Source organism: Rana temporaria, chromosome 1 (assembly GCF_905171775.1).
Source record: "Rana temporaria chromosome 1, aRanTem1.1, whole genome shotgun sequence".
NCBI lineage: Eukaryota > Metazoa > Chordata > Amphibia > Anura > Ranidae > Rana > Rana temporaria.
Genome location: NC_053489.1, coordinates 283157068 through 283229156, shown reverse-complemented (window position 1 = coordinate 283229156; position 72089 = coordinate 283157068). Strand labels below are relative to the sequence as shown.

Below are 72089 nucleotides of genomic sequence, written 5' to 3'. Positions count from 1 at the left end.
TGGGGAGATGCAGACTAGAATACTGCAATCACTGAGCAGAAAATTATATCACCTGTGATGTATTTCAGTTATCTTGCAAACCTGGCCGGGGGGGGGGGGGGCGGGCGGCCATAAACCATCTATACTGCATCGCCTCTGGCTCTGTCCTCAGATCGACACCTACTGGTCCACAATCCTTAAGTTCATACAAGAACTCGGATACCCACTGCAAAAAATAAATCCCTACGTACCTATAGCATAATACCCCAAGAAAATCTCCAATGGATCCTCCTAACACTACTCATAGCCCACAGGAACATTTTCAACCATTGGATATCTCCCACACCTACGACAGTATCGGAAACGATAAAGCATCTCAAATCCCTGTTACGTCAAGAAAAATTGGATGCCATGATCCAACATAATTGGTCAAATAACAAATTCCGAAAAATATGGTCAGTCATCCTTTATCGAATGCTGATATTTTCGGAAAAAACCTACTTGAAATTATCTTCCTTCTCATTTACCAAAAAGGGTCTAATTTCGACCGCCAAACCCAACCAAGGGAAAACACACACCTTCCCTTCTCTGGAGACCCACCTTCCAGGAACTCTCTATACAAAAATGCTTGGACGTTTTCAATTCGCATAGGGATGCTATATGCTAGGACCAATACAACTAACAGGTTCAGATGTGAATTGTTTTTTACTATAGTAACTTTCACTATTTGGTTCAGGTTAACATCTGGAAGGGGAAAAAACTCCAGTTAGCTCTATTCGTTCTCTCCTCTCCCCTCCTACTCTCAACTTTCACAAAGGATCTCTCCTCCTTCTTGTTGTTTTTCTTCTTCTCCTACTCACCCCTAGTCAACCTCCTTTCCTAAAACTTTTTCTTTTTTTGTAGTAATGATTACTATAATTTCCACCAAGATTGTATTACCCTCTTTGACAAAAATGTTTGTAATCATTCTCCTTGTCAAAATTAGAAAACTATATTTGAAAGAAAAATAAATAAAGTATGTCCATGTAGTATGCACTCAATACCTGGTCAAGCTCATTTTGCATGAACCACTACATCATTGTGGCGTGGCATGGAGGTGATCAGCCTGTGTCACTGCTGAGGTGTTATGGAAGCCCATGTTGCTTTGATAGCAGCCTTCAGTTTGTCTGCATTGTTGGGTCTGGTGTCTCTCATCTTCTTCTTGACAATAACCCACAGATTCTCTATGGGGTTTAGGTCAGGCGAATTTGCTGACCAATCAAGCATAGTGATAATATGATAATTAAGCCAGGTATGGTAATGGTTCTTTTGGCAGTGTGGGCAGGTGCCAAATCCTGCTGAAAAATGAAATTAGCATCTCCATAAAGCTGGTCCGCAGAGGGAAGCATGAAGTGCTCTAGCATTTCCTGGTAGAGGGCTGCGCTGATTTTGGACTTGATAAAACACAGTAGACCAACACCAGCAGATGTCATGGCTCCCTAAATCATCACTGACTGTGGAAGTGTCACACTGGACCTCATGAAACTTGGATTCTGTGCCTCCCCACTCTTCCTCCAGACTCTGGGACCTTGATTTCCAAATGAAATGCACAATTTTCCACAGTCTGTGATTTAGGGAGCCATGTCAAAAACCTTTGAAAACCAGGGTATTCTGATATGAAAATGGCAGCCACTTTCCATGACTGACAGCGCCTCTGACCTACCACCAACCTTTTCAAGGGTCTCAGAGCACACCATAGAACATCAGGATTATTTGTGCAGACAGGTGCTTGCTGTTTACTATGTGCTGAATAACCCTCAATTAAAGTATCAGCAAACTACAGTTTTTTATTTTTTTTATTTCAATAGTTTTATTGAGAAGAATGGTAATAATACAGAAAGTACAATGCATCAACAAGAGATCGTGAAATGCAAGTTAGCGGACGCAGCCGCTGCATAACTGAAGTCATAGAAGTCATAGAAACAATAAACAATAGAAACTTTCGTAACAACATAGGGAATCAAGGTTTCAGGGTGAGTGTCCGTGTGACATATGACGTGTCATATGCAAAAGGGATCAGGGTCGTGTGTTCAACAAATAATGCCACGGACATTTAGAAACGAAGGGCCAGATTCAGGTAGCTCGGCGTTTCTTTGAGCGGGCGTAGTGCATCTCATATGCGCTACGCCGACGTAACAAGACCAGTATTCACAAAGCACTTGCTCCCTAAGTTATGGCGGCGTAGCTTAAATGGGCCGGCGTAAGCCCGCCTAATTCAAATTTGGAAGGTAGTGGGCGTGTTGTATTAAAATTAACCGTGACCCCATGTAAATGAATGGGCGAACGAACGACGCATGCGCGCGCATGCTCAGAATTACGTCGCATATACTCCCTAAGATACGACGGCTCAATGCGTACAACGTGAACGTAACCTACGCACAGCCCCATTCACGTACGACTTACGCAAACAACGTAAAATCCGACGGCTGTTCCGACGTCCATACCCTAACATGACTTACCCCTGCTTTATGAGGGATAACTTTACGCCGGACGTACGCCTTACGTAAACGGCGTAGCTTACTGCAACGGGCGCAAGTACGTTTGTGAATCGGCCTATCTAGGTCATTTACATATTCGACGCGTAAATCAATGGAAGCGCCCCTAGCGGCCAGCGTAAATATGCACCCAAGATACGACGGCGTGGGAGACTTACGTCGGTCTGATGGAGCCAGAATTCAGGCGTATCTGGTTTTAAGAATATGGCGCATAGATATGACGACGCATCCTAGAACTTACGCGGTGTATAAGAAGATACGTCGGTGTAAGTCGTTCGCGAATCTGGGCCAATAAGGAGAACTTGTCTAACAATGTAGAATGGAGATGTACAACCATGAGAGAGATGGAAAGATACAGAGATGTGTACGGGAGGGATTCAGGAGGGGGTGGGGCGTAATAGGTCAAAAGGGATCCATGTTAGGTGTTATTATACGTAACCTTGTATTCATTTGGTATAAGAGAGAGCGGGGGCTAGTATAGGGGGTGGGCAACGGAGAGTAATCAAGATGGGGGGGAAAGTAAACAGGTGTGGGGGATTTTCGGTTTCCCACCACAGCTCTCGGAAGTCTATCAAGATACAGCCGCCTTATAATCATCTGTCGAGGTAAAGTGTAGCCAGCAAGCCCAAGATTCAGTGTATTTGGAAGGTGTGTCGTGTGCCCCTGGTGAATCAGGTTCTCCAAGTCTGCAATTTGATGTATACGCCTGAACCATTCAGCTATAGTCGTGTATAGCAATGCTTAGACTGGGAGAATAAGCAGCAGCACAAGGACATAATCAGTTGGGCATCAGTGTTTATGTGAAGAAATTGGCTTCACATAGAAGTATAGCTGTGCAAAACTAATCCACCTCTGTTCTGGCTTCTGCTACCGTGGTGTATGTAATTTTTTTCTATGGAACGTTCAATAAATGGACTTCAAGAACATCAGTGTGCAGCCAATTTCTTCCCTTGTTCAGTCTTCTATGGCAGGCGAGCCAGGGCTTGCACCCGTGTGAGGAGTCTCACACTATTCATTATGCTTGGAGTTTCTCACCTGGAGTGGCGATTTTCCTTTGCTGTCTACATCAGTTTATGTGCATGCTAATAAGGGAGAAAGAGCAGAGTGAAAAAAAGATGTGCTCATCTTCTGCAATGCCAGAGAGGATTGGGCTGTGTTAATTTACAGGCCTGGATTAACAGAAATGCATTTTTTTGTGGAACCTAACTTGAGGTGATTGTAGCCATATTAGTGCACTTGCGCCATACATTGGAAAAATATAAGGATACTAATATTAAAGTATATGTAAACCCTTACCTGTTAAAAAAACCAATGCAGTTTAAAATAGAAATTCAAGGCCTTTGTGTATTTATATAACAAAACATATAAATTCTTTATTTTTATTTTTATAAATGATGACATGACCTCTGTTTTCTGAGATACATAAGTGGATTAGAGAGAGCAATACACTGATCTCCCCGGTGAAAAACTGTTCTGGGGGGTGTGTCAGCACAAATTTTTCCCATTTGACGACAGGCAGGCTGTGCTCCCAACACAGTCAGAAAACTGACCACACTGGAAAAGTTGGGCTCTCAGTTTTCAAAAGGAAAGCAGGGGGACTGGCAATATCACCAGGTATTTCACACAAAGGAAGCAATGCAAAGAGAACAGGATACTTTTTAACACAAGTGCATGGTACAACAGGCACAAATTAGAAATACTGTATGTTCAGGTAACAAACACTTTAATGTCTCACAATGATAACAGCCTTGCTGATCATTTAGCTTGCCTATTAAGTTACTAAATTGGATCAAGTATGCAGTTCAATGAAGTCATAGTAGAATCATAACTATTAATACACACAAGCAAAACAAGTATCCAGCACAGCATCCAAATCTTTCCCTTACTGTAGCAGCATTTAAAGCAATCCGCTAATGTGTTTCTGCCTCAAAGGACCTTAATCACAACTATGATTAAGGCCCTTTGAGGGAAGAGCCAGAGGATTATGCTTTTCTAGATGCTTTCCTTGCTTACACAGTACTTTGCCTACAAAGAAATCTTGTGTCCTTGTAATCTATGGGTGGAAGAGCCATGTAAAAAACAGTGAGCTGTATGTATTCTTCTCCGGATCTATTAATACACATACTTGTTTCAAGTCAGTGACTCAAAAAATATTGAAACATTGGAGTATTGTAAGAGTCAGGCATTTCCAGGAGAGGTCAGCAGTGGCAACCTATGAACCTTTTTAGCATGCGTGTCAAAAAACAAAACAAAAAAAAAAAAACGTACATACTGTAGTACAAAAACAACTGCTGCTTGTAGGATATTTTTCTTACTGTCCTGTATGTTCAATAGAAGTTTTTCAGTCTCGCTTCTTTTGTTAAAAGTTATGGAGTTATGTAGCCATTTTCTTGCACACTTAACCATATTATTACTGTACTTTAAAAAAACACCACTTTCTGCATTAGTTGCGATTGGTGTACAACTAGAGTAAGGAAATATGTACATTGGTAGGTTTAATGTATTATGGGCCAAATCCACAAAGAGCCGGCGTAACGTAAATTTTTCCATTTAAGTTACACTGCCTTAAAATTTCTACCTAAGTGCCCGATCCACAAAGCACTTACCTAGAAATTTTCGGCTGTGTAACTTAAATTCCGCCGGCGCAAGGCGTTCCTCTTCAAATGGGGGCGATCCCCATTTAAATTAGGCGCGCTCCCGCACCGGCCGTACTGCGCATGCTCGTGACGTCATTTTCCCGACGTGCATAGCGCAAAATTACGTTACGCCGAGCTTTGTGGATCGCGTCGGGTCAATAAAGTTGCGTCGGGAAAAAAAAATTCAAAACAAAAAAAAAATTGCGTCGCTGGACAGAAGGGTCTGCTTTTACATGGTGTACTAACTTTACACTTTGTAAAAGCAGCCCTAATTTTGCGTTTGCAAACTAAAATTTACGGAGAAAAAACGAAGCTGAAAAGCTTTGTGGATCTCCGTAAGTGCTAATTTGCATACCCGAGGCGGCATTTCGACACAAAATGCCCCCAGCGGCGGATGCGGTACTGCATCCTAAGATCCGGCAGTGTAAGTCCCTTACACATGTCGGATCTTCTGCCTAACTATGGAAAACTGATTCTGTGGATCAGTTCCATAGTTAGAAACAGGGATACGATGGCGTATCAGTAGATACGCCGTCGTATCTCTTTTGAGGATTTGGCCCTATATCCTGAAATCAATGTACATACAGTGGGCCAGATTCAGATAGGTCAGCGGATCTTTAGATCCGCGTAACCTATCTGATTTACGTTACGCCGGCGCAAGTTTTTGAGGCAAGTGCTTTATTCAGAAAGCACTTGCCTCTAAAGTTGCAGCGGCGTATCGTAAATCCCCCGGCGGAATTCAAATTCCGCGGCTAGGGGGTGTGTAACATTTAAATCAGGCGCGTCCCCGTGCCGAAAGAACTGCGCATGCGCCGTCCGCTAAATTTCCCAGCTTGCATTGCTCTAAATGACGTCGCTAGGACGTCATTGGTTACGTGAATGGAAATTACGTCCATCCGTATTCGCGAACGACTTACGCAAACAACGTAAAAAATTCAAAATTCGACCCGGGAACGAAGGCCATACTTAACATAGTATACGCCACATATAGCAGGGGTAACTATACGCCGGAAAAAGCCGAATGCAAACAACGTAAAAAAAAGGCCCGATCGGTCGTTCGTTTCTGAATCGGCGTAACTCCTCATTTGCATTTTACTCGCGTATACAAACGGAACGCCACCTAGCGGCCAGCGTGAGATTGCAGCCTAAGATCCGACAGTGTAAGTCACTTACACATGTCGGATCTTAGGGAGATCTATGCGGAACCTGATTCTATGAATCAGGCGCATAGATCCGACCGATGAAACTCAGAGATACGACGGCGTATCAGGAGATACACCATCGTATCTCTATCTGAATCTGGCCCAGTATGTCTAATTTTGGAAAAAAAAATATATGTAATTAGTATTTTAGGTTTTGTTACAAATACCTTTAAATAGGAAATAATAGCCTAGAAAGGTGTTCTAGGCTGTGGCCAATTTGTGACAATATACTTTAATTTGTTTTCCATTATCTTAGCATTATAACTTAGCATAGTATTTCTATGTAATATCAATGGTATCAAAAGCAACCCCCAGAGACATTTGTGTTCTCATAGTGAGCAATTTGAATTTACAGTGACTACTAAATATGTTATGTAATGCTCCTGCTTAACACTTTCCCTACCGAGTCATTGTAAAATGACGTCGGTGGGAACCCTCCCTCCGGGTGGACGTCATACAACGTCCTGTCCTTTCCGGGCGGCTAGGGCGCCGCATTGCTCGGGACCCGGTGCACGTGCCCGGCGGCCACAATGGCTGCCGGGCACCCACGATTGCCCGCAATCACGGCAGGACCATGGATCTGTGTGTGTAAACACACAGATCCATGTCCTGTCAGCGGTGAGGAGACCGATGTGTGTTCCCAGTACAGAGGAACACACATCGGTCTCCTCCCCTTGTAAGTCCCCTCACCCCTACAGTTAGAACACACTTTAGGGAACATATTAACCCCTTCAGCGCCCCCTAGTGTTAACCCCTTCCCTGCCAGTCACATTTACACAGTAATCAGTGCAGTTTTATAGCACTAATCGCTGTATAAATGCTAATGGTCCCAAAAATGTGTCAAAAGTATCCGATATGTCCGCCGCAATGTCACGGTCACAATAAAAATTGCAGATCGCCGCCGTTACTAGTAAAAAAAAAAATGCCATAATTCTATTCCCTATTTTGTAGATGCTAGAACTTTTGCGCAAACCGATCAAATACGCTTATTGCGTTTTTTCTTTTTACCAAAAATATGTAGAAGAATACGTATCGGCCCAAACTGAGGAAAAAATCCGACAGCACCGCCCCCCCCCCCCCCGAGCCCCCGTTTTAGTTACCTCACCACTCGAAAGTCCCGCGCTCGTCTCCGTCATCCTCTTCCGTTCCCAGCCTGGCCGTTGATTGGCTAGGTTGGCTAGGTTGGACGGATTCATAGCAGCACAGCCATTGGCTGACGCTGCTGTCAATCACATCCAATGACTCGCTCGCATGAAGGTGGAAAGCTCTTGCAGAGGGGGAGCCATGACAGCCGCCGAGGGACCACAGAAGACATGGATCTAGGCCACTGTGTGCAAAACGAGCCACACAGTAAGTATAACATGTTTGTTATTTAAAAAACTTTAGTGTCGCTTTAACTTCTACCTGTTGAATACATTAAAGAGGAGCTCCACCCGCCCCCTTTAAAAATTAAAAGTCAGCAGCTACACGTACTGCAGCTGCTGACTTTTAACATTAGGACACTTACGTAGCCTGAAGTCCAGCGATGTCGGCAACGCAGCTGATGTTTACATTGGCTGGTCGGGTGCTGCCGCTGCAAGGGAACCCAGCCATGTAGCCTTTCGGCTTCATGGCCGGGTCCCTACTTCGCATACGCGAAGCGCGCTGTTCTCTCTCACTGGCCTGGCAGAAGGGGGGGAGGAGGACAGCCCCACCACTACAGGAGAGGAGGAGGATAGCCCCACCAATGCAGGAGAGGAGCAGGACAGCCCCGCCAATACAGGAGAGGAGGAGGACAGCCTACCAATTCAGGAGAGGAGGAGAACCCCCCCCCCCACAGCGAGTAAGTGCCGCCGGCTGGTGCCGCAGTTGGTGAGTGCTGCGCTGCGCGACGGTGGGGGGTTGCTGCATGTTTGCCGCCCCCCTGAAAGGAGAACCCACCAGCCGCCACTGCTCCCAACCATCTATCAGAGCTCAGCTGCAAAGCATATACTTACATCTAAAGGAGTGTTAGAGATTACTTTTTTAACTAAAAAAAAAAAATCATACCTACAGAAAACACTAAAAAGGTAGGTACATATTTCCCAGTACTGAAGTGCATTGGATTTTTTATTTTAGTTACTAAAGTGTGACATATACAATGAGTTGGGTTGAAGTGAAGGATCTCATTCTTGTAGTAATGTATAGGTATCTGCTACAGATTCAGGGAAAATATTTTTTTAGTATAATAAAATAAACCATAATTATGTTATCAAAATGTAAGCAGGCTCATCTATTCATACAGACTTATTTATTACGCAATGATAATCACAAAAAAAAAAGTTATGATGAAATGCAATGGTTAAGATTTCAAAGGTAGATACGTGTTTTTTTTTGGTATTTGTTGGTTCCACCCATAATTTCACAACTTTGAATAAAACATTGTTAAAGGATTTGAAACTAGTTCATGTTTCTTATTGCTCATAGCTGTGAGCAATAGAAAATTACAGGGTGCATCTATGTTTGTGTATTTCTTTTGTGTTTCCTGGTGGTAATCATGAATTGTGTGCATATTCGAACTGGTTCAGATAGCTAGTCCTATGGCTACGAGTTTGTGTGATCACTACTGACTCAATGGAAAGGACTGATTTTGTTCATCATACAGTACATATTAAATAATATAAATTGTGAAAAAGAGACATACCATAAATTGCATTAATACTTGCTGCCAGTCCTTGAGAAGAAGAGGCTTTTATGGGATTAGCATTAGTAACTTATTTATGCACATATTTACTACCCTAAAGATTAGAGTGAATGAACAATGTGTGATATTTAAAGAGGGGGTTCACCCTATAAAGATTTTTTTTTTCCTAGCATTAAATTAAGCATAGTAGCGCAAGCTACAGTATGCCTTTATTTTTTATTTTTTGCCCCTGTACTCACTGTTTAATCCTATAGTGAAGATTCCGACTCCCCGCGGGGAATGGGCGTTCCTATCCAGAGGGAAGATGATTGACGGCCGGCTCTGGCGCGTCACGCTTCTCCAGAAATAGCCGAAATAGGACTTGGCTCTTCACGGCGCCTGCGCATAGTCTGTGCGCAGGCGCCGTATAGCGCCGTGAAGAGCCGAGACCTACTCCGGCTATCTTCGGGGAGCGTGACGTGCCATAGCCGGCCGTCAATCATCTTCCCTCTGGATAGGAACGCCCATTCCCCGCGGGGAGTCTGAATCTTCACTATAGGATTAAACAGTGAGTACGGGGCAAAAAAAATAAATAAAGGCATACTGTAGATCACGCTACTATGCTTAATTTAATGCTAGAATGTTGTCATTGAGGGTGAACCACCGCTTTAAGATTGTCATTTAGAACCAGAATACCGCCCCCCAAAAAAAGGATCATATGCAACAGACAGTTTTTAATAGAAAAGGAAATGAGAGCAAATATTCCACTACAAATGTCTGTTTTGGTGGCATTCCTTATTTTTAAGTAAATCTAAAGCCAAAGCATTTAGTAAGAGAGGATTAAGCCACTGTCAGTTTATTTATTTTATTAAAAGATGTGGCTCTTGGCTTGCTTTTATATGGCCCTTGGAGTGCTATTTTATTCATTGGCACCAATGAAGGGCACAATTCCTCCCAATGACACCAATGATGGAGCCCGATGGTTGGGCGGAATTCCTCCCAGTGATGGGGCACAATTCCTTCCAATGAAACCAATGATGGGTCACAATTCCTCCCACTGACACCAGTGATGGGTCACAATTCCTCCCACTGACACCAGTGATGGGTCACAATTCCTCCCACTGACACCAGTGATGAGTCACAATTCCTCCCACTGACACCAGTGATGAGGGATGTTGTACTCCTGATAGCCACAGTCCGGCCCCCTTAAAGTATGAAGGACAGTAAACCGGCCCTTTGTTTAAAGAAGTTTGGAGACCCCTGTTATAGAGATTATATTCTCACATTCCATCTCTGAACTAGGACAGGACATGAAGGGAAATCATCTTAATAGGGACACGGACAGCAATAAATACCTTGTACATGTGAGCAATGGATGTGGGGCATTTCTTATAGCAGGATTTCTGATGGTGATAATAATGGAACATTCTTGTGCAATGTGTGTTGGCACAGTATAGGACAGAGGGGCAATGTAGGAGCACAATTGAGAGACAGTTGTTACCCATAACAGGAAGTGCCTGAAAAATAACTTTCATGACAAGATCATGAGGCATTATTTTTAGTCAAGGCTGCAGATTTAAAAAGAATGAAAATGGCTTTTGAAATTACATTTAAATGTTAAAATTATATGGCATTTTAGGAAGCGATTTTAGTGATTGGATTTGCATATATACAGTATAGATGTCTTGTTAAGCACATTGTTAAGTACATTATATTACAACAGTTTTTGTAAAACGAGAAGCTAAAAACAGGAAAAGGAGATAATAAGGGTGTATTGTTATGAATGATGGCTGGAAGCGTTCTCAAACAATAGGAACTAGGTGTGTCTTAAAATAATATTAGGTTCATGTGAAGTGGAAAGAGGCTAATGCAAACTGCAGAAAATAAGACTTGTTTTAGTTTCTTTCATTTCATTTCATTTCATTATTATAATTTTTTTTATTGCTGTAATTTTTTTTAATTGTCAAAGCTTGAAGAGGAGGTCTGCCCACCCTGAAAACAATAAGAGCCAGCAGCTACATATACTGCAGCTGCTGACTTTTATCAATAGGACACTTACCTGTCCTGGAGTCCAGCGATGTCGGCACCGCACCTGATGTGTCCATCAGCTGTCGGGTGCTGCTGCTGCCATTGCAAGTAAGGCAACCCGGCAGTGCAGCATTATGGCTTCATGCCGGGTCCCTACTGCGCATTTGCGAGGCATCACTGCGCTCTCCTACTGGCCCGGCAGCAGGGGAAGAAGGAGCAGCTGGCATAATGCGCTGCGCCCCCCCGTCTCCCGGAAGTGAGGACAGGATACCTGTCAAAGACAGGTATCTGCTCCCCCCTCCCACCAAAAGGTGCCAAATGTGGTACTGGGGGAGAAAACAAATGGGCGGACGTTTCACTTTTGGGTGGCACTCCACTTTAAGAAAAATCTGGACTTTGTAACGTTAATAAGCCCCCCAATTTAAAAATAACTAAAGACTAGGGATGAACTCCCAGTTCAGTCGCACACAAGTGCAGACAGAAGTATGCTTTTTCAGCTGTTTGTCTGAATACTGAATTTTTAGCTGGTTTGGCAAGAGACGAACTACATATATAATTATTGACTTTTGTCCCACTTCTTTAAAAGTGCCCCACCTTTCCTGAGCCTTACCTGGCAACAGAAAAAAGATTGTGTCAGCATTTTTTTTGGCTGGTATCAGGCATCAGGGTTAGCCATTTTTTTTTTATTATTAGGCCTCTTGCACATGATACTTCTGAGAATCTACTTTTTCAAACTTTTTTTTTTGTATGTAGTTTCGAATATATGCATTTGTGCATTTTCACACTCATTTGCAAAACGTATTCTTGTGTTCTTGTTCTGCACAATACATAAATGGGCATTTGTGTGCATTTGTGCAAATTCATGTGTTTTTGCGTGTATCTGCCTGCATGAGGCGTACGTTACTGACCAAAAAAGCTGAGTTTTCTATTTATTTATTTTCAACTGAAGAATACACAGTGCTTGCTTATGCACCTGCGTGCATAGGCACATTACAAGTAATGGGCTGTATTTTTTTTTTTTTTTAACAGAAGGAATATTTATTCAAGAAAATCAGATGGTTACATGCTCATATCAATCAAATAATACAGACAGGGCCACAAGGCTCCAAACATTAGTTACAGGCAGTGCAATGAAAACCACCTACAGTAGAAAACATCATGGTAGCCTATCCAGATAAGAGAGGAAAACAAAAAAGGGAGAGGAAAAGAGGGGGGAGGGGGAGAGGGAGGGGGGGAGAGGGGGGGGCCACATCCCACCCAGCGAGCCAAATGGAGTGACCACACCACAAATTGCTGCGTGCGTCCACGGTGCCGCCCAGACATGGCATCAGTACCAGAAACTTAAGCGTGAGGGCCGACTAACCCAAACCATATATACCATATATACCCAGGAGGGGTAGGGGAATCCCAGGACCACTAACCCAAACCATATATACCATATATACCCAGGAGGGGTAGGGGAATCCCAGGACCACCCCAGAGGAAGAAAAAGAAAAGGAGGCACACAGCTACACCCAAGCACATTACACCGTCAGTTATTGTCCTAAAAAGGGTCTGGGAACCGGGTCCTGCCCCAGGGGACATGTACAGTATCAATGTAAAAAAAGTTTTAAAAACAGAAGTTTTTTTTTCGGGAGCAGTGATTTTAATGATGAAGTGAAAAAAAAGTGAAAAATTCCTTTAACCACTTCCCGCCCAGCCTATAACCGATTTACGTCCGGGAAGTGGTTCTGAAATCCTGACAGGACGTCCATGGACGTCCTGCAGGATTTCATGGCGCGCGCGCCCGTGGGGGCGCGCAGCGCGGCGATCGGTGATGCGGGGTGTCAGTCTGACACCCTGCATCTCCGATCTCGGTAAAGAGTCTCCGGCGGAGACTCTTTATGACGTGATCAGCCGTGTCCAATCACGGCTGATCACGATGTAAACAGGAAGAGCCGTTGATGGCTCTTCCTCACTCGCGTCTGACAGACGCGAGTATAGGAGAGCCGATCGGCGGCTCTCCTGACAGGGGGGGTTCGCGCTGATTGTTTATCAGCGCAGCCCCCCCCCCTCGGATCGCCACATGGACCACCAGGGAAGCCCACCCTGGACCACCAGGGTGGGCCAAAAAAAAAAAAAAGCATGAAAAACGAAAAAAAAAAAAAAAGTATTAAAAAAAATAAAAAAGCTTTTTTTAAAAAAAAAAAGATGCCAATCAGTGCCAAATGGGCACTGACTGGCAACATGGGTAGATCAGAGCTGCCCCACAATGTCCATCAGTGCCACCCCAAGTGTCCATCAGTGCCACCCCACAGTGTCCATCAGTGCCACCCCACAGTGCCCATCCATGCCCAGTGCCCATCTGTGCCACCCATAAGTATCCATCAGTGCCACCCATAAGTGCCGCCCATGAGTGCCCATCTGTGCCGCCTATGAGTGCCCAGTGCTGCCCATGAGTGCCCATCAGTGCCGCCCATGAGTGCCCATCAGTGCCGCCCATGTGTGCCCATCAGTGCCGTCTATGTGTGCCCATCAGTGCCACCTATGTGTGCCCATCAGTGCCGCCTATGTGTGCCCATCAGTGCCGCCTATGTGTGCCCATCAGTGCCGCATACCAGCGCCGCCAATCAGTGCCACCTCATCTGTGCCCGTCAGTACTACCTCATCGATGTCCATCAGTGCCATCACATAGGTGCCCATCAGTGCCGCCATATCAGTGCCTGTAATTGAAAGAGAAAACTTACTTATTTACAAAAAAATTACAGAAAAAAATAAAAATGTAATTTTTTTTCAAAATTTTCAGTCTTTTTTTAGTTGTTGTGCAAAAAAAAAAAATCGCAGAGGTGATCAAATACCACCAAAAGAAAGCTCTATTTGTGGGGAAAAAAGGACGAAAATGTTGTTTGGGAGCCACGTCGCACGACCGTGCAATTGCCATTCAAAGTGCGACAGTGCTGAAAGCTGAAAATTGGCTTGGGCGGGAAGGTGCGTAAGTGCCTGGTAGGGAAGTGGTTAAATATTGTACCTGTGAAGAGACACGTGTTTCCCTTGTTTAGAACTGTCCCTGCACAAAATGACATTTCTATAGGAAAACAAGTCATTTAAAACTGCTTGCGGCTTTAATGTAATGTCTGGTCCCTGCAAAATAGATGAAAATCATTGAGAAAAATGCCATGGGTTCCCCCCAGGTCATTACCAGCCCCTTTGGGTCTTGTATGGATATTAGGGGGAACCACGCACACAAATTAAAAAAAGGAAAGGCGTGGGGCCCCCAGGCCCTATATATTCTGAACAGCAGTATACAGGTGGTGCAAACAAGACAGGGACTGTAGGTTTGTTGTTAAGCAGAATCTGTTTGTAAGTTTGAACTGGTACATTTTTAAAGTGTAGCTCCAGCCAAAAAATCTTTTTTTTAACTACTTGCCGACCAGCCGCCGTCTTTTTACGGCGTCAGGTCGGCTCCCCTGCGCGAGAGCCCGTAGCTATACATCGGCTCTCGCGCAGGCCACTAGGGGCGCGTATGCGCCACCGGAGGCACGCGTGTGCGCGCGCCCCCCGCTTGCCACCGACTCCCGTGTGCGTGCCCGGCGGGCGCGATCGCCGCCGGGCACACGCAATCGCTCGTTACAGAGCGGGGACCGGGAGCTGTGTGTGTAAACACACAGCTCCCGGTCCTGTCAGGGAGAGAAATGCTGATCTTCTGTTCATACAATGTATGAACAGAAGATCAGTCATTTCCCCTAGTGAGGCCACCCCCCCTACAGTTAGAACACACCCAGGGAACATACTTACCCCTTCCCCGCCCCCTAGTGTTAACCCCTTCACTGACAGTGGCATTTTAGTGCTATAAAAATGCCAATGGTAACAAAAATTTGTCAAAAGTGTCCGAAGTGTCCGCCATAATGTCGCAGTACCGAAAAAAAATCGCTGATCGCCACCATTACTAGTAAAAAATAAATATTAATAAAAATGCCATAAAAATACCCCCTATTTTGTAAACGCTATAACTTTTGCGCAACCCAATCAATAAACGCTTATCGCGATTTTTTTTTACGAAAAATATGTAGAAGAATAAGTATTGGCCTAAACTGAGGAAAACATTTTTTTATATATATTTTTGGGGGATATTTATAATAGCAAAAAGTAAAAAATATAATTTTTTTTCAAAATTGTCGCTCTATTTTTGTTTAATAGCGCAAAAAATTAAAAACCACAGAGGTGATCAAATGCCACCAAAAGAAAGCTCTATTTGTGGGGAAAAAAGGACGACAATTTTGTTTTGGAGCCACGTCGCACGACCGCGCAATTGTCAGTTAAAGCGACGCAGTGCCGAATCGCAAAAAGTGCTTTGGTCTTTGACCAGCAATATGGTCCGGGGGTTAAGTGGTTAAGCTTTTTGGGAAACATAGGGAAGGGTTATCACCCCTGTAAAATTTGTTTTGCTGTCTGTGCACCTGTTCTGAAGATTTCCCCTCAATTTCTGTCTCAATGACAATTTTTGTTTTTTTTAGTGAAACAAGGATTGGTGATAAAGAATTAGTGGAGAGGAAACACCTTTTTCCTATATTAATTCTTACAGGAGAGAATTTCCCTTCCTAGGGGTAGATCGGTTACAAAGCCTCCAGCAGCACTGACTGTGCGTTCCAAAAGAACGCTGGATGCAGGACAGGCCAGTAGCTCAATTGCACACTGTGCAAGCTCTGGCCAGTGATCCATCCTCAAGACCCAGTAAGCCAGAGGATTTTTGGTGGGAAAGGTGTCCAAGTCTGATCTTGCCCCTAGAGTTTCCCGCACCATGTAAAACAGAAGCTGGCGATGGTTGCTGGAACCGGTCATTCCTTGGGGCTGCAGACTAAAAAATTGTCTGAACGCATTGGTCAGACGGCCACCTTCTCCACCGCTCCTTCTTTGACTGACCGAAGCCTCAGCAACACGTTGTCCAGGAACAGGATTTTGAAACCCCCCAGTCTCTGGGAACGCGTTGCACAGACCTTTCTGCAAGGCCTCCCGAAGATGTTTCATCTCCTGCTCCCTCTGCGCTGGCAAGATAAGGTCTGCAACCTTACCCTTGTAACGTGGATCAAGGAGGGTTGCCAGCCAGTAATGATCCCTCTCCTTGATAGCACATATGCAATGATCCTTCCGCAGGCTTTGCAGGATCAGGGAGGCCATACAGCGTAGGTTTGCTGAGGCATTCGGTGCGGAGTCCTCTGGGTCACTGAGGACGACATGATCCGCAGCCACTTCGTCCCAGCCACGTACAAGTCCATGGGTTTCTTGGAACTGTAATTGATCCCTCGAAGACTGCTGCTGATGCTGAGTGCTAGGCTCCACCTCCATGCTGACACAATCCTCCTCCTCCTCCTCCTTGTCCTCTTCCTGTGTGATAGGCGGGCAAGCAGGAACACTGTCTGGATAAAGGGGGCCTTGAGAGGTAAGGAAGTCCTCCTCTTCCTCCCTCTGTTCTGCCTCAAGTGCCCTGTCCATTATTCCACGCAGCGTGTGCTCTAACAGGTGGATAAGAGGCACAGTGTCACTGATGCATGCACTGTCACTGCTCACCATCCTCGTGGCCTCCTCAAATGGTGACAGGACAGTACATGGATCCCTGATCATGGCCCACTGGCGTGGGGAAAAAAAACAAGCTCCCCTGACCCTGTCCTGGTGCCATATCGGCACAGATACTCATTAATGGCCCTCTGATGCGTGTGCAGCCGCTGTAGCATGGCCAACATTGAGTTCCACCTGGGGGGCATGTCACAGATTAGGCGGTTCTTGGGCAGGTTGTATTCCTTTTGGAGGTCAGCCAGCCTAGCACTGGCATTATATGACCATCGGAAATGCAAACAGAGTTTCCTGGCCTGCTTCCGGACATCCTATAAACCCGGGTACCTGCCCAAGAACAGCTGCACCACCAAGTTAAGGACGTGAGCTAAACAGGGCACATGGGTCAGTTGTCCCTGTTGGAGGGCGGAGAGGAGGTTGGTGCCATTGTCGCAAACCACCATTCCTGGCTTAAGCTGGCGTGGCGTCAACCACCTCTGAGTCTGCCATTACAGAGCTGACAGAACCTCTGCCCCAGTGTGGCTCCTGTCCCCAAGCACACCAGTTCAAGCACCGCATGGCATCTCTTTGCCTGCGTACCTGCGTAGCCCCTTGAACGCCTATGGAGCACCGCTGGTTCCGAGGACAAATCAGCAGAGGCCATGGAGGATGAAGAAGAGGAGGGGGTGGAGGAGAGAGGTGTGTCACAATCACCAGTAGTAGCATTTTGGAGGCAGAACAACCTCCAACACTACTGTACCTTGTCCTGCATCCTTCCCAGCTGCCAGCAGAGTCACCCAATGCACTGTGAAAGATAGGTAACGTCCCTGGCCATGCCTGCTGGACCATGAGTCAGCGGTAATATGCACCTTACCACTGACCGCCCTGTCCAGCGAAAGCTCCCTCAAACTCAACGGATCCAAAACAGAACTACTCATCCTTCAGGCAAATAGGAAATCCATTTCTAGGACCACATGGACACCACCCACCATCCTCGGACAAACCATCGCGCCAAGCAATAAAATCAAAAGTCTAGGAGTCATCTTTGACTCAGACATGACGATGGATGCACAAATAGGATCAGTCATCAGCGGTTCTCATCATCTGCTCCGCATGCTACGTAGAGTAATAATACCAAAGAAGATTTGGGAGTCCCAGACCCCCCTCTGTCCTTAGCCTAAATAACACATGTTTTGTGAGTCTGTGGCCTGCCTTACCCCACACAAACCTAACAATCTTACTCTGGAATGAGTGCAATTGATCCCTCCTGACAGAGATAGGGAGAGAGCGAAAAAGATATAGTAACCTAGGGAGGAGAGTCATTTTTACTGAGTTAACCCTACCCAACCAGGAAAGTTCACCGGGGGACCAATTTGTGAGATCTGACTCTAGTTTCTTAAACATGGGAGGGAAGTTGGCCACGTATATCTGTTCAAATTTTGGGGTGAGATTAATTCCAAGATACCTGATTGAGGATTCCGCCCAGGCAAAGTGGAAAGAATCCTTCAAATGGGCCACTACTTGACGTTGGAGAGAAACATTGATAGCCTGAGATTTTGAATAATTAACTTTCAGACCTGATAATTTGGAGAAATTATCTAGTAGTTTGCAAATGACCGGGAGAGATGTTGTAGGGGAAGTGATGAATAGGATGAGGTCATCTGCAAACAACCCACATTTGTGAACCTTCGGACCACATTTTACCCCTACTATATCTGGGTTAGAGTGAATTGCAATTGCGAGAGATTCCATTGCAATGGCAAAAATTAGCGGAGATAAAGGGCAACCCTGTCGCGTTCCTCTAGCAATTTTAATGGGATCAGCGTAAAGGCCTTGGAGGCAGATTTTAGCTGCCGGATTGGAATAGAGCGACCTGAGCAGGCCCGAGAACCTGGGTCCAAATCCCCAATGTTCCAAAACATTGAATAGGTATGACCACGAGACTGAATCAAAGACTTTTTGCAGGTCTAAAGATAAAAGCATACCACCCTGTCTAAGCCCCCCATCCCACCCCGACTGCAAAACCGAGACAATGCCTATCGTTCTACGAATTTGGTCCGGTCCTTGTCTATTAGGGATGAAACCCACCTGATCCTTGTGGACATAATTACCTATAAATGACGCTAGGCGAACAGCCATAATTTTAGTCATGATCTTAAGATCGTTGTTGATTAGGGATATTGGTCTGTAATTGCCCACCACTCCTGGATCCTTATCAGGCTTAGGGATAACAGTTATAAAAGCAGTGTTCAGCTGCAGGTCCAGAGGATCACCCCTAGTCTTGGCATTAAAAAATCTAGCCAAGTAGGGAGCTAACGAGTCAGCAAATGCTTTATAATAAGGCAATGGGAATCCATCTGGACCCGGAGCCGAGCCACTCTTCGAGTTTTTAATCACCTCCTCAGAGGAGAAAGGAGCCTCAAGTCTATCTCTATGCTCTGCTGATAAGGTGGGAATTGGGAGATTACCTAAAAAAGTAGAGAGGTCTGAGGGATTCTGAGAGCAATGAGGGCTATAAAGTTCCTCAAAAAAAAAAACTGTGGAATGCCTTCATGATGGTTTCAGGATTCGCTGTTGGCTGCCTACCCTCTATCCTAATCTTGGGAAAATTATAAGAACGAACCCGCGGAGTAAGTTTAGAAGCAAGAAGAGAACCTGCTTTATCTCTCTGAAAGTAATACTTTGCGCCGCTCCAATCGAAAACCTTTTTCTGCGTTGGCTGTCAGTGCTAATTTAAGTTCTAAACGAGCCTTATCCAAAAGGGAGACCAGAACTCGAGAAGGATCCTTCTTATGTTCCAGTTGCAGAAGAGTGAAGTTCTTTTCCAGCTTTTCAATATCTAATCTCCTAGCTTGCTTTAATCGGGAAGAGATATGTATGATTTTTCCTCTGATGGTGGCCTTGTGTGCCGCCCACAGAAATTCTGCAGAGACATCATCAGTGTCATTTATCCTAAAATATTCCAAAATAGATGACTCTATTTTGGATCTCGAAATAGGATCCGAAAGTAGGGCTTCATTCAGCTTCCAGTGGAAGGCCTTAGGGTGTGAGAATTTGGTATTACAGTTTTTCTCTATTGTTTTGGCTCATTTCTTAAAACAGAAATTACATTCTCAAAACTCTAAGATCATTTGGCAAAACAGTCTTACAGTTTAGCACAACACTATAACTCAGGTGCAAAAGCTCATATCTCTCCCAAAACTGTTCACTCATGCTTCAAAACCATATTCCTTTCCCATATAAAGAGTCAGTGCCCCCAACATGGCAAAGATTATTCTCAATTGCTTTGGCTCATTTCTTGAAACAGACCAGACATTCTCAGCTCTCTTGGTGCTTTTGCCAAAATAACCTGGATGGTTCGGCACAACACCACGGTTCACCTTCAAAAGTTCATATCTTTCCCAAAACAGTTCACTCATGTGTCAAAACTAAATTTCTTTCTCATTTAAATAGTCAGTGCCCCCAAAATGCTTTATCCCTTTGGCATTGTGTAAGCACTGCAAGTCAAAATGTTTAGATGTTTTGTCTCTATGGCAGAGGACCATTGAAATATCCCTCATGTCCACCTTTCAGTCTTAGCCCAGTCCTTCATTGACAATGGTTACTGTACAGTTTTTGTCTCGCTAACTGAATACAATTGTGTATAAAAAAGAAAAGATCTTAGGGTAAGAGTCGCCTCCAAGGTTTGACATTACACATTGCTCTCATACTGCCAAGGAAAAATTACTTTACAGTATTGTAACCATTATCATTCACACACAAAGTAACTTCCATACATCAGAGTAAAAAGAAAATGTATACAGCATAATATACGGAAATATAAACACACAAACAAAAAACAAGGAAAATTACATTTAGGGCCCATTCACACGGGGGGATCAGCAATGATCCGCCTCCATGTGTCCGTAAGCTCAGCGGGGATCGCTCCGTATATCCCCGCTAAACCGGCGGATGACAGGGCGGTCCCCGCACACTATGCAGGGACCGCCCTGTCTTTTCTCCGCTCTCCCCTATGGGGGGATTGGATGAACACGGACCGTGTGTCCATGTTCATCCGATCCGATCCGCAGACGGAAGAAAAAATAGGACATTCGGGTGCGGAGGCGGGTGATTACGGGTGTCAGCGGATGTTTATCCGCTGACACCCGCAATCACATAGGGACCAATGTATGTCCCTTTTTCATCCGCAAACGTATGGATGAAAAAGTGGACATACGTCTGCACGTCTGAAAGGGCCCATAGCCTACAATGCTGTAAATAAAGCTGGAGTTTCACAACTACTGTAACATCTCTTCACTGGTCGTTGTCCTCACCCTCCCTCTCCTGGCCACCATCCTCACCCTCCTGCCCATCCACATGCTGCTGTCTGTCTGGCCACAGATTCTCATCAACATCGCAGTGTATATCCTCCCTTGCGATGCAACGAGGAAAAAAACAGCGTGCATGTCGCAACCATCCCCTACACTGATCTCCTGTAATATCCTCACAGGCAGCGTCCATTGTATGGAGCAGGGACCTCAGATCTTGAGACCGATGCTCATACACTCTCCACCTCCAAGCGGAGGAAAACTCCTCAATAGGATGGAGGAAAGTAGAGTAAGGTGGTAGGAACACCATATCCATCCATGGTTGAGCATTGAACCAGGCCCTGATAAGTGGGCCATGGTGAAAATTCACATTGTCCCATACAATTATATATTGTGGTAGGTGAGGCCCTATGAGACCTCTCTCATTTTCAGGGATCAAATCCAAATAAAGGCGGTCCAAGAAGATGAAGAGCTTCTGTGTATTGTATGGGCCAAGACTGGGGATGTGAGTGGCCACACCATTCTGAGAAATGGTAGCACACATAGTCATATTGCCCCCTCGCTGGCCTGGGACATCCACCGTGGACCGGTGGCCAATAAAGTAAAATTACGGCCACGTCTTTGGCCCTTGGCCAGTTTGAAGCCAGCCTCATCCACATACACAAGTATGTGAGAGTTCTCGTTTCCTTCTAATGCCATTATTCTCTACAATAGAGTAAAAGTAGAAAACATCAAATCAGTCATACAGAAAAGTCATACACTACAGTTACAGACAGTTACATAGGAATGTTCTATGCTCTACACAAGTTCAATATACTACTGGCCAGTATTCCAGTGGTTCCAAACCTGGGGTACATGTACCCTACGCAGAGGTACTACAGGGGGTATTTGACAGAAAGGGGAGGGGAAAAATGATCAACGACTAGACTTACTGAAATGTTACAGTAAAACCCACAGTATTAGATAGATTTACATGGGAGGCACTACTGTAATTGCAGCTCTTTGACCCTTTTTCTTACTGTATTGTATGTTATATTCTTCAAAAAAAGGATTATAATGATAATTGCAATATACAGTAAGCTGCAGTTTTTACTGGAATACTACTGTAAACTGTATCATCAATATTGTAGAAAATAAACTATTCCATACTATTCCATCGTTTATTTTCTACAATATTTTTCTTGTCATTGTTAGTACCATACGTAACATCCCACAGAGGTAAGATACTGTTATACTGTAGGCCTATCACACACACACACACACACACACACACACACACACTAAATGAATATGTAAATGAATAAACATATTTGTTGCTCTATGCACAGTGTCCTGTCCTATACATTATATAATTCCATTATTGATTGTGAGGCCATGATTGATGACATGGTCTATAATTGTGGCCCGAAATTCATCAGGGACAGCATGGTGTCTTCGTGCTCCTCTGCCTCTTTCCCCTATTCCACTACCACGCACCCTTACTCCTCCACCTCTTCTTCTTCCTCGAGCAGACAGTTTCCATTGTTCATTTACTTGGCCAGGTGACTTTATGTTCAGAAATTGTACTGGTCCTGCATGGTCAAGCTCTATATATACATGTTTGGCAGCATTCACAATCATGGACAGCACCTGTCAGGTACAGTAACTAAACATACTGTTTGATTGGTCTTCTGAGACCAACTCCAACTCCTCCTTCGTTAGTCAAGTTCTAGTTGCACCCTACTGTCAATTGCTGTAATCATTTTATCAAATGTTCCAAGAGATTTATATATGCTATTCATGGTATTATGTTCCTGAATAATTTTGACAATTGAACAGACTATTGTGCATGTGATGTCTTAAACAATAAAATGACGCTGACACGTTTTGGAGAGAACGACCATTAGACTGAGAATTGACAAATCAGTTTAGATCAACAAGATCTATTCAATTGGAAATTGTGCTAAATGTACTTAACCTTGTACTTAACCATTTAAAAGATGTACTGAGACATTGAGACATGTACTGAGACATTTGCAATTTGATTAAATTAATGAGAAATTCAATTCAGTTGTGAACAATTGCCAAGTGGTTTGGAGATTTGTCCATGTTGTTTTGAAAATGTCATTTCTGTTTCAAGAAATGAGCCAAAACAATGGAGAAAAACTGTAACAGTCACAATGACTATTGAGTGGTCTCACCAAACCGTATCAGATATGTATGATTTGAGAACTAATGGAATTAAGGCGGTCGAGCCTAAGAGATGGTCAATCCTAGCGTAAGATTGGTGAGCGTGGGAAAAATGTAAATAATCTATCTTTGAAGGGTTCATTTCTCTCCAAATATCAGTGAGGCCCTGTTGGAAAATCAGTTTAGCAATTTTGGAACTAATCCTGGTAGGGCGGATATTTTGCGCGTAATAAGGCTTAGATTTGTCCACTCCTTGGTCAAAGGCCAAGTTAGAGTCCCCCCCACCAATAACTGTACCCTCTAACTGGGGGCCTAAAATTGCAAAGAGAGAAGCAAAAAAAATTGATTGGCCTGTATTTGGTGCATAGTAAGAAACAAAAGAGAAGAGGAGGCCATCTATATACCCCTTGATTAGGAGGATCCTGCCTTCGCTATCTCTTTATTCAGTTTTTAGGGAGAATCTTCAGTTTTTGGAGAAAAGAATAGCAACACCTCTAGTTTTATCTTCTGAGCTAGAAAGAAAAAATACTGGATATTGAGCATAAATGAATTTGGGTCTGTACCGGATCAGAAAATGTGTTTCCTGAAGAAAAAGTACATCTATGTTACGGGATTTCATAGTCAAGAACCTTCCTACGTTTAACCCCCGAGCATTGTGGGTCGCCACACTCAAAGGGGTAGCCTGCAAGATTTAATTTGACATGGAGCAGTGGAGCAGAACCTATACCAAATCCATTGCCACGTACCTTAGAATAATACGATGACCGGGACCCAGGAACAAAGCAAAGGGAAGGAGAAAGTCCCCCGAATGAGAGTCCTTTATGCGGAGTCCAACGGATGTCTGAAAAAAAGAAAAGAGTGAGAAAGAAGAAAAGAAGGAGAATGAAATTAGGAATACTTAGGTCTTCTAGAGACCTGAGCGAACAGCAGGGAAAAAAGGACCTGCTGTTAGCAGAAATACAAAACCAACCCACACCTACTAGTGGGGGTTGAGACCTAGCCCAGGGACAAGAAAAAGCCCAATCCATGGGATAGGTGAGGGCACTGCGGAGCTACCGCGGACTCAGATCACCTGAAAAAAAAAACACTAAAATTTATGCTGAAACTATTGGGGGAGCACTGTGTGATCCCAAATGTACTTTCCCGAGTATTCTCAGATCGCCCCCCCCCCCTCATGGGGGGAGGACGTTTCGATGCGCTGGAACCAGAATCGTCAAAGTCCATCATCGCTTCTTGAGAAATAAGACGCAGGTCGAGCAAAAGACGTTCGCCTTCCTGGAGGCTGCGGAAGGAGTGAGTCTTGCCTTTGAAGTCAAATTTTAGAGCGAATGGAAAGGCCCATCTGTTTTTAATTTCACGTTGAGATAATACCGTTAGGAGAGGCTTCAGGGATCTTCTTTTTTGAATCGTTAATGGGGATAAGTCTGCAAAGACCTGTATGGCATGCCCACGGCAAGTTAAGGGAGATTGGGTACGGCTCAGCTTCATCACCTCTTCCCTAACCGTGCAGAAGTGGGGTTTCACCACTATATCTCTGGGCAAACCATCTTTCCTTGGAGGGCCCAAAGACCTGTGTGCCCGGTCAATCTCCAGCTTATGTGGGGGGATGTTCGGGATTAGCTGCCAGAGAAAGTCTTGAACAACAGGATTAGTGTCCGTAATTGATTCTGGCAACCCCCTGATATGGAAGTTTTCTCTTCTAGACCTATTTTCAAGGTCATCGACTCTGTAGAGTGCTATGTCCAACTGGTCCTGAAGGACTTGGATATGATCAGAGTCCTGGTTAGTTCTGTAAACCGTCATATCTAGTTTATTTTTAATAGCTTCCATTCGTGACCCCAGCATCTGAAAGTCCTTTCTGATATCCCCAGTTATCTTTGATGCAGTTTGAGAGAGACCTCTGTCTAATAGTGCTGTCAGATGGGATAGGAGATCAGGGACTGTGAGGATGGCTGCATGTGCAACTTTAGACAGGTCAGGCTGATGCGTCACATGAACTGCACTACGCCCCAGAGGAAAGTTCAGGAGATCATCAAATGCTTGTTCAATGAGGGACTCTGTGGAGGCCGGGGAATGAGTCAGAGCTGAAGGATTACTTACAGGTGTCTTCGGGGTAAAGATTAGAGTGAGCTGGAGCCAGGTGTTGCCTTATCCTCAGTGTATCCTCCAAGCCTGGGGTATGCGGCTGCAGAGCGCCTGCCATCTTGGATTCGGCACGCTCCCCTTCTCGGGAGAATTGCAGCCCTAGATCTCTCCGGGACGAACCTCCGTACATCAGCGGAGTGCCTGGAATGTCCTTCGATGGATAGAGCAGACGGATCGGGTCACAAGGCTCAGTGTCCCCCGCTCAGTCTGCCGTTCAGCCACGGTAGTGCGGAGCTCCTGGCTCAAGCTGCCATCTCGGAGTCCGCCACTCTGCCAGAAATGTTTATGTGCCACATATGTATTAGTACACCAAAGTCTGAATCCCAGAGACCAGACCTCCGCAGTGAGAAATTACAGCCAAACCTTGTTTCTTCTCAACACGAGGCCTGGGTACCAACTATCTTAGGCCTTTGATATCAGTCCGAGGAATGGATCCGGTTATAGCTCCTAGGTCTCCGCAGCTAGACCATCAAAGAGCATTTTTCTTCTTAGAATGTGACCAACCACTTTAACACTGGCGAAAAAACTGAGGTACTCTCCATTTGGGAGGGGTTATTTAGGGGAGGAACTCAATTTTAATTGGGTTTACCATTGTCCAATCACCTGTGGTGACTACATAACCCATTAAGTAATTAAGGCTCTGTGTCCCGTGATGTATGATCAAGAAAATAACCTGTTACAGTTCAATACGACAGCAGCAAAAATACATATAGATTGGACACAACAATACTTTTTTTTTTTTAAAGGGTAAATTGTATTCATAATTCATGATACAGTAATGACAACATCCACAACATACAATGTACATAGGATGAAAGAAAAAATCCTGTATCGCCGCACTCCTCAAAAAACGATGTCTTTATTCAAAACATAAAAAAAAAAAACAACAAAAATTCAAATAGAAAAAACAGCCAACATTCAAGAAAGCTCTATTAGTGGGAAAAATAGGACATTAATTTGTTTGGTTACACCATTGCATGACCGCGCAATTGTCAGTTAAAGGGACGCAGTGCAGTATCACAAAAAAGGGCATAAATCCTGACAGGGCTGACGTGGTTATTCAGTCATTCATACGAATGAGCAAAGAAAAATACTTACTTAACCCTCAAAAATTATGTCTGGCACAGCGAGAGTGGAAGCAGATGGGTTGTACTAGAGACTGAGAAAATTATGGTTATAAAGATAAACTATTGTGGAAATCTTTTAAAAAAAGGTGGTTCAAAGGAGACACAAAAAGTTTCATGGGTCTCACATGACTGGCAGAGTCCCACCTTTTTCATGTTCTTATTCAGTCTGTGTTCTTACATCCCTCTGACAATGCTATTACAGTGAAACATTTCAGTGATGTGTAGTTTGCTGGTGCAAAACGTCTCCCTGTGGTGGCTTCTAACTTCAAACTCTCTGCTGTTGACTGACGCACTTAGGGCTTTTTTTCTCAGAGAATAGGTACAGGAACTCTTCCTTTCCAAGGCACCCCTTTTCTCTGCCCCTACCCACTTCCGAGCACCATTCCTTGGTTCCATCCCCTACCCACCTTTCAGTACTGCCCTAGAAACAACTGACCCCCCCAGATACAATAGACCTCTTCAGCAACAATAGACCCCCTTCAAAAATACATCCCCTCCAGTTAGAATAGATCTCTCAGCATCAGTGAGCATCAATAGACCCTTCAGCACACCCCAGCACCCCGTGTCATTACATACAGTCAGTTATGAAGGTATCGGAACTGAATTTCCCTGCGTTCCTGCTGAAAAAAGCCCTGGACGCACTAATAGGTAGATTCACAAAGAGTTAGGCCGGCTTATCTACAGATAAGCCGACCTAACTCTGAATCTAAGCCGGCCTATGTTTAAGTGTATTCTCAAACAGAGATACACTTAAACATACCTAAGATAGGCTGGCTTGCGCCATTCTATCTTAGGCTGCAATGTTTCTTTTGCTAGCTAGATGGCGCTGCCATTGCGGCCGGCCTAGATTATGTAAATGAGGGGATACGCCGATTCCCGACGATTTACGAGCGTACGCCGGGCCTACACCGTGGAGTTACGTCGTTTCCGTAAGGGATAGGCCGCCTAAATTTAGAGCTATGCTCTAGTGGACTAACTATTGTTAAGTATGGCCGCCGTCCCCGCCGCGAGGTTACTTAGCCGCAATGCGCCCTGGGAAATGTAGTCGCCCGGCGCATGCCTAGTACGCAAAAATGTGAGGTCAAGCCTCATTTCAATAATACACGCCCCCCTCCCCGTCATTTGAATTAGGCGCGCTTACGCCCGCTCGTTTTAGGCTACGCCTCCTAAAATTTGAAGGTAAGTGGTTTGAGAATCACTTTTAACCTAAATAATTTAAGGCGGTGTAGCCTAAAAAGACTAGGCTAGGCCGTCCTAATAATAGGCCATTCTATGTGAATCTACCTATATATCTTATCATGCTTTAGACCATGCTTACAGTTAGGCCAGTGACTTCTCCAGTATTAGCCTGTAATTTCCTTAACTTTTGATAAGCTATATTCTGGTGAGATGATTATTCTTTTATACCTAAAAGAACATTTGGATTGTTCTGCTCGATTTTGCTTTTAAATGCCCTTATTTCTTATGAGAAATCCTAATTTCCTGTTCTTCTGTCTGTAACTTCACACAGTAATGCAAGGCTTTCTCCCTGGTGTGGAGCAGGAGTGTCAGGACGCCCACTAACACACAGCTCCTTTCTCTATCTGCAAAGTAGATAGCGTCCTGACCCTCATGCTTGCCCCCTCCCCCCTCAAGAGGCTTTCTCCACACCAGAGAGAAAGTGTCGCAGTACTGTGTGTAGTTACAGGCAGAAGAACAGGAAGTGAGGATTTCTCAGAAGAAATAAGGACATTTAAAAGCAAAATGGAAGGATGAGGTAAATGAAGGAAGACTGTGCACTAAGGTAAAGGAAGCTATTTAGGTATTTTTTTTTTTTTACCTTTACAACCCCTTTAACCACTTCAGCCTTGGAAGATTTGGCTGCTCAATGACCAGACCATTTTTTTGCAATACGGCACTGCATCACTTTAGCTGACAATTGCGTGGTCGTGTGACGCTGTACCCAAACAAAATTGACGTCCTTTTTTCCCATAAATAGAGCTTTCTTTTGGTGGTATTTGATCATCTCTGCAGTTTTAATTTTTTGTGCTATAATCAAAAAAAGAGTGACAGTTTTGAAAAAAAACAAAAAAAAAACGCAATATTTTGTACATTTGGCTATAATAAATATCACCAATATTTTTTTTAAAAAGCAAATTTTTTCCTCAGTTTAGGCCGATATGCAATGCAAATAAGCGTATAACGTATATTGATAGGTTTGCGCACAAGTTTTTGCGTCTACAAAATAGGGGATAGTTTTATGACATTTTTATTATTATTTTTTGGTTTTTACTAGTAATGGCGGTGATCTGCGATTTTTATCAGGACTGCAACATTATGCCGGACACATCGGACACTTTTGACACTATTTTGGGACCATATACAGCGATTAGTGCTATAGAAATGCACTGATTACTGTGTAAATGTCACTGGCAGGGAAGGGGTTAACACTAGCGGGTGATCAAGGAGCTAATTGTGTTCCCTTACTGTGTGTTCTAACTGTGGGGGGAATGGACTGACTATAGAAGATGAGAGATTGTGGTTCCTAGCTATTAGGAACTCACAATCTCTCTCTCCTCACAGAACAGAACAGGGATTTGTGTGTTTACACACACACGTCCCTGTTCTGCCTCTCGTGCCTGCAATCGCTCGTAGCCAGAGGTCATCGCGACCACTGGTCACTAGCATCAGCCCCCCTATCCCACTTAAAGGGACCGACGTACAGCTACAATGGATTGTGCCGACATGCCACTGTATAATGACAGCGGCTGTTCGACAAGCGGTTAAAGTGGATTTTTTCCAAATATTTTTTCCAAATATCTTGCAACATAGAAAATTGCAACACCCACCATTTTCTCCAGGGTCTTTGCTTTCAGAAAATATATATAATTTATGGAGGTTCTAAGTAATATTCACAGATATGTGAGAAATGTCATAATTGCCCTGTGCAGGAAACAGTTTTTAAATGTGAAAGACTTCTGGAAGCAGATAAAATTTCTGACTGATTTCAGGGAATTTTATCCAGCATGGAGTATGTTTGCACTACAGTATATTACATTTATAAGATTTGTGCCCTTTTTAGGTGATAGAATTCTTCAGACAATTATATAGTAAATTTATTATTAGCAGGAGAAGTGGATGTTTAAGCCTTTTTAAATGTACAGTATATTTGTTTCTTATACCAATAAAAGTTTGATATGCATGTTTAAGTCTACCAAAAGCTTAAAAAGTTTTGTCTGGTGTTGGGCTTTTTTTTATCGTATTCATCAATCTTCTTATTTTTTTCTTTTTTTTTTCTCAGTTTGTCTATTGTGTTTATGTTATTAGAAAAAACATGTTCTTTCTTCACACGGATGACTGCATAATCAAGTCTGTGTCACAGCCAATTATACAGGTTCTATTTTTTTTTTCTTTAGGTGTGGCCCAAAAGAATTATAAAGAACATGGGTCTTCACTTTATAGAATATAACTTCAGGAGCTCTAATCCTAAGAGCAAGGCAGAACACAGAAGGTAAGTTGTTGCCTTTTCTACGCTATCTTTTTATTTTTTTTCAAAATTAGCTTTATTTGCAATAAATAAAGGAATTGTATTGTTTTTGTTAAAAAATGAACCAAGACATTGTAGAATAATATACTCCAATGTAGAATGTATTTTTATTTTATTTTTTACAGTTGCTCTGGGCAAAAGCAAGTAAGTGCCTGTCAGTGCTGCTCACAGTGTCTATCACAATAAACATAAAATGATTTTGTATTTAGAGAGGCAGATGAGATTCATGGCTAGTCACTTGCTCCTCCTATTCATGAAACACTTGTACTAAGAAAATCTACTATTCAAATACTTTAAAAAGTATTACCTCCTTTTATGATTATCATTTGAACTCAGATACTGATAACGCTTTTATTTTTTTCTTAACATTTGCAGTAGGGTAAAAGATCAAGTCAATTTAATGCATATCTAGTTACATTCAGGCTCCAATGATACCTTCCATACCTGCACTTTGTAACTGTCCTCTTTTCATTGTTTGGATGTTAAAGGGCAGAGTCACTTTAGATGCGAGAAAAACACATCCTTATAAAACCAATGTTTAAAAAATCTGTAGACTGCAGTGAATAGTATTTGTTGAACATATTGAATGGTAACATTTTATGTTAGCCTGCATGCTCCCTTTAACCACTTCAGCCCTGGAAGGATTTACTCTCTTCCTGACCAAGCCCTTTTTGCGATTCGGCACTGCGTCGCTTCAACTGACAATTTTTTCCACAAATAGATCTATCTTTTAATGGTATTTGATCACCTCTGCATTTTTTTATTTTTACTTGCTACTTTGCTATAATAAATATCCCCCAAAAATATATATTAAAAAAATTCTTCCTCAGTTTAGGCCAATATGTATTCTTCTACATATTTTTGGCAAAAAAACGCAATAAGCGCATACTGATTAGTTTGTGCAAACGTTTATCATGTCTGCAAAATAGTGGATAGATTTATGGCATTTTTACTATGATTTTCTTTTATTAGTGCTTTATTATGACTGCGACCTTGCACATTGGACAGATCGGACACTTTTGACACATTTTTGGGACCATTGACATTTATAGAGCGATCAGTGCTATAAAAATGCACTGATTACTGTATAATTGCCACTGGCAGGGAAGGGGTTAACACTAGGGGCGATCAAGGGGTTAACTGTGTGTTCCCTCACTGTGTTCTAACTGTGTGGGGATGGGACTAACTAGGAGAGATGACAGATCACTGTTTCTACTTTGTAGAAACACACAATCTGCCTCCTCTCCTCTGACAGCACAGGGATTTGTGTGTTTATACACACAAATCCCCATGCTGGCTCTCGAGCATGCAATCGTGTCCGCCGGCCACGTGCATTGGGCCCCCGCTGGCGGCTCTATAAGGCCTGACGTATGGGTACGTGATTTTGCGCACCCGTGCAACTTTGCCAACATATATCGGCGTGAGCCGGTCGGCAAGAGGTTAAATATACTAGTTGTCCAGCTGTAATGTAATGCCTTTAATATTTGACCAATGGACTTGGATCAAATAAACAGATATGGTCTTCTTACTTTCTAACTTTCCTCTGACTTCACTAGCAGTATTCGTGTTCCAGGAGAGTGAGTCCAATTTTTTTAACCAGCCACACAATTTGCATTTCAGAATGAGTTCAGAAATGGTAGCCTCCTTGTTTCTCTTTTTCAATAAAAGGCACTTACAGTAGCACTACTTCTTGAGGAATAAAGAAACAGTTTAAGGTGTAAATCATGTTTTTTTTTAAATATTTCTGCAAAGCCTAATGTTTAAGATTTGTGAAGCAAATTATTTGTTCTAATAAAACAATTAAAGACAAATCGTTAAATCTTTTCATTCATTTGTTAATTCTTAATGGAGGAGTGGGGAATTCTACTGGACCTCTGGACCTGAGGAGAGAAATTGTTTCACTCATTGAAAGCCTCTGTCTGGAAAATTCACTCTAGAGAGAGTCACTATAGATGCTAGGAAAATTCTCTCATTCATTCATTTGTCCAGGTGACTACTGTCAATGGGACTAAAAGTGAGGGAAAATATAAAAGTTTAGACTGGAACTGGAATAGATGGGAAATTTAGATGGGAAATGTCAAAATAAAACCTTAATTGTGCGTTCACCTTTCAAGACCCGTGAGTGTTGCTCTCTTTTGGATTATATGCACTACAGTCTTTGCTGTCCACCCAGACTAATGTTTTATCTCTGATATGTGTGCAGTTGCAACCATTGGATATTTTATATATATATATATATATATATATATATATATATATATATATATATATATATATATATATATATATATATATATATATATATATATATATATTAGAAGGAAGAAGTATTACAGGGAACAAGGGAACATTTTACACCTGATTTAGGAAAAGTGTGGCTATGCTGCTGATCCCCTATTAACTCTACTTTAATAAGTAGTTCTAATGTAAGGTGACACTTGTAACACTATCTGGTAATGTAATTAGCAACATGACTTGCATATAGAGAGAAATTTGAAGCAGGCTTGAAACTTACAGAAGCAGAATTTGTGCTCATTTTCTGTAGCTTAGTTATCCTATTAAAAAGGCAATAAAACTTCAGAAAACGCCTATAAAATATATAAATGGGCATAGTTCCAAGGGAAGAAGAGGATACAATTAAACCAAGGGTGTGTCATTGTGTGAGACAAAGACAAAACTACTGGATTTATGAGAGTTAAAGCAAAAAAATTACTTGAAGTCATTTTAGCCGTTAAGCAGATGATAACAAGTAATCAATTGTTTATAGAAAATAGAAGGGGAAGAAAATGCTAAAACCTGATCAGGATATCTTAAACAAATACATTTAACATATGTGGGTCTCATGTTATTTATTAAGGGGCCAAGTCACATCTTTGCATTGCAGTAATGCTCATGGCAATACACATTATATTTATTGCTGTGTTGCGGTAAAGCAATGCACCTGCATTACAGCATGCCACATGGTTGCGTTAGAAAAAAATGCATTTGGGTAGTTTGGAAGCCTATTCATTTCAAAGGGGTGCCTTAATGAAGCGCACTGGGACACATGATATAACACATTGCAAAAATGTAAATGGCTCTTCCAGTAACAAAAATTACTAAAACAAAAACTTCATATTAATTATAATTACATATAAAGGTCAGAGAGCCAATGGTTTAAAAGTTAGTATTTGGCTTGCTGGCTTATATTAGTTCATTTATTCTAGTTTGGTCACTGACACTTTGATGTTCTGTCACAAGCAAAGATCAGCAAACTATTTTGAGTATTCTGACATTCAGCCTAGACTGCTCATATTTACTATACATTGATATCAACACATTTTTCGTTGTAAGCTCCAAAATTTACATTGTGATGACTTTTATAAAGTTCCTGCTTAATATGACCTTTTATCCTTCCTGTGCTATCATCACGTTCACACAATTAGTCATGCAGTGCTTTCTCATCAAATACAACACCCAAATAAAATAACTGGGGGAACATAGAGGACCCCAATTACAGAGTACAATAGAAGGCACATTTACCTAAATTGGCACTTTGTGTGGAATCAAGAGAATGGAGGCAGCATAAACTGTTAGACAGCAATGTGCTAGTCGTCAGATACAACTAAATTTGTATTTTAATGAGTGTGAAATTCTATTAGATTTTGTATTTATTTTTTTACTGTCTATGTCTCCTCTAAGGAGATTCATCGTCTCCATTTTGGTCAATCCAATTTTTTGAGTTGTCACCAGAAAGGGAATAGAGAGTAAATCTATGTTCATTGATAAATGTGAGGAAGGGTTTACCACACTTCCTTTCACTTCCTAATGTGTTTAATGGACAGGAAGTGAAGGGAAGCCTCCCCAGTGGGACACAGATCGCAAAAAAATAAAATAAACATCAGTACTGTAAAATCATGTGCGTGTAAACATGTTATGATGCATTGCATTGTATGCATTTTAAAAGAGAAGTTCGGGAATAACATAAAGAAGAAACCCAACAAATTATATTTACCTACTGTAGTTGGCTGCAGCACCGATCCCAGCTGAAGCTGTTCCCTGCCACATTAAAGACCGATAACGGAGGGATTAAATACTGTTGAATCCTCAGCATTTGGTCCTCAGCTGCACTCTGCTCTGCCTCTACTGCACTCACTGGATCACTGGGCTGTGGAGGGGGCAGAAGCATCTGGCTTAGGCTCTCAGCAGTTCACTGAGAGGCTGTGCCAGCTGATGGTCCAAGCTTCTGAGTAAATCCCGACCATATGGTTGGGATCTTTTTTGAGCCTGGACTGGCTCTGTGATGTAAGCCAACAGCATGCTTTCTTTGTTTCTTTGTTGTAGAGTTTTTATGCATTTTAAAACTAATGTATTTATTTAAATGCTCATGCTAATGCATGCAGCATTTTTTCACACAAGCTGAAATACATAATTACAGAGGAGCATTTGTAGCGCTCTTCCACCTTAGACCAAGTAAGGGCCCTTTCACACGGGCAGATCAGTAATGATCCGCCTCCGTGTGTCCGCCTTGCTCAGCGGGGATCCTCCGTAAAATCCCCGCTGAGCCGTCGGCTGACAGGGCGGTCCCCGCACACTGTGCAGGGACCGCCCTGTCTTTCCTCCGCTCTCCCCTATGGGAGGATCGGATGAACATGGACCGTATGTCCGTGTTCACCCGATCCGATCCGCCAGGCGGAAGAAAAATAGGATTTTCTTCCGTCCGGAAAAGCGGAGCTTTGCGGAGGCGGGTGATTACGGGTGTCAGCGGATGGCCTTCTTTTGTATGCAGTTAAAATATTAATATGGTGTGCTAAAAAAAAAGCAAAAAACATATATTCATATATAAATTCTGAAAAAACATACAGTATAGTAGGTAAATAGAAATGTCAAGTTTGAAAGTTCCCTGCAAGATGTGCAAGCAAGTGAAACAGCGTCTTTTCCTGAGATCATATATTTGTAGTGCCACCGCTTAACACCTTCACCCAAAGTGATACTGGGCTACTCACTTACCAACTTCATATGACCCCCTTAAGTAAAGAGTTGTCATAAAGTGCCTGTGTAGCAGGACATCAAGGTCACCCTATAAACAGCCTCAGTATCACAGGCGATGCCGTCAATTAAATATACATATCCAGATGACCAGCATTAAAAAATCATGCAAAGCAAGAACAAGATAAAATAGAAAGGGCGTAGAAGCAGGAGAATACGCCCTCTGAAACGCGTTGTCATAGCAACCCAAGCGTCGGACATCAGCTGTCTCTATCCTATGGCCATGTTGTTGTGCACACAGGCTGGATCTCTTTGTCATCAGAGGATCCTCGATGTGAGCAGGCTTTTCGCATGCAGCTTGTCGGCGGCTGCATAGTAACACACTGAGAACTTTGACTGTCAGTCTGCCCTGCATCCAGCCTGGAGCACTGCACTCGGGAAAGCCACCACAGCTTTACACAGACACACTTCTTATCTGTACTAAATGTGAGTGTTTAGTGTTAGTTTAATACTTTTTATTTCTAAACAATAAACAGCATTGCACTAGGAGCTGGTGCGCTCTGTCTTTCAATTTTATCTTTGCAATTGTAAGTTCTCCCGCTGGTTGATGGAAATGCACGGCTCATTACATACCACACCGAGTTAACCCCTTCATTGGTGAACACTTCAGACTCCTTAAAAATATGTTTTATTGCACAGGATTAATAATTTTTGTGGATTTGTATGTGTTCCTTTTAAGACTCACTGGACTCTAGCGTTATGTTGGTATTTTTTCTATTTAAAGCAAGAACAAGGTCTCTCCATAGTGTAAAAACTTTTGAAAGTATTTACTAAGCAAAGAAATACACTCACATATTATAAAAAGATTGCCCATGTAAAATACATTCACCAAGCCGGCATAGACATCCACTTCCTTGACATAAGTAGTAGGCTCTGCCAACAGTGTTTGGTCATCAAAATACATTTTCCCGGGACAAAAAGCAAGACCCAAAATGACAGCAGAAGTTCACAGATGTGCCATTTAATTTTGGCAGCTGTGCAAATCCTCACCTAATGTAGAAACCTCAAGGCAATGACCAAATCATACATCAGGCAGGGAATGTCTTGACCAATGCTAAAAATAGGGAAGATGTATACATTTTTTTTTTAAGAGTGGACCTTGCATTTTGACTTAAAGTCCAGTTTAACTGGTGGTATTTCTGATGGATTCAAGGTTACTACTACTGTTAAGTTCATCATCACATTTAGAGGTTTAACTAATAGTAAATTGTTTAAAAAAAATAGGAAGATATTAAATAATGCATGGAAAAAACATATACATTTATTACCAGTACTCAGGGTATAGTGGTAATAAATTTACCCAAATCAAAGGCTGTGTGGTATGATCAAATTAGAGAGTACTCAATAAATGTTGTCTTTCATAAAAGCGTGCAAATAACTTTAAAAAACTGCTTCAAATTATCCTCTTTAGCTAACATGTTCTATTCTTCCATAGTCACTCTACATTAAATAATGGTTACTCTGTCCGTCAGCTCTGTATGCAACCCCATGGGGAAATTTACTAAAACTGGTGCACACAGAATCTGGTGCAACTGTGCATAGTAACCAGTCAGCTTCTAACATTAGCTTGTTCAATTAAGCTTTGAAAATAAAACCTAGAAACCGATTTGTTATTATGAACAGCTGCACCAGATTCTGTGTGCACCAATTTTAGTATATCTCCCCCCTTATGTTCTTGAAAAGGGCACACTTTTGCTACATTGGGGGTACTGATCTATTCTCTTCCCTCTGAATCATTGACTACTGGATTGCTTTTGTCATACATATGTTATAAACTTACTGCATTTTTATCTGCTGTTTCAGAAAATGGAGCAACAATCAACTTGCTCTGTGGTTCAACAAATGCTGCAGGCCAGCCATCAAATAAAAGAGACATGCACTGTAAGTAAAACTGTATTGTTTACTAATATATACTGAAAAGATTTTCAAACATAAACTAGATGCATGGAAGTAGTAAAAGTAATGAAAATAGCTCATGTATAATGTAACGCTTACTGTATGTTGACCATATAATGTACTTCGCAATATAGAAACATATTGAAAAATTACAAGGACATTTTCATTGATTTACTCCACAATTGAAAATTATTATAATGAATCTATAAATGACAGGTTGCTGTGGTTGAAAGCTAGTAGATAACTTTGAGAAAAGTATAGAGTTTTACTGTTAAAGTGTATGTAAACCCAAGTAATAAACTCCTCTTATTTGCCCTCTTTTGGTCTGTTAAATAAACCATTTAAAATATTTTGTTATATCTTTTTGAGTGCAAAGAAAGAAAGTTGTATTTACCATAAGAATTGTACGCCAGCCCCACTATAACCCCTACTCTACTCAGCATGCCTCAATGTTGTGAGCAGTACAGAGGAAACAGAGTGCAAAATCTGGTGCAGCTGTGCATGTCGGCCAATCAGCTTCTCACCTTAGCTTGTTCAATGAGGCTTTGACAAACCAAAAATAAAAAATGGAAGAGGATTGGTTTCTATGCAGAGCTACATCAGATTTTGCACTCTCCAGTTTTAGTAAATTATCCCAATAGGGTTAAACAAAAATGGAGGGGTGGGACCTGTGTCCCTCAATAGATCAGAAGAAAAAGGGCATAAGAATTCAGAAACAGCTAAGATCGTCAAAGCAATCCAACTGAGGGTTGGGCTATAGCTATTGCCCAAACAAATTTGCGAATCATCCACATTACAGAGGTTTCTGAAGAAACAATTCCAAAGTCAAAGGTAAATGAAGTGAATCCCCTGCAAGAGAGGGAAACTACCACACACAATGAAAGGGCCATGAAAATGCTCTAGAGCAGGACTAAGAATCACCAACAAGGAAACTAGGAAACTTATGCCTGCTAGACCAAGGGGCCCCCACCAGTGAAAGTCTGGAGGACCAACCAACAATCTATAAAGAACAGAGGAAAAAGCAAACTACTTAAATGGGAGGAAACTTGACCAAACAATGAGATGTTGTCAAAGGAAAAATCACTGGGTTTACCCCCAGAGAAACAAGTCCCTGTCAAAGAGTTATAGGAAAAAGAGGTATCGGGTACCACAAAGGGTGAAAACACCTCTGAGGGCAAAGAGCTTCCCTGCAGGGAGGAGTGGAAGTCTGAATGAAATCCTACTACCAAGAATAAACTACTACCAAAGTAGAAATCAGAGGTTCCAGGTTGTAGTGAGACTAGCTAACCCTGGGGAGATGTACAGTGATATGCAGCAACATCAGAAGAGTGGAGAGGGACAGCTGAAGGAGTTGTCTGAGTCAAATATCTAGATTAAAGGCCACAGAGGGTGATTTGGACACCCAGTTGCGGTAAAGATTAACTGTCCTCGGTCCCAGCAAGATGAACAACAAGCCCCTCACTTGTGGAAGGAGGCTGCAGAAGGATGACCAGAGGGTTAGATGGCCTCTGGTTTTGAGCCCCACCGTGTGTGGTAGGCTCTAAAAACCTATTTGCTACTACTGCTGTAGTAAATGATGAAGAATGGGGTTCCTCCACTCTTTCTATAGATCTCCTATGTTAAATTAGGAGCACACTCTGACTTCTAGCAGTGTTGCTAATAATGTTCTTAAGTGCAGGTCTGAAAAGATGATGTCTCTTGAAGGGTAACTGAGTCAGATGTCTCTTGGACATATCATGACATTCCAGGCATAGGGAGAGAGTGCCCAATGAATGTGATTGGACATTAAACCCATGCAAGACAAATGTAGATGCTTGTAACAAGCTATCACAATTAAAGCTTAAAGCTTGAGACATTTGCTCAAAGTTTTATAAAAAAAACAGAGCGTACCCCAGCAATGAAGGGATCCTCTATAAGGGATTCTATCCATTATTACACAGATTGACTTAATAAAGTCACTGCCAACACATGCCAGAGAGTCCCACCAGGAAATTCAAACTGGGATCTAGGGTATTTAACTGTCTGTCAATGAAACCTTAGAAAGTGAGAACACCATACACTTGTTAGATTGTATGCTTGTCAATGTGGATCACTGGAGCATCTATGTTGGGGGAGAGACTAAAAAGTAGCAAATTCTCTCTAAAAACACTCTCAGGAGGAGCCCAGGATCCTACAGTGTGTTTCCAGCCCTCATAGCGGATTGATTTAAATTACAGGTGGGTCTTTTCAGCTGTAGTAGCTCCAAGGGACTATAGCAGGGATATGCAATTAGCGGACCTCCAGCTGTTGCAGAACAACAATTCCCATGAGGCATAGCAAGACTCTGACAGCCACAAGCATGACACCCAGAGGCAGAGGCATGATGGGACTTGTAGTTTTGCAACAGCTGGAGGTCCGCTAATTGCTTATCCCTGGACTATAGGCTTGGAACAGCAGGCTGATTCTCTAGGCTCAAAGGCCCCCAACGGTGTGACATGGAGGTAGCTCCCAATGCTTCAGCCTAACAGACCTTACTTAGTAATTGAGTCTTCAGATGCAAGGTCACACCAATGGTTTTGCCACAGCTTTGGACCCAGAAAGTGCTCTGAGACTAACCAGCACAGTACACTCCAGCGTGGTAAGCGCTACAATGCAGACACATGACATTCTAGTCCCACAATTGTCTAGTTAGTCCTGTGAGGTCTGGGTATGGTTTCCAAAGTTATTGTTGAGGATATACAATTCCTGATAGCTACCATGTATATACTTGTTTAAGTGCAATGCAGGAATCTTAAAATAAATCACTGAGAAAAAATAGGAATGGTATAACCGGGAAAATATTCCACTAAGATAAAAGGTTAGCAAGAAATAGTTTTTTTTTTTTCTCCAGAGTTGAAGAAATGGCATCCAATCTCCTATGACACTAGCAATAACTGAGGAATGCTGGGTAGAGGAGGGTTTATTTTGTATATGGCCTATAATTTGTTTCTGTTTGTCAGTGTCTCAACCTCCTGTAAGCAGCAATATATCTTTTTTCTGACTTGCTGTGCCCCTTGACAATTGAGAAATATTAGTTGATTTTCTAGAAATTCAGTGAGCTCTTAAATTGCTGCAGTGAACTGTGTGTCCCATCCCTTCTCATATTATGAACTTGAAAAGAAGAGGTGTTGTTCTGTAGTTCTAACACACTTCCTGTCCTAGGATAACCACATTGCTTCTTCAAAGATACCATGCAATGAGTGAGTGTTGTCACCTTAGGGATGTATGTTTCTGACAGGAGGGAAAATAAAGGTAATAAAAGCTAAAAAGAAGACTAATGCAGCTTCCACATGTAAAGATTGGTAAGCTTCAGTACATTACACTTGGATTTATATACACTTTGGGGTTGATTTACTAAAGGCAAACAGACTGTGCACTTTTTCCCCAGAGCTTAGTGAATGTGGTGAAACTTCTCTGATTCCCATCACCTAATTTGCAAACAAAAATGCTCTTAGGGAGATTCACCCTCTCTATTTACTCTATTCAATAAAATGAAGCTTCAACACATTCACTAACTCTGGGGAAAATGCATTTGCATAATGCACAGTCTATTTGCCTTCAGTAAGGCCCCTTTCACATTGGGACGTTTTTCATGCGGTACAGCGCTAAAAATAGCGCTGCTATACCGCATGAAAAATCATGCCCTGCACTCTTCAATGTGAAAGCCCGAAGGCTTTCACACTGAAGCGGCGCGCTAGCAGGAACGCTCGAAAAGTCCTGCTAGCCGCTTCTTTACCGCGGTATAGGAGCGGTGTGTTCACCGCTCCTATACCGCGCCTTCCCATTGAAATCAATGGGAAAGCGCGGTAATACCGCTGTAATACCGCGGTAATACCGCCGCAACGCGGGTGGTATTAACCCTTTTTCGGCCGCTAGCGGGGGTTAAAACCTCACCGCTAGCGGCCGAATATCGCGGTAAAAACGATGGTATAGCCGCGCTACAAATAGCGCGGCTATACCGTCACCGTGGCTGAGGCTTCAGTGTGAAGCCAGCCTAAATCAACCCCTTAAGTTTCTGCCATTTCTATTTGGACCGTTTGCTTCTGTGTTTACAATCCCTGGGAGTAGTGTATGATTTCCACATTTGCATCAATTTTGCAAATGATGTTGGTTTTAAAAAATTTGCACAATTTTGAAAGAATAAAAATGTTGCTCTGAGCTCCATCATGCCACTTGCCTAAGCAAAAATTGCAGGGTCTTTGGCTCCTGTCTACATTGTGATTGTTTTGCTTTATAGTGACTAAAGAGAGTACAACATATATTGTTTTCAAATAGACAGACCTCCTCAGTAAATATGATTATCAACAGAATGCAGAATATGCCTATTAGTAAATATGGCACATTTATATATTTAAACTATTGATATAAACTGTTTTTTTTTAAAACATTAAAGTGGATGTAAACCCAATTTTTATTTTTATTTTTTGATGTCACAATGTAGAGTATACAATTTCCTATCATCTGTGCCCAGTCTTGCCACACAGAGTTAATCCAGCTCTGAGCAATCCTATTTTATTGTTCAGTGAAATAAAACAGACTTACAGAGAAAAACCTTAGTTCGTTCCGCCCCCCTTGCTGTAAGTGACAGGTTATTTACATATCTCATGCACTAGCCTGGAAACAGGCATTATTTTTTAATTCCCACCCCCACTCCTTTTCTGAAGTCATGTGGTTACTTTTCTGGATTTTGACTGGATGTTAGTGATCATAGCAGAATTTAGTGTAAGAAATACACAGGACAAAATGCATGTTGACAAGGGGAGTGTAGAGGAGGGCGGGGAGTCTACTGACATCACGACTCCACCCACAGAGCTCCAGACAACAGATCCACCCACAGAAGCTGCAGTTTTTCAGTTCTTATAACAGACAGAGGGGAGACATTTGACAGGTAAGGAATCATGCAGGAGGCATGTATATCCTTATAGATCAGCACTATGGCAGTAGTTTAGAAAGGATGAGAGTGGATTTACACCCACTTTAACTTACTTTGAGCTGATTATATAGTTAAAGGAAAAAACCATTGAAAAGCCTACTGAGTAACCATTATGTGTTTTGTTTTTTTTTAATAATAATTAACACTCAGTAATATCATGTTAATAAAAATACCCCTAGGACGCACATGAAGTACAAGGTGGAGCAGAATGGGCAACATCTAGGGTTAATCCCATGGAGGATGCCAGTGCACTGGAGAAGGCAATTACAGCCAAAGGTAAGAGTTTTTAGCTTTAAAGAAAAAATATATATAAATATATATAAACATACATACATAGGTATATATAATTATCATATTTAAATAGTCATGCAAAATGACATTGATTCCTGAACACATCTTGCATTGAGGTTGATTTACTAAAGGCAAACAGACGTACCACCTTGCAAGTACAGTTGCTCCATAGCTTAGTAAATGAGGGGAAGCTTTGCCGATTCCCATCATTCAATCATGTGCAAACAAAAATGCTGCTTTTTTTTCCATGCATGTGATTTGGTATTTTTTTGCAAAATTAAGCTTCATCTCATTTACTAAGCTCTGGAGCAAATGAAATTGCAGAGGTGCAACTGCACCTGCAAAGGGTACAGTCTGTTTGCCTTTGGTAAATCCACCCCACAGTATATACACTTAACATTCCAATTAAGGAAAGTGACCGAAGCCCAATCAGGATAGGATCATTCAGCATTATATGTTGGGCAGTCATTTATGTTGTAGCCTGAACAATGAAACACGGTAGATGAAGCAAAACTACTAGATCAGACTGATTGACTCTAAATGTGGGATAAAAATACATCCTCAAGAATACATAAACACTATTAGAAAAGAAAAAAGAAGACCCCCTTTACACCTGTTCAATGCAGGTTAATGTTTTTGCATTAAAGCGGAGTTCCACCCATATAAAAGTCAGCATCCACAAAAAGTGTAGCTGCTGACTTTTAATAATCAGACACTCACCTGTCCAGCGATGTGGGTGAACGAAGCTCCGCTCCTCTCCCCCTACTCTCCGCGGTGCCGGAATTGTGGCTGTCGGGCATGCGCTTCACATCCGCGAGCCGCACTGCCCGCTGTGATTGGCCGGGCAATCTTCTGGGACCTGTGACGTGTCCCAGAAGATTGCAGGGAGAAAGGGGGAGAGGTTAACTTGCTTTCCGCGCTGCGGGGCCCCCGAATAAAAGCAGGCAAACAAAGCCCCGCTCCTCCCCCCTCTTCTCCCCAGCACCAGCATTTTGACTATGAGCACCTGGCTGTGGCTTCACACATTGTTAATGTGCGAGCCGCGGTCAGCGCTGTGATTGGCCGGGCAATCTTCTGGGACCTGTGACGTGTCACAGAAGATTACAGGGAGAGGTGAACTTCTTTCCGGTGCTGCGGAGGCCCGGTAGGAAGTGGGAGCTGGATACCTCTGTTGTACTAATCCATAGTACAACAGAAATTATTATTAATACGCTATCGGGTTTAAGTTCCGAACCCTGATTGGTTGTGTTATATTTGTCTGTACATTATTCTGTTGCTTACTGAAGAGGATTGAAAAGGTTGTATGGCAGTGCTGCCTTATCTAATTCAATTACATATAACATAGTTTGTGCAAGTTTAAGTGTGAAACTGATTATATGGGCCAGATTCTCAAAGGGCTTACGACGGCGCAACGCCATTTGCGCCGTCGTAAGTCCTAATCTGGCCCGGCGTATCTATGCGACTGATTCTTAGAATCAGTTACGCATAGATATCCATTAGATCTGACAGGCGTAAGTCTCTTACGCTGTCAGATCTTAGATGCATTTTTTTTCCCGCCGCTAGGTGTCGCCGACGTTGTTTTCCCTGTCGTCTATGTAAATTAGCTATTTACGCGAGATTCCCGAACGTACGCGCGGTCGACGCAGTGAATTTACGATGTTTCCGTAGCTTTTGCGACGCGTAAAGTTGCCCCTGCTATATGAGGGGCAACCAATGTTAAGTATGGCCGTCTTTCCCGCGTTGAAATTTAAAAAAGTACGTCGTTTGCGTAAGTCATCCGTGAATGGCGCTGGACGCCATTTACGTCGAAACCAATGACGTCCTTGCGACGTCATTTAGCGCAATGCACGTCGGAAAATTTTAGGGACGGTGCATGCGTAGTACGATCGGCGCGGGAACGTGCCTAATTTAAATGATCCACGCCCCCTACCTGGATCATTTGAATTAGGCGTGCTTGCGCCTGAGAATTTACGCTACGCCGCCGCAACTTTACAGGCAAGTGCTTTGCGAATCAAGCACTTGCCCGTAAAACTTGCGGCTGCGTAACGTAAACGAGATACGCTACGGCCGCATAGTTTAACGCCGATCTACGAGAATCTGGCCCTATGTGTTTAAAAAAATAAACAATCAGTGTAAGTTATAATGCTGCAAGAACAGGTCAGTGTCACATTAAAGTGGATGTAAACCCGATTCATGAAATTTGAGCTGGGCACATATATCTGCAGTATTTTGTTATCTCTTTTCAGTGAGCCAAGTCTTATTGCTCTCTTCTAAACGGTTCCTCTGTTATCAGCCTGAGAACTCCTGACATCTTTTTTGACTTTTTAGACAAAAGCAGCCTGAATCTTTTGTCAAAGGAGGTTGCTAAAATAGATTAGCAGAGAGCAGCTCCTATTACAAAACAGCTCTGAGAGTCTCTGCCTATGAGGAGAGGGGGTGTGTGCCTTTCCTCCAATAAGCAATGTTAGCTATCTTGGCTGTATGCCCAGACATCACACTCTGTGTTACCCAGGAAGAGAAAATCTCCTAACACGATCTGAACTTTCTAAACACTATATAAATGTGAACACAGCAGATATACATATGAAACCTATGTAGTGAGATTTGGTAAATCTCTGTGTATCATCTGAGGCTGTTCACTTCACTGGGTGTATGGAGGGTTTACATCCACTTCAAAGTATATCCTAATGGTGTTTTGAATTACCAAGATATAGCTACCAATCTAGTAAATGTTATTCTTTACATGATCATATTTGTCTTTAGGTGTTGATGAAGGAACTATTGTTGACATTTTAACAAAAAGAACCAATGAACAACGCCAAGAAATTAGAGTTGCTTACCAAAAGAAAACTGGAAAGGTATTGTATGTATAAATGCAATGTTAGTTACAAAATATTAACCCCTTCATTATCTCTCTTGCATTTTTAGGGTGCTGCTTGAGTTTGAGTACCTAAATCTTTATTTTTAAATTGTGACCACATTGTTTGTAGCTTTATATTCCTTTATGCTAAACCACCATGAAAAATATTTGGTTCATTCAACATGTCTTTGGGATTGGCCAGAGATGTTTTTTTTTATTTGGAATAACCCATGCAATCCATACATACAAAGAAACCAAAACAAATAAGTTCAGAAATTGAGATAGATGTAATAAAATGGAATGACACAGGAAAAGAGTATTGAATACATGAAGTAAGGGAGGTGCAAAAAAGCATTGAAATCCATGACACAGTAATTAGAAAGCCATCCTGCCCCTTGTCAGTTCAAATTAATATCAGCTGGTTCAGTCTCTGATATATGGCCTATAAAAAGTTGTCTCATTACCAAGGTGTCACACAAGAAACATCTCATGGGTAAAAGCAAAGCGCTCTCTCAAGACCTTCACAACCTTATTGTTTCAAAACATACTGATGGCATCGGTTACAGACAAATTTCTAAACTTCCGAATGTTCCAGTAAGCACTGTTGGGGTCATAATCTGGAAGTGGAAAGAACATCATTTTACCATAAACCGGCCTCAACCAGGTGCTCCTTGAAAGATTTCTGACAGTGGAATGAAAATAATTATCAGAATGAGTTCTCCAAGAGCCAAGGACCACTTGTGAAGAGATTCAGAAAGACCTGGAATTGGCAGGTACACTTGTTTCAAAGAAAACAATTAATAATTCACTCAACCGCTATGACCTGTATGCACGCTCACCACGCAAGACTCCGCTGCTAAAGAAGAAGCATGTTGAAGCTCATTTACAGTTTGCTGCACAACATTTAGACAAGCCTGTGAAATACTGGGAACATATAGTCTGGTCAGCTGAGACCAAAATTGAACTATTTGGATGCCATAATACACACCATGTTTGGCGGTCATTGGCCCTGCAAAACCCCCCAAAAACAAACACCCCCCCATACCAACAGTGAAGTTTGGAGGTGGGAACATCATGGTGTGGTGCTGTTTTTTAGCATACAATACTGGCAAACTTAATTTCATTGAAGGATGAATCAAAAAATGTACCAAGACATTCTTGATAACAATCTGCTGCCACCTCCCAGGATCATGAAGATGAATTGAAGGTGGACATTTCAGCAAGATAATGGTCCCAAACACATAGCCAAGGAAACTATCAATGGGTTTCAAAGAAAGAAAATAAAGCTGCTAGAATAGCCCAGCCAATTGCCTGACTTGGATCCAATAGAACATCTATAAAAAGAAAGAAAGATCAGAGTTCATAGAAGAGACCCATGGAACCTTCAAGATTTGAAGACTGTGTGGAAGAATGGGCCAAAATCATGTCTGAGCAATGCATGCGACTAGTTTCTCAATGCAGGAGGCGTCTTGAAGCTTTCATTACCAACAAAGGATTTTGTACGAAGCATTAAAAAAAATCAGTTTGCGTGTTCAATACTTCTCCCCTGTGTCATTCAATTTTATTACACATAACTTAAATCAGAACTTCAGGATTTTCAAAAAATCCCCCATTAATACACCCCCCCACACAAAACACTAAACAGTTATTGCATTTGTGAAATGTATTACCGTTCAAGAGATATGACTGATTGAATTTTCAGGAAGTCAGCTTTGTGATTCAAAAATGCATCATCTTTTCTGGCAGGTAGGAGGTGTTAGAACAGTGATGGCATTATATCCTCTCTCTCTCTCTCTCTCTCTCTCTCTCTCTCTCTCTCTCTCTCTCTCTCTCTCTCTAACTGTTATCAGACTACATTTCCCATGAATCCTTGTGATTGGAGTAAACGTGGGAGGTACATTAGGCTTGTACATGTAAATGTGAACTCACCCACTTCAACATAAATCCAACCCTCATTCTGCAGCCAGCAAGCCATACATAACACACGGTATGATAGGTTACATCCTTATAAATACAAACTAGTGCAACGTGTCAGTGTCCACCAGTGCCTTATGTCAGGGACCACCAGAGCCGAATGCCAGGGATCACCAGAGCCAAATGTCAGGGAGCATTACCAGTGCCAAATGTCTGGGACCACCAGAGCCAAATGTTTGAGACCACCAGAGCCAAATGTCAGGGACTCCCACCAGTGCCAAATGTCAGGGACCACCAGTGCTGAATGTCAGGGACCACCAGAGCCAAATATCAGGGACCACCAGAGCCTAATGTCAGGGACCACCAGAGCTGAATATCAGGGACCACCAGAGCCTAATGCCAGGGACCACCAGAGCTGAATGTCAGGGACCACCAGAGCCTAATGTCAGGGACCACCAAAGCGGAATGTCAGGGACCACCGCCAGTGCCAAATGTCAGGGACCACCGCCAGTGCCAAATGTCAGGGACCACCAGAGCCAAATGTAAGTGACCACCAGAGCCAAATGTCAGGGACCACCACCAGAGCCAAATGTCAGGGACCACCAGAGCCAAATGTCAGGGAGTATCACCAGTGCCAAATGTCAGGGACCACCACCAGAGCCAAATGTCAGGGACCACCACCAGAGCCAAATTTCAGGGACCACCACCAGAGCCGAATGTCAGGGACCAGCACCAGAGCTGAATGTCGGGGACCACCACCAGTGCGGAATGTCAGGGACCACCAGAGACAAATGTCAGGGACCACCACCAGAGCCAAATGTCAGGGACAACCAGAGCCAAATGTCAGGGACCACCAGAGCCAAATGTCAGGGACCACCAGAGCCAAATGTCAGGGACCACTAGAGCCAAATGTCAGGGACCACAAGTGCAGCATGTCTGTCCCACCAGTGCAGCTTGTCAGGAACCATCACCAGTGCTTTTATTACTTGCCCAACACGGCAAACAATTAACTTGAGGTAGATAGAGATAGGTTGGTGAAAGGAGAAATTGCAGATTCAGGCCTATGGATAACAGAAACAGTCAAGCCTCCAACTAGGACTTTAACTTACGTCGCCACTCCAGCCGGAGTGGGTAAAGTGTACCTGGACAGGCCTCTCACACCAACCTGGCAGCCAGGGTATCACTCGGAACTCTGAGAAGGAACAAGTCTCTGCCACTGACTTGGCTCTGGTAGAAATAGGAGTGGAACCTCTGCCACAGGCCCGTGCTCTGAAATGTAGACGATAGAGCAAATCCTTCTCATTAAATGCAAATTTGCCTGAATCTCCCTCAGGTAGACTTCTTGGTTTTGGGGTCACCGACTGACAAGTTGCAGCATACAACTTCTCAGTGTCCGGCCACCCAGATCCCCGATGGATTGTCTAAGCCCTGTTGGATCACCTGCCTCCGGGCTCACCTCAGACCGACTCCCCACCGAACAGCACAACTCGCTTGGGATCTTCCTCGTAGAATGTGGGGACCCAGTAAGTCACTGGGGCCCCTTTTCAGCTGTAGTTGCTCCGGGCCATGAGGGCCCAGAACTGGGAACTCCTCGTAGCACGTGCGCCCCGGCCTGGTAGGCCATACCGCCGGGGCCCAGGTGCCTCACCTGGAACCAGGAACAGGGGAAGAACCCCACAAAATGGCGTCTGCCCTAGAAGTACTCTCCCCCAGCATGCCTCGCGAGGGATAAACTCATCTGATTGGCTGCTGGCAATCCTCTGGCGCCACCTGTCACCCAGAGATGGAAAGGTATCTCTGGAACACAGAATGGAATCACAGGACAGCCCAGCCTGGCAGAAACCTTAATTTACATAAATCAATTGGATGAGAGCAAAGTAACTCTCTCACCCCCCTCTAAATTTAACATATCACCTGTACTGAAAAAACACAGGCGCTACATATATATATATATATATATATATATATATATATATATATATATATATATATATATATATGTGTGTGTGTGTAATTATTAAATAGTCCAAGGAGTATGAGTGAATTTATAAAAAAAAAAAAAATCTATAACTGTTCATACATGCATGTAAGTTTGTTCTATGCAAATGGAGCAAAATCGAATGTGCTCAGGCGATATTCTCTGCGATTCGAATGTGAAGATACAGAAAAAGCCACAGTATGACCACTAGAGTAGATGGTGCTAAATATCATAGGAAATAAGCATGCTCTTCACGGCTACCTAGTGGCCATATTGTAGCATTTTACACATTCACACATTCAAACTGCAGACAATGTAGCCTAAGAACATTTACTTATGCTCCCTCACAGAATAAATGTACATGCAGTTTCAATAGACATACAGCTAGGTACATTTTCTATACAGACACTTCTGTATGGAACACAGTTATGGCTAGATAGACATGTTTCTATTAATTGTATTCTTTTTATTTTTTGCAGACTTTGGATGAAAGCCTGAAGAATGCTCTCGGTGGTAAACTTGAACCCCTCATGTTGGGTTTGATAAAAACCCCAGCTCAGTTTGATGCTCATGAGATTAAACGTGCAGTAAAGGTATTGTATTTAAAGATGCAGCGTGCAATGTTCTTTTGTTATGCAAAATTATCTCCAAGATAATTTTTTTTTCTATGTTGCATCACAGGGATACATTTTGAAGTTTTATACAGTGAGCATCTTAGTTCTTGGAGAGCTCTATTTATGTCATAATAAATGTATATTTAAAGTGAATGTGGACCTTAAAAGTAAAACGTAATTTGTTGTAGTCACTGTGAACCTATACAAGAATTACGGGTGCAGCTCGAAGCTCCAACAGGTCCTCTTCTATGAATCAACCGCTGGGAGTGCAGGCAAGGAAGGAGCTCGTCCTAGCTCCATATATCAATACAGGAGGAAAAAAAAGGTCCTATGAGCCACACATCACTACAAGACCCTATGTATAAAGTGTGAAACAGCTTTAGCCTGGACTCCAACTGGGCCACACCCCCAATGCATTTTGCCCTGCCCCCGAGGCTTAGTCAAGGGGGTTTCCCATGACTAAGCCCCAGGGGAGGGGAAACATGCATTGGGGGCTGTGTCCTGGTTAAAGCCCAAACTGAGGCCGTTTCACACTCTATACATAGGGTCTAGTAGTGATGTGCGGCTCATAGGACATTTTTTGTCTCCTGTATTAATTTATTTTAGATCCTGCATATAACATTTTAAATTCCTGATATGTTTATATTACTTGATTATCCCAGATACAACCACTTTTGTACCAAATGTGACCAGACTTGCTGTAGCATTTCAGTACAGCTTTGACTTTTCTACTCTTGCCTGGGTATCTCCAGGTACAGTCTGCAGGTAGGCATGCTCATGCTTTCTCTGTCTGCGTCCCTTCCCATTTCACAGATAGCTTCATGTCATCTGTGAAGGTATTTAAATGGAACAGCCTTGGCATATAGATAGCCAGGGCCGTTTGAAGGAATTTGGGGGCCCAAAGCAAAATGGACATAGAGGCCCCCCAACCCCCCCCCCCTGCACACACCCAAAGCCTACAGGAACCACAGCATAGCGATACAGTTTAAGTTCACCCACACTCAAAGACTGGTGCCCCCATCACAGACTGGTGTCTCCATCACAGACTGATCCCCCATCACAGACTGATCCCCCATCACAAACTGGTGCCCCATCACAGACTGACCCCCATCACACTGGTGCCTCCATCACAGACTGACCCCACATCACAGACTGACCCCCCCATCACAGACTGACCCCCCCTCACAGACTTGTCCCCCCATCAGTGGCGTAGCGTGGGCTGTCAGTGCCCGGGGCAAGGCAAGTAATTTGCGCCCCCTAACGCGCAGACTTTTAGTACTCAATGAGTCCCTTCATGCCCCCATCAGACTACCCCCATAAATCAGTTGCCACCGGCACCACCCTTTTATCAGGTGTCCCCATCACAGTGCTACTTTACATCAGGTTTCTTCATTAGAATCCCCCTTTACATCTGGCGTCTCCCATTAGTATGCCCCTTTAGATTAGGTGTGCTCGTCAGATTGATGCTTTACATCAGGTGTGCCCATCAGAGAGGCCCTTACATCAGGTGTGACCATCAGAGTGCTCCTTTACATTAGGTGCCCCCATCACAGTGCCACCTTACATCAGTTGTCCCCATCAGCGTGCCTGCTTAACAAAATAAGGGGCATGCTGATGGGCACATTTTATGTTAAGGAGCACACCAAAATATGCCAATCAGCGTGTCCCTTAACATAAAATGTGCCCATCAGTGTGCCCCTAACATTAAATATGCCCATCTGGGATGTTGACAGCTGTAGATTTAGTGTATACAACGGCTCCATCCTTGGATACTACGGTGACAGTATCCAAGGATGGAGCAGCTGGTACACTCCATCTACAGCCGCTGACATCTTATCGGCAGCCGCCAATATCCACCTGAGCAGCTGGACATCGCTCCTGCAGACTCCATACCATCTTACCGAAGGCCGGGACAGACTTGTGTGCGGCACGCCTGCAAATGCAATGCAGCCTGTGAACATAGCAGCAGACAGACGAGCCAGCTTAGGGGCCCCTTGCTAGCTCGGGGCCCCAAGCAATTGCTTGGTTTGCCTGTCCTGTTGCGACGGGCCTGTAGATAGCTTCATGCCATCTGTGCAGGTATTACCAGGTAACAGCCTTGCCATACAATAGATTGACTGATGTTCTGTGAGAGAAGTTTTCTGACTAACATTCAGTTATGACTTCCTGTGATATTACCTTGAACTTTTAGTGTGATTAATTGGTTCCCTTTAATGATTTATCACCCTTTGAGGAAAAATGTATGGTAGGGATCACATATACTGTACTTTAAAACATGTACATTATAAAGCATGAGAAACACTACTATACAAATGTATGTTGGTTCCTTATAAAAAATGTGTTCCTTTACAGGGTCTGGGAACAGATGAAGACACACTCATCGAAATCTTGGTAACAAGAACTAACCAGCAAATAAAAAAAGTCAAGCAAGCATACGTTGAAGGTACTGGGTCCATGGACAAATTAAATCAATTATATTTTATTGGTATTATATCTATTGTGAATGTTTTCATATTAACAACGCGTTTCACACTAAATTCAGATTGACAGTATCCATGCTGACAGCTGAAATTTAAACAAAGGGGTGGGTATGGTTGCAAATACTATTAAACAAATCTATCCATGTCCATGTTTGGTCAGGGATGTCAGTCATCCATCTCCTGTCCTTTAGTTTACATTTACATTACAGTGAGAAATGCCCAGCTGATGGCCTAATGGCCAGAGAAAATGGTTGTTCGGAAGCTGGTGGCCGAAGCTCCCTAACAGCCAGGTGCCCTGCGGAAGCTGTAATATTTAGTAGTGGTAGTAATACTGCTACTTAATATGATTTTTCTGCATAGCCAAAGGTTCAGTGCTTGGTAAGTGGCCAAGCATTCTATTTGTTTGGCCATCAAAACTTGGAGTCAGACTCTGATAAACCAAAATTCAAACCAAATGTAGTTTTGGTCTGAACCAGAGGCCTGTCCCTATCCAACAAGGGAAGTATCAGATGGTATCTTATGCAATATACAAGATAATAATTACTGCACATATATTAGGTTAGAGGTTATTAAGCAGTCAACATTAATTATAAGGATATCAGAAATAGTGCAGTGCATTAGAATATTATACTAATGATAACATAAAGTACATATATAAAATCCATAAGGATGCCACTGAGATTGGTAAAATGTCCCAACACATCATCCAGGAATGACGCTTCATGCATCAAATATTATGGAGAGAACACAACTTTAGCCCTCAGGTGACACGGCAAGCAGACACTGACAATGGTGAACAGACTCCCTCCACCATACATAATACAGCCTCTCACCTCCTTGATTCGACCTGCAGCGGGTCACCAAACTAATAAAACAATTCATGGGTTAATGGTATCACAGTCAGCAAACCATTGTATCTCCACAGCATATGTTAAAATACAAAAAAGGAACAATCTAGTGCTCTCTGAAAACATCCAGTTTTAATTAAGCCATAAAATAATTTAAAATTACAAACAGAGCACTCGCGAACGAGTGCAGGTATACAGACAAAAGAGGGTTTTGATTTGAATTACCTTAGTGCTAGCTTGCATTTATTGTTAGGGGTGTTTTATATATTTTTCTGCGCTGAATACTCTTTTTAATTTTAACATTAATTATAAAAATATTTTATTTTCAAAACTTTGATAAAGATTTTATACTTAATAAGAACATACATGTAAGTTACTATTATAGCTATGTGAAATTCATAATATTAACATTATCCGCCTCAGAATTCAAAACTGATCCCGAGAAGGATATCAGAGAGGACACATCTGGAGATTTTCAGAAGGCCTTGCTTGCCCTTTTAAAGGTACAGTTGATTTTGAGATATTGAAGCTGATTTACTACAGGAGTTAAGAATGTCCATAAATGCTGCAAAATGTCTCTTATTATCCAATCCTGTGAAAAACGAATTATTGTTTAGTTATTACAACTGCACATGATTGGTTATGTAAAGTGAAAACAGATACAATTTACTGAGTGAATAATGAGCCTCTTTGTGAGATTGTATTATATATATAAAATTAATAAAAAAAAAAAAAAAATTAAATAAAAAAAAAATATATATAATATTTTCAAAATCTGATTGCAGGGAACTCGTAGTGAAGAATGCTATGTTGATGAAAGCCTTGCTGATCGAGATGCAAAGGTACAATTTATAATAAAGAGTTTTTCTTATTTATTGTGAACTACAGTGTATTTATTGGTATAGGTATGTGCTTTAAACAGACTCTTGATTGGGCTAGCTGACATTAGTATTTTTATCAGGCTTTGTATGAAGCTGGAGAAAAGCAGAAGAAAGCAAATGTTGAGGTATTCATTGAAATCTTCACCAATCGAAGCTATCCACACTTAAAAAAAGGTAAACAAGAGAAAGTGATGGTCTATTTGTTAAAACATAATTTCACAAGTATTTTGTCCAACAATGTCATTTGTCTCCGTTAGTGAAAAGATTATCCCTATGTTCCAATGGGAGCAAAAATATGAAGGCTTTATGGTGGCCATGCGACTATTGAGCAGGGTCAAGGGCTCCGTTGGGCTAAAGGGTACTGAAAAGATAACGTGTGGAGGGGGGTGGGGGGGTGGAATCTGCAGGAGGATGGCTGGAAATTACTCACAGTAAAGATAAAAGAGAATATTAACATTTTCAAAAAAGTTTGGTAAATGAGCCTACAAGTACCAAGAAAATGTACCTACTTGTTTATAAGTAACAAATTGTATGATTTTTCATTTCCTCATGCAGTGTTTGAAAAGTATACCACTTACAGCAAACATGATCTCAATAAGGCTTTGGATCTGGAGCTAAAGGGAGATATTGAGAAGTGCTTGGTAGCCATTGGTATGTACAGTATAAACAGTTTACTAAAATACTGACAGGTTGAGTTACTAAAGCCACAGACATTTTCACCTAGATAAGAAAAGCTGTATTCACTTACACCTCCATTCACGTGTACAAAACCCTGCATTTTTAAATTTCCTTGCACATGATTAGGTTTTAGCTGAACATATTGTAGCTTTTATATTCTAAACTCTTTTAGTAAATCAGCCCTTGTGAATCATATCCTGAATTCTGCATATCATTAGACATTTTATGCACATACATGTGGAAATGCAAATATGGTAATATATACAATACATATACAACCCCAGTTCCCAAAAAGTTGGGACGCTGTGTAAAAATGACACAATTTACATTGTGTAAAATTTACACCATATCCCCCCCCCCCCATAGAACATTGAAAACATGCCAAATGCTTAAACGGAGAAAATTAAAAATTGTAAGGGAAAAATAAGGTGATTTTGGAAATGATGGCAGCAACAAAAAAAAAAAATACAAGTGAGGGAAAAAAGTATGTGATCCCCTGCTGATTTTGTAAGTTTGCCCACTGACAAAGAATTGATCAGGCTATAATTTTAATGGTAGGTTTATTTTAACAGTGAGAGACAGAATAACAGCAAAAATATCCAGAAAACGCATTTAAAAATTGATTAGCATTTTAATGAGTGAATTATGTATTTGACCCCTTTGCAAAACATGACTTAGCACTTGGTAGCAAAACCCTTGTTGGCAATCACAGACACTAAAATGCAATACAAAAAAATTAATTCAAATTATGTAATTTGAAGAAATAAAAAGGCACTTTAAGAACTATTAGCGTAAGTGACGTTTTGATATCACTTCCGCCCTAAATTCATATGGAGACGGGTGGGGGGCTATCTTCCCCTCACTCATCTGCACGTCAAGCAGGAGAAAGGACCCGATTGCCTCCGCCGCTTTCCCGGCAGCTCCGGTAAGCGGCTGAGAGCCCTCTCCTTCTGCTGATAAAAGTGATCTTGCGGCGAATTCTGCTGCAAAGACCACTTTTATCTTTAAGTGGACCGCCCGCTCTTGAAGAGGATACCGGGGTTCTGGTAGCTAGCTGCTATCATAACAACGGTATTCCTCTTCAAAGTACAGACAGCGGTCCGGAAGTGGTTAAGGTTTTGAGGCTGACATTTGGTAACTCAAACCTTCAGCTCCCTCCACATATTTTATATGGGATTAAGGTCTGGAGACTGGCTGGGCCACTCCAGAACCTTAATGTGCTTCTTCTTGAGACATTCTTTTGTTGCCTTGGCCGTGTGTTTTGGGTCATTGTCATGCTGGAATACCTATTCATGACCCGTTTTCAATGCCCCGGCTGAGTGAACAAGGTTCTCACCCAAAATTTGCTGGTACACGGTAAATCGTCCCTTTCATGCAGTGAAGTTTTCCTCTTAGCAGAAAAACACCCCCAAAGCATAATGTTTCCACCTCCATGTTTGAAGGTGGGTATTATATTCTTGGGGTCATAGGCAGCATTCCTCCTCCTCCTCCAAACACGGCGAGTTGAGTTGATACCAAAAAGCTTGATTTTGGTCTCATCTGACCACAACACTTTAACACAGTTCTCCTCTGAATCATTTAGATGTTCATTAGCAATCTTCAGATGGGCCTGTACACGTGCTTTCTTGAGCAGGGATACCTTGCGTTCTCTGCAGGATTTCAGTCCTTCACGGCATAGTGTGTTACCAATTGTTATCTTGGTGACTGATGTTTTCATCTGCCTTGAGGTCATTGACAAGATTCTCCTGTGTAGTTCTGGGCTGATTCCTCACCGTTTTCATGATCATTGAAACTCCACAAGGTGAGATCTTGCATGGAGCCCCAGACCGAGGGATATTGACAACTATTTTGTGTTTCTTCCATCCAACTGTTGTCCCTCTCTCACCAAGCTGCTTGACGATGGTCTTGTAGCCTATTCCAGCCATTGTGTAGGTCTGCAATCTTGTCCCTGACATCCTTGGACAGCTCTTTGGTCTTGGCCATGGTGGAGAGATTGGAATCTGATTGATTGCTTTTGTGAACAGGTGACTTTTATACAATTAACAAGCTGAGATTAGGAGCACTCCCTTCTAATCTCAGCTCATTACCTCTATAGAAGACACCTAGAAGCTGGAAATCTTGCTGATTGATAGGGGATCAATTCCTTATTTCACTCATTAAAATGCAAATCAATTTATAACTTTTTAAATGTGTTTTTCTTGATATTTATATATAAACAGGCCTATCTAAGTATGCAGGCACCCGGTGTAATGCTGTCCACATAGACCATCCCCCGCGCCCCCAGTTCTCCTCGCTGGCAGTCTGCAATCGTGACTGGGAAGACCACCCTGCAGTAGAGCGATCTGAAAGCGAGGCTTGAAGGCGCTCGTTGAGCGCATCGTGGAAGGCATGATGTCGATGGCGGTGCTGGGGATGATCTATGTGGACAGCTTTACCCCAGATGCCTGCATACTTAGATGTGCCTGTTTAATCATCAACCGAGTTGCTAAATATTATACCTTCATTAAATGTAACCATATTGATACACTTACAGGTGCCTCTCTTTTCTTTTATACTCAGTTGTGACATCACATGACGCTACTTGTATATCATGACATTGCTTTTATATCAAGTCAAAATTTATTAAAAAATGTTGCTCGCCTTGCAAAATGCTCTCATACCAAGTTACTCTCAAACCAAGGTTTTACTGTATACTGACCGTCACGCAACAACATTTCACCAAACTTGTTATAACTATGTATTTTCATGTATTCATAGAACTTACATAAGATATAAAAAAAATTATAAAGTGTCAAGGTGGTCCAATTGATCAGGCCAGCACCCACTCTGTAGCTATATATATATTTATGGAGGATATTAAGTGCTTTATATGAATATTTGTATAGGTTTTGCCTCATAGTTGTGACGATTAGGGCAAAAACAATACTTTGTTTTTATGCCTTTAATAAGTTCTGTGAATACATGAAAATGCATAGATATAACATGTTTGGTGAAATGTTGTTATGACATATTTACCGGTACATGCTTATGGGTTATTAAATTAGATCACATATTTTTCTCCTGAAACTGACAGCCAAACACTCTGAGAAAGTACAGCCACTGCTTATATGAGCTACACTTGTGATGTGGTTCCTTGCAATAAGTAAAATTACTTTACTTCTATATCACAAAGTTGGAATTTTAAAAACATCCTTTACTATATATATATATATATATATATATATATATATATATATATATATATATATATATATATATATAAAAATATATAGCGCCTGGTTACTTCAAAGTACCGGTGCTAGGTAAATTTAGAGAGGGATCAGAGTGTTAACTGACTCTGATCCAATAATTATGTTCAAAACTGGGTCTCTGTCTCAGCTTGGCTGTGCTGTGGGCTGTCTATTGTTTTGGGGGGTGTAGTTCCCACCCCCGGACAATGGGTGGCAGCAGTGGAGTTGAGGTTTGGGTGCTCTTCCCCAGCAGCCTATCAGGAGGGTTTTGCCTCGCTGTGCATGCTGAGGGAGGGTATTTATGTGACAGACGCCATTGATCTGGGTTCTTCTTCGAGTGCGGAACCCACCTTTAGGGTGACTGCATCACGGCGCCCCCGGCGAAATCGCCTTCCAGGCCGGGGTTCGTGTTCCTGGTTCCCGGGACCATGTTGGTCCGGAAAAATTAAGCTGTGGCGGGGAGCCCAGTAGTCGACTGTGTTACCAATCCTGAAGATCCCAAGTGAGATAGCTGTTCGGTGGGGAGTCCATCTGAGGAGAGCCAATGAGAGGCTGGCGATCCAATAGGGTCTCGACAAACCACCGGGGATCAAGGTAGCCGGACACTGAGAGGCTGGTCACCTGTCAGTCGGTACCTGAAACTATCTGAAGGAGATCCAGGTGCAATTCTATCAAGGAGGATCATCTCTGTAATTATAATCACAGGGAGGGCCTGTGGCAGAGGCTTTTCCCTGAGTTCATCCCAGGAGGGTCTGTGGCAGAGACTTTTCCTTCAAGTTTCGAGTGATACTCTGGCTGCCAGGTCAGTGAGAGAGGCCTGTCCAGGTACGCTATACCCACTCTGGCTAGAGTGGTGAAGAATACAAAGTATTGTTGGAAGCAGGACTGTTTCCCTGTTGTTACGCCTGAGTCTGATATTTCTCCTTCACCTCTACTCTTCATCACAAATTACATTTTTTTTACCCGGATGGGTAATAAAAAGAACAGAAAAAAAACACCTGTCGTGGACATTCCATTACTGCTATATTCACTATACACCCCTAGGACGGGGGAGGAGCCACAAGGTAACGTGCCACCCAAAACAAACCAGCAGCTCCTTCGGGGGTAGTGCTATATATATATATATATATATATATATATATATATATATATATATATATATATATATATATATATGTATATATTTATATATATATATATATATATATATATATATATATATTAGGTGACTGGGAGACAAAATATATTGTAAAAACATGTATTTTTTATTCTTAGATAAAGCATATCTAATAAAACCCTATTGTTATGATGATCACTACAAAGTCAGTCTTTTTTAATTGACTATTGACACGTATTCTATCCTGTCGACTCTTACTTGGTGGGTTAACATACTTTTCGCTGGGCAATTTTTTTTAGGGAGTATTTGATTAACCACTTAAGGACCGCCGCATGACGATATATGTCGACAGAATGGCACGGCTGGGCACAAGGGCGTACATGTAGATCCCCTTTAAGAACCCAGCCATGGGTCATGAGCGAGCCACTGCTGGCGCGCTCGCGACCCGGTCCGATGCTCCGTGACCACGCCCGCGGGATCCACGGACCCCATCGTCGCCCGTGTCCCACGGTCGGGTCACAGGAGCTGAAGAACAGGGAGAGGTGAGTGTAAACAAACCTTCCCCGTTCTTCTCTGTGGCAGTGTCAGTGATCATCTGTTCCCTGTCATAGGGAACGACGATCAGTGACGTCACACGTCCAGCCACGCCCCCCACATTAAGAAACACACATGAGGTCACACTTAACCCCTACAGCGCCCCCTAGTGGTTAACCCCATCACTGCCATTGTCATTTTCACAGTAATTAGTGCATTTTTATAGCACTTTTTGCTGTAAAAATGACAATGGTGCCAAAAATGTGTCAAAAGTGTCCGATGTGTCCGCCATAATGTCGCAGTCATGAAAAAAATCGATGATCGCCGCAATTAGTAGTAAAAAAAATATTAATAAAAATGCCATAAAACTATCCCCTATTTTGTAAACGCTATAACTTTTGCGCAAACCAATCAATAAACGCTTATTGCGATTTTTTTTACCAAAAATATGTAGAAGAATACATTTCAGCCTAAACTGAGGAAACATTTTTTTTTATATATTTTTGGAGATATTTATTATAGCAAAAAGTAAAAAATATATATATTTTTTTTAAATTGTCGCTCTATTTTTATTTATTGCGCAAAAAATAAAAACCGCAGAGGTGATCAAATAGCACCAAAAGAAAGCTCTATTTGTGGGGAAAAAAGGACTCCAATTTTGTTTGTAAGCCACGTCGCATGACCGCGCAATTGTCAGTTAAATCGACGCAGCGCCAAATCGCAAAAAGAGGGGCCAGGTCCTTAACCTGCATAATGGTCCGGGTTTTAACCGGTTAATATACAGCATAGAGTAGCCCTACAGTATACAAAAATTGCAATAGCATACCGCTTGAAAGATCTGAATTTTTATATAGGCACTCTTATTTGGACAGGAGTTTATGTCGAAAATACTTCTTAGTATGTTGTCACAAATGCCTAAAAAGCTAAGTTTCTCTCTTCCTTGTGCACACTTCCATGTATGACTGTACATGATTCATTTTGAACTTCCAAATTCAATTCTCTTAGTTCCTGAAAATAATATTAACATAAATCATCAGAACATTCATATGTGCTTACTGAGATTAATATTTGAATGTACATTTTTCTATTTTAGTGAAATATGCTGTGGACAAACCAGGTTTCTTTGCAGAAAAACTGCATCTCGCAATGAAGGTAACATTAAAGCTATTTTTATTTTGCTTAAAACTGTCACATTCAATTTCCACAAAGTAATGTACATCTATATAACTTTAGTTCTATAAAAGCATTTTATGAATTGGAAGGTTCATTTAAATTGCTTTGTATATAATGATGTGCAACAGAAACAATCTAGTAAACCACAAAAACACATTGCATTGAGATAGATTTTCTCCCTTTCATTGATATTTGGTCATTGCAGGTTCACTGACATGTATAATGTGCTTTATGAGACCTTACACTTGTAGTGGTAGTATACTGTGGCACCCTCTGTTTAGGAAATGTTACAGTTGCATACACTTATATAGTTAGGACATGTCTTTTGAATTCAACTAATAAACACAAATGATATTAACAACCTTGCTTCTGCAGAACCCCAAACCCACAGTTGATCGAGAGGAGGGCAACAAAACCATTAACCAGCATTGTTTGAATTTTTTTCTAATAGTAAACAAATTGCTTTCTGAACCTCAAACATAACCTGGTTGCCTGGATCAGCAATCTAATTTCTTATAATAATTAAAATAGTGGTTGTAAACCTCAGTCATGAAATCTGAACACATCAAATATACAGTATATGTACTGTTTACTTGTCTCTCTCCAAACCTATAAGTTTTGTTTCTCTCTGGTGCTTCGTTCCTCTGTTATCAGCATGAGTCACTTGTGAGAAGTTTAACCAACACATGAGATTAAATGTGTGACGAGGAGGAGAGCTCAGCACACAGCTTGTCTATTCAGGCCATAGTTCTGCTGCGTGTGAAAGGGGTGTGTTCCTTTCCTCTGATCAGCTCTCACACACTGTAACTGCAGCTCTCCACCCCCCTCCTCTGTGATACTGAAAAATGCAGAAGAATTTCATCCAAAATCATCATTTTGAGGGGATGTATAAAATAGAAGTCTGCAGATAAAAGTAAAACGTATGTAGAAGGATTTGTTTCATCTCTGTGTATCACCTGAGGCTATTCACTTCACTGGGTATATGAGAGGGTTTACAAACACTTTAATAGCCAACAATATTTGGCGCATTTGGAATCACATTTGGTCATTTTTCTGAGGCTGTAAAGTTAGCTCCTTAGAAATGTTGTGATACCTTGATGATGTTGTCATATATTCCCATGTGACCACATTGGTGTTCAGCAGAGTGAGAGAGCGAAGAACATGTAGCAAAGCAAAAGCAGCAACGTTACTAATAATTTAAGTTAAAGGGTTAGTTCACTTTTTCCAAAAAACTGCCTATGCAGGTAAGGGGGGTATATAGATAAAAACAAACTGTGCAGCTCTCAATAAAATAGAATGATGCCCTTGCTATAGGTGTATGCCATTTGAGTACCTCATGAAGCCTGACTGGAATACTAGCAGGATATTGCTATGACTTTGGTGAGAGAGGCCTGGTCATTACTGCTCCCCTCAACCATCACAGCAGTGAGCTCTTTTTCTGATTCAAATTCAAAGGGTTGGGTATAGTGTGACTTCACTGACCAAATATGACCTCACGGTGTACTATGCACCTCTTATTCGTTTATTTATTCATTCATGAGGGGAAGCAGGTTCTGTGGCCCCCTTACTGTTAAATGGTCTGATATGGGATTTGGGACACACTCATTTATTTTTTGTGTGGGGTTCCCTCATTATTTTTTATACCATACCCCACCTAGGATAGGGGTGTGGTATAAATATTAACTTCATAGGTAGGCTAAGGGAATCCCTAGTATTTAAAGGAGTTTTGCTTTTTTGATGTTTAAACTACAAATTACCTCCCCACATCATGTAAATGAAAAGAGGAGTACTTGTAGTAAAAATCTGCAAAGCAACCTATAATGTATAATGGGGGCTTCCTCTATAGATACAGGAAGTAAATGAGTACAACCACTCAGGAGCAGGAAGTGAGTTATTGACAGAATTAGCAGGTGAAAATAATAGAATAAAAAGCCTAAATAAACAACAAAAACAAATGCAGCCATTACATTGGAGATTTTTTTGTATTTTGGTTTTAGACAAATTTTACCAAATCTGTTGAGACTGCTAGATCTTTTGAGACTGTTATAACCTATGCTTGTTAGCTCATGGTATGGTTAGCTAAAAATACATTCTTTCTATTAAATAGTGAGCCAAGGCCTGTTCTCTTTACACCCTATTAAAAAGGACCCTGAGCTGTAGAAAATAATTGACTTTATCTCAATTTACACTTGCTATAGTTTCCAACCAACTTTAAACTTTAGGTAAACTTTTGAATGTCAAATACACCTGGAACTCAAAACACAGTTTATTTAACTGGGCTAAAAAGAATAAACTAAAGAAAAATCTTTATTTTTTACTTTTTTCTTTTTCTACAATTTTCATTTTTTTTTACATACTGTGACCAGAGCAGTACAATGTCACCATGGTGTCACTATTAGTCCAGCTTGAATCAATGTAGCTATGTATATACCATACCTAGCATATATTGGAATGTCTGGAATGTGGAAATCACTGATGTAAATATTTCTACTTCAGTGATTTCCATTTGCTGCCTGAAAGAGCAGTTGCACTTATGCTTAGGGTATACACACGGGTATTCTGACCAGGTCCCCCTGTCCATTTTCAGGTGGACATGCTCAGAAGCTCCATGCAGCCCTATGGACAGGCGGAAGTAAATGGACTTGTGATGTTTACACTAGCCTACCTCTGATCAGGTCTGGTAAAAAATTGAAAACGACTGTGTCCTTTTCCATTTTTCTGGATATAAATGTGATGGGCCAGATGTAGCCGGATGTACACAGACATCAGAGTTTGTTTACATCAGGTAACCCATAGAGCTATCATGGGGCCAGGCATGTCCGCCAAGCACAGATGGAAGGGGCACGAATGTCAAAACTGACATCCATCCATCACAGGTGCCATTCAGAGAATGCCTTGCATTCTCTAAATGAATGCAAAGCACTCTCTGATAGGATGAGGTGGAGAGCGTGACATTACCGCCAGCCTCTCCATCTCATCCAATCAGGGAATGCTTTGCAGTCATTCAGAAACTTCAAAACATTCTCTGAATAGCATCAAGTGCCTGACCTCTTGTGTTCATTAAAGGGGTTGTAAACCCTCATGTTTTTTCACCCTAATGCATTCTATGTATTAGGTAGAAAACCTTTTGTGCTGCAGCAACCCCCCAGACCCCCCCCCCCCCTTTTCTTACCTGAACTCAATAGTTCCAGCAACAGGGACAAGAAGAGCAGCTCCAGCCGCTGTCTTAGGTCCTCATTGGATAGATTGATAGCAGCAGGAGCCATGGCACCAGCAATACCAGCTTTTAAATAACATCAGCAGCTAGCGCCTTTGGAAGACAGACTTTGCCTAGGTAAGTGATGGCAGCAGGCATTCCTCCCTGTAAGTGGGAGAACACAAACCCGTTTGGAACAGACACAAACTCATCCCTAGTAAAGACTATTCACTCAACATTCACTGAGCCTAGTAAATCAGGCAAAGCTATGCTTACACCAATCAACCAGTCATGTGTTATATATGTCCTGTCTTTTTTTTTATTTTATTTCCATTACACATAATTTAGTTTTTACCTAATTTATTGACATTCACTAAGCAAATTAACTCAAACTGCAACTTGTAAATAAACAAAATAATCTCTAGTCACTAGTACTTTTTCATATCAAGCCTATTAAATTGTCATGGTAATAAGGAATTACAAAATTGTCATGGAAATAATGTACAAATACATGTAGTATGTGATACTTCTACAAATAAGCATAATCATTAGTATTCAATTCATTGAATTTGTTCACAGGGCTTGGGGACTCGTGATAAAGTCCTGAACAGGGTGATTATATCACGTTCTGAAGTTGACATGAAAGCAATTAAAGCTCGATATAAACAGATGTATAAAACCTCCCTGCGTGAGGATAGTAAGGTATGACTTAGACTTCCTTCCTATTTGGTGGGCTGACCTAGTTCTTTCAGGGTTATCAAATCTCTCTTTTGGAATGTTGAATGTTATTTTTTTTAATTAATAAAGATTTTTTTTAAATCATAATTCTAGTACTGCATGATAAAGCAAAAGATACATTTTATTGGTAGTCCCACAGACAGCACACACTCACCTTTCGTTTGTTCCCAAACCACTCTATTCAGCTGCTATTAGTAAATAAAAATGTCGGGTACTTATGGGTATGGGGGAGCATATGGCACTCTCCCCTTTACCCCAAGTGATAGTGCTGGTGCTTGAAGATGGGCCACTTAGAGAACAAATGGTGTCACACGGGGAAGGGAAAGATATAGGCCCGGATTCACAAAGCACTTACGCCGACATATAACAAGTTACGCCGACGTAAGTGCAAATGTGTGCCGTCGGCAATTTTTCTTTACAGTGGTAGTAAATTCGACTTTTTATTATGGACTCCCTCTAAGGATAGACACGCTATTCTCTCCCCTGTCTTATCGCATTCCCTTTTGCTTTGGGATAGGTTGAGATCTATTCCAACACTAACCTCGAGTTGTAAACCACTTGACCACATTTTCAATAATCCGGACTTCATCCCAGGTTTAGATATCAATTCTTTTAAGTGGTGGTTAGACAAAGGACTGTACCGAATCGGACATTTTTTTTCAGCCTCCGGACCCTTCACTGTAAGCGGCAACTTAAAGCGGGGGTTCACCCTATCAACGCAAAAAAAAAATTTCTTTTTTCCTTTTACCATAAAATCAGTCATTGTAGCGCGAGCTACAGTATGCCTGTCCCGATTTTTTTACCCCCGTACTCACCTTGTACTGGTAGATCGAAGATACCGGGGAATGGGCGTGCCTATGGAGACGGAGGATGATTGACGGCCGGCTCTGGCGCGTCACGCTTCTCAGGAAATAGCCGAAATAGGCTCGGCTCTTCACGGCGCCTGCGCATAGCCTGTGCGCAGGCGCCGTGAAGAGCCGAGACCTACTCCGGCTGTCTTCGGGGAGAGTGACGTGCCAGGGCCGGCCGTCAATCATCCTCCCTCTCCATAGGCACGCCCATTCCCCGCGGGAGCCGAAATCTACGATGTCCGATTACAAGGTGAGTCCGGGGTTAAAAAAATCGGGACAGGCATACTGTAGCTCGCGCTACAATGCCTGTCTCGATGGTAAAATCAAGTCAGTGAGGGTGAACTACCGCTTTAAGCTCCCGAATTCAGAACTTTTTAGATATGGTCAGATTCAACATTTCCTCCATAAAGTATGGAAGGAGAAACCTCTACCGCCGCATATGAATCGTGGTGCGGCAGGGCGGAGGAACAGAGGGGTGGTATCTCTATCATATATCAGTGTTTAGCTCACCAAGATTGTAAGACCCCCTATATGTCAGCTTGGGAAAATGAGTTGCAGTTGGATTGGGATCTGGACTCGTGGTCTATAGCCTTTTCGAGAGCATATAAAGGCATCCTGAATGTCGCCCTAATTTTGCTTGACTCCAGGGACAAGTTTGAATCTATATGGGAACCATGGGCTCACCATGTAGGTATTTCCTTGCGTCCAGATATTCCAGCTTAACATTTACTGAATATATTTGGATCTCTATTCCACTTACTTTCACTGGCTACTCTACGAGAATGGTTTCCGCAGGCTGACTCATTACTTATCTTCTCTCTCCTGTCTTCCTTGATCTCTCTGTTTTTCCTTACTCTGACCCCTTTTTCATCTCTTTCATTGGATCGCGTCCATCTACACGCTTTCCTTTAAGTTTTCTATCTCCGATTTTCAGCTGGGGACATGAGACATATCGTGTTATATGTGTACTTGTACATTTCACAAACTTCTCTGTTTAGGGAAGATTACCCAATAGTACTGATATAGTCCCAGTTTAGCAAACTCAGAATTTCTCTGTGGCTTACAGGACATGATTATATATTTGAATGTTCTCAGTTTGGATGGCGATGTGTGGTGTTTTGTGCAGCTTGTTTCGGCACAGTATGCGCCCATTTGGGGTGCCGGATCTCGCTGCCGCTATGCCGGACGTTGTCTATCTTTGAGAATTGTTTTCCTAACTCGATATGCACTCCTATACCAGGTTCCTCTCCTGTTTACGCTCATTTCAATTTTGGGTACGCCTATTTCATAATGTTTTACACCGTGGTTTATATGTCTATATTGTATGTTCAGATACATGTCTTACGAGGCAGGAAGAAGTTTGAACGTCTTGAGTTTACATTTATGTTACTATTGGATTGATATTATATATACCGCTGTATCTTTATTTTTTGGCATTGATGTGTCTTATATGCCCTCTGTTGGTAAATCCATTTTATCTTTATTTTGTAAAACAATAAAAATCTTTGAAAGTAAAGTGGTAGTAAATTCTTTGATCAAAAATAAAATAAAATATGGGTCCTCAGGTGGTTTAAGCCATAATGTGCTAGTATGCATGTATACTAGCACATTATGGCAGTCTTACCTTAATACGAAGCCCGCTAGCGGTGCACTGTCACCGCTGACAGGGCTTCCATCTACACCAGGTTTTCCTTCTATGCTTGAGGGTTCCAGCTGTTTGAATGGCCTAGCTGCTTCGAAGTCACTCCTGCGCATGCACACAGGAGTCACGGCTGTGGTATACAGCTCTGAAGGTACGGCATGCCATCCCTGCAGAGTGTAGTGTGCATATGCCTCTGACGTTACCGACTCCTTAAAAGTATTATTATCTCCTAAACACTGCAGGTTTAAGAGATATTCACTGTACCTATAGGTAAGCCTTAAGCCGCGTACACACAACCATTTTTAATGTCCTAGAAAAAAACAATGTTTTTTTCTACGTGATTCTTGTCAAGCCTGCCTTGCATACACACGATCGTGAAAAAAAAAATGCTCAAGCAAAGCGTGGTGACGTACAACACGTACGACGGCACTATAAAGGGGAAGTTCCATTCATATGGCGCCACCCTTTGGGCTGCTTTTACTGATTTTGTGTTAGTAAAAGTTTGGTGAGAGACGATTCGTGCTTTTCAGTCTTCGTTCTTTTCAGTCTGTTACAGCGTGATGAATGTGCTATATCCATTACGAACGCTAGTTTCACCAGAACGAGCGATCCCGTCTTATAATGACATGAAAAACATCAACGTGAAAAACGACGAGTAAAATTTAGAGCATGTTCTAAATTTTTAATGCCCATTTTTCACGTCGAGAAAAATGCTCTGGAGCCTACACACGATCGTTTTCCATGACCATTTTAAAAAATTGCATTTTTCACGTCATGAAAAACAGTCGTATGTACGCAGGATTAGGCCTGTAGGTACAAGTTCAGAATACAGTTTACTACCACTTTAAAATAGCTAAATATACCATACATACTGCTACAGAAGAAACTCCTCAATACCATTGATATTTTTTTATAATTTTATTTAAAAAAAACAGTATGAAGGCTGATTTGATGATACTGGTTGAGATGTGTTGTTGACCAATTAACTGCATTTAGGTTAAAGTTCTTGTTTAGCTATTTGTATAATTACTGTGATACTAAATACATGTTTTTCTTTGATTTATAGGCAGAAACCACTGGAGATTATGAAACTGCGTTGGTTGCACTTATTGGCTATGATGACTAACTTTTTAAGAAACCAGGAAACTCTTTGTTGTAGCCCCACATGTATCAAAAGCATAATTACATAAATACAAACGGATACATGTTAAATGTGCTTTTAATATTGTTTATTAGTTTTCAATAAGAAAATAGATTTGTAATAAAATTACATGTATTCAAATTTCATATATTAAATGATACATTACCAAAAAATATTTTGGATGGTATTTTCATGTTTATACTGTTTCATTCATAACAAATCTTCTGTACCGACCAAGATTAGAGATGAGTTTTGGATTACCGTACAGTGGATTTTTGGGAAATCGAGGAGGTAAGAGGTTTGCGGAAGCATAGTTGAGTGGTTAACAAGGACTTTTTCTTCTGATTAGTGATACAATCCCTCCTGTGTTCCTCAATGAGCACACACTACATGGCCTAATAGACTAGGTACTGGAGGCACAGCAGTAGGAAGAAGAGGAGGACTTCCTCAGAGCTATCAGGAACTGAAGCCCACTGCCCTCCATCCCTGTGAGGAGGAGGCAGCAGGAGGCTGAGGTGGAATATAAAAAAGGGGGAGGTTTGGGGTGCTGGTAATGAGTAGGTAAGGGGAAACTCATTCCTGTTGCCAGCACCCAAACTCTGGGATACATTTCACTCCATCTCAAACCCTGTAGTTGGAGTTGTTTGTAGGTGGGGTAAGATTGTTGAGGACAGTGTTGTTTACTAGTGTTGGGCAAATGGTTTGGGCCAAGCAAAAGTTCAGTCTGAACATCGACTGTTTGCCTATTTGGCAAACACCCGAATTTGAGGGGCACTCAGCGGGTTGTTTGCCCGCCAAGCATTCCACAATGCACTGCGCGCTACACAGTACATTCTAAGCCCTGTTTGGACAAAACATGAGGGCACAGTGAAAGCTGGTTGTTAAGGAGTGGGGCCGGGAAGCTGGCTGCTGTGTCCTTAACAACTGATGAGTCATCAGCTGTCAATGGTCTTCCCCGCTGATAGTTGAATAAAAAAAAAAAAAACATTGTCGGCAATAAAAAAATGAAAAAAATAAAAATAAAAGCGGCTTAGGGTTCACCGCAAAATCCATACCTGATGCTTATCCGAGTATGCAGCCCAGCAGGCAAGAAAAGGAAAAAATGAATGAATGCCCCCCCATTCTATACCATACCAGGACACATGCCCTCAACATGATGGGCATGCTTTGGAGCATGTTGATAGGGACAAGGGTCTCTTCCTGACAACCCAGGGCAGTGGTTGTGGGGGTCTTTGGGCCCCTAGATCCCAGCCCCCCATGTGAATGAGTATGGGGTACATTTACCATAAAAGTCTAAAGACAGTACAAGAGTTTTTGACAATTCCTTCATTTAAAAAAAAAAAAATCAATGTCCCCTGATGTGGATCTATAGTCAATCACGGGGCCGCTGCAAAAAAGCTCCACTGTCAATGAAGGCTAACTGCAGGCTCCACTGTTTAACACCTTTGTATAGGTACTGGGCGGAGCCACATGGCAAAATCACCTGGTGGCACCGCCCCTTGTGATGTCACCAACAAAGCATGCACCAGTTTGTGATGTCACAAACTCTGCCCCTTACCTATATAAGAACTGTCAAACAGCGGAGTAGGTGGTTAGCCTTCATTGAAGGTGGTGCGTTTTTTATTCCAATCATCATCGTGACTGACGATGGATCCACATCGAGAGATATTTTTATTTTTATTTTTTAATAAAGGAATTGTCAAAAACTCTTGTACTGTCTTTATTCACTTTTATACTTTTTTTGGTGAATCGGTAGAGGTACTATGTACCTCATACTCATTCACATGGGGGGGGGGGGGGGGGATGTGAGGGTCCCCTTGATAAAGGGGGCTTCAGGATTTAGATAAGCTCCCTGCCCCCATTGTCGGAAAGAGGCCCTTGTCCCCTTCAACACCCCAAAGCACTCCCCCCATATTGAAAGCATGTGGCCTGGTATGATTCAGGAGGTGGGTGCTCACTCCCCCCCCCCTTTCCTGACCTGCCAGGTTGCATGCTCAGATAAGAGTCTGGTATGGATTTTGAAGGTTACCCCATGCAATTTATTTTCTATTGCCTGCAATGGTATTGTATTTCGACATTTTAAATTACATTTTTTTCTTTAGAAATGTCAGTTTTGCTGCCATAGATTCTGCCACTTTACAGGCAGACTAAGGAGACCCCCCAGTCACTATATTTAACCTTCCCTGGTGGTATGATTATGTCAGATTTTAGGTGCTGAAAGCGGTACAATTATTTTGCATGGAAATTTGGCATTTTATATTGTAGGCCTGTAATTCTTAGGAATAACACACTTAAATCTGTCCAAACAAGAGTCTAGTAGACATCTCAGGTATGATAAAGTTTAAAACACAAAATCATAAATTATAATATAATAAATAACTATAAATAAGTATAACAAATAATAATATAATAATAATAATAATAAAAATGAATCAATATTGTAATCAAATCTAAAAGAAATGGATAGAAATGTGTAGCGCTTATACAATGTGAATCACAACAATAAACATTGTAGAGAAATATAGATAAATGGTGCAATATGCAACAACTGAGTGTTGAATCAAATAATTATATAGTGAAAATGTACAACACCTGAGTGTTGATAATCAAAACATATATAATATATCAAAGTCCATATATAGAAAGAATTTTCCACCAGGTCAATAGATGAAGAAAAAAGATGAAACAAAATTTCTAAATCATAGGTTGTGAACATAAAGATTTAATTATCCGGCCTGTGGATAAAAGAGGCGGTATTGTTGTCTTAGATAAAGTACAATATAAAAATGAGATGTTCCGCAATGTCAACGAGCCTGGTACATATAAGGAGATTCCCAACAATCCCACTTCTGTGTACAAAAAACAACTTCAAACCCTTGTCACTAAAGGCTTTGATCTCAAAATTCTTAAAGCGAGGGGTTCCGCGGTCCTGACGTTTTTTTTTTTTATTGGTTCCTTAAACTCTTCTAATGTAAAAAAAATAGTGCTCACATCTTTAATGTCCCTACTGCCCCGCAATCTCCTTCGGGATAAAAAATTACTTTATAAAATCTTCTTAAGGCCGTTTCCATTTTGCTTGTGGGCAGCGTAAAGCCCACAAGCAAATGCTTCTGGAAAACGGTGAATGCGGATGTCCCAGCATTCACCGCTGTATCCCGCGCATGTGAAGTGTTGACGGCGAGCAGCGCCGTCAACACTTCTCCGTTGCCATCACAACAGCCGGCGTGATGAAAAGGTCACGCCCCGGTGTGACGACATGCACAACATCTGCCTTCTGACTCGTCTCCTGGGAAGCATGACGCTGTGATCCCAGGAGACACTGGGGCGTTTGCGACATGAATGACACGCCCACTCCCGCGGGAGGGATACCCGGAAGTGCCTGGTATTCCCTGCGGAATAAAGGTACTGGAATAATTTAAAAAAATAATAATAGCGGACTTAATATGTTGTTATTGAGGCGCTCTTAATCAGATACCTTTTCTATTGAGGGTGAACCTCTGCTTTAACTACTTAAGGACCGCCTCCTGCACATATAGGTCGGCAGAATGGCACGACTGGGCACATGTACGTACAGGTACGTCCTGTACTAGTACCCAGCCGTGGTACACTAGGTGAAACGAAACTCATTCAGCGCCCCCTGTGGTTAACTCCCAAACTGCAACTGTAATTTTTCACAATAAACAATGCAATTTAAATGCATTTTTTGCTGTAAAAATTACAATGGTCCCAAAAATTTGTCAAAATTGTCCGAAGTGTCCGCCATAATGTCGATGTCGATGTCCCATAAGTAATAAAAAAAAAAATTATAAAAATGCAATAAAACTATCCCCTATTTTGTAAACGCTATAAATTTTGCGCAAACCAACCGATAAACGCTTATTGCGATTTTTTTTACTAAAAATAGGTAGAAGAATACGTATCGGCCTAAACTGAGGGAATTTTTTTTTTTTATATATTTTTGGGGGATATTTATTATAGCAAAAAGTAAAAAATATAGCATTTTTTTCAAAATTGTCGCTCCATTTTTGTTTATAGCGCAAAAAATAAAAACCGCAGAGGTGATCAAATACCACCAAAAGAAAGCTCTATTTGTGGGAAAAAAAGGACGCCAATTTTGTTTTGGAGCCACATCGCACGACCGCGCAATTGTCTGTTAAAGCGACGCAGTGCCGAATTGTAAAAACCCCTTGGGTCATTTAGCAGCATATTGGTCCGGTCCTTAAGTGGT

At 42.0% G+C, this 72089-nt stretch overlaps 1 protein-coding gene across 1 annotated transcript; it reads left to right on the top strand.

Moving 5' to 3' along the window:
- The first annotated feature begins 29678 nt into the window (after positions 1–29678).
- On the top strand, positions 29679–67854 carry LOC120943142 (annexin A1-like). The gene is made up of 13 exons (XM_040356277.1): positions 29679–29784; positions 36652–36729; positions 41875–41971; positions 44750–44844; positions 49218–49331; positions 51705–51795; positions 53104–53183; positions 53466–53522; positions 53642–53735; positions 54117–54212; positions 60214–60272; positions 64069–64191; positions 67787–67854. The coding sequence occupies exons 2-13, from the start codon at positions 36655–36657 to the stop codon at positions 67844–67846; spliced, it is 1041 nt and encodes a 346-aa protein (XP_040212211.1). The 5' UTR covers positions 29679–29784; positions 36652–36654; the 3' UTR covers positions 67847–67854.
- The last annotated feature ends 4235 nt before the right edge of the window (positions 67855–72089 follow it).

Coding starts and splice junctions, on each gene's coding strand:
- LOC120943142 (XM_040356277.1), top strand. CDS start 36,655: ATGGAGCAACAATCAACTTGCTCTGTGGTTCAACAAATGCTGCAGGCC. Junction 41,972..44,749: donor GAAGGCAATTACAGCCAAAG/GTAAGAGTTTTT, acceptor ATTTGTCTTTAG/GTGTTGATGAAGGAACTATT. Junction 60,273..64,068: donor AACTGCATCTCGCAATGAAG/GTAACATTAAAG, acceptor ATTTGTTCACAG/GGCTTGGGGACTCGTGATAA.